General features: G+C 58.9%; 2 protein-coding genes across 2 annotated transcripts; both read left to right on the forward strand.

The window, feature by feature from the left end:
* The first annotated feature begins 10228 nt into the window (after window positions 1-10228).
* On the forward strand, window positions 10229-46928 carry LOC141977560 (hyaluronan synthase 1-like). Its single transcript, XM_074939075.1, is given in 10 exon segments — window positions 10229-10414; window positions 10416-10940; window positions 11492-11717; window positions 43011-43124; window positions 44365-44631; window positions 45242-45319; window positions 45499-45567; window positions 45872-45895; window positions 46361-46438; window positions 46801-46928. Coding segments are annotated over 10 exon segments (1695 nt in total).
* Window positions 46360-56204, forward strand: LOC141977125 (protein BTG3-like). The gene is made up of 7 exons (XM_074938448.1): window positions 46360-46438; window positions 47263-47419; window positions 47579-47783; window positions 52695-52886; window positions 53906-54043; window positions 54574-54772; window positions 55216-56204. Exons 2-7 carry the CDS (start codon window positions 47302-47304, stop codon window positions 55402-55404), a joined length of 1041 nt encoding a protein of 346 aa, XP_074794549.1. The 5' UTR covers window positions 46360-46438; window positions 47263-47301; the 3' UTR covers window positions 55405-56204.
* The last annotated feature ends 13436 nt before the right edge of the window (window positions 56205-69640 follow it).

Below are 69640 nucleotides of genomic sequence, written 5' to 3' on the forward strand. Positions count from 1 at the left end.
TCCCTGGATCAGCCCGATTCAGTTAGAACCTGTCAGGTCTCGGAGGCTTCAGACCCCGGCCCTGCCCATGTGCGTTACTTTGCATTGACCAAAACTCAACTTCATCTGCCATCGCGTTGTCCGTTGACCCAGCTCCGTTCGAGCTCCCTCAAGTTCTCGACTAACCTCAATACGTTGCCTTCTCTGCAGATTTCACCACCTCCTCGCTCACCCCTCGTCAGATCATCTGAGTACCGTGAACGCTGGGTCTAGCACAGAGCCTGGAGGCCTCCACTTTTAAGCTTTTGCCATCACACAAAATTCCCTTGAATTCCGGCTCTGTTTTCTAGAGACACCGGGGGGGGGAAGAGACGAGCTTCCGAGCGACACCGAGCTCTGCTGCGGGTCAGCGGAGCTCGACAGCTCGTGTCTCTCCCCAGCAGAAGCTGGTCCAATAAAAGCTTTTCCCCCCCCCACCTTGTCTCTCTAATATCCCGGGGCCCAAACGGCTACAACAACCCTGCAAACTCCTGTTTTCTGGCTGTTGTCCTGTTTCTGCTCCATGACAGTCCCTGGCCTCCCACCCCAGGACGGCTTCGATTCCTTCCTGCCCTACAGCGAGGGACTGTGCCGAAGGCTTTTTGACAGTCCACATCAAGTATATCGACTGGTTCGTCTCTGCTCCCTAAACCTGGGACGTTCAAAGCAGTCGAAGGGAGACCGAGGCCCGACTCCCAGGGAGTTTCAGCAGACACTGGCCCCCTCGCCGCCGGTTTTGCCTTTGAAAATCTCCCTATTTGGTTCCCCCACCACTCCAGGAGTGAGGCTTCCTTTCCTTTGCACAGACTGAGCCGCTTTATCCCGGCTCTGTCGTCATCATGGGCTTTACAGCGGGAGCTTGCACCTGAGATATATCTCCAGCCTTTACCCGCTCTGCAGCAGATCATCAGTGATTACAAGCAATAATTTAACAGTATTAAAAACTCTTACTTTCAGCCGCACAATGGTTCCGTTCACCTCCAAGTTCTCTGTAAATTGAAGAGATGCACTAACCTGTCTAGCACGGCCCCTTTCCTCTCTATATAGGCCAAAGCCAGAATCGGATTCAAATACACCTTGGGAGTAACTGTGAATGATTTACTGAAATGTCATTAATTGCACGACCCTCATGCCTGGGCACTTCCTCTTTAAATACAATTCAGACTGACCCTTTCTCAGCCCACCAGCTTGTGTTTTACTGAATTTGTCGCATACTGTCTGCAGGTTTGTGCCACAGAGCAAAGAGGTGATACTCAGCTTACTCACAAGGGTAGAGGTGCGACTCTTTCCACATGAGAGATGTTGTCATAAATATAAAGGGACGGGTAAACCCCTTTAAAATCCCTCCTGGCCAGAGGAAAAATCCTCTCACCTGTAAAGGGTTAAGAAGCTAAAGGTAACCTTGCTGGCACCTTACCAAAATGACCAATGAGGAGACAAGATACTTTCAAAAGCTGGGAGGAGGGAGAGAAACAAAGGGTCTGTGTCTGTCTGTATGCTGCTTTTGCCGGGAATAGAACAGGAATGGAGTCTTAGAACTTTTAGTAAGTAATCTAGCTAGGTATGTGTTAGATTATGATTTCTTTAAATGGCTGAGAAAAGAACTGTGCTGAATAGAATGACTATTTCTGTCTGTGGGTCTTTTTTGTAACTTAAGGTTTTGCCTAGAGGGATTCTCTATGTTTTGAATCTAATTACCCTGTAAGGTATCTACCATCCTGATTTTACAGAGGTGATTCCTTTACTTCTATTTACTTCTATTTCTATTAAAAGTCTTCTTGTAAGAAAACTGAATGCTTTTTCATTGTTCTCAGATCCAAGGGTTTGGGTCTGTGGTCACCTATGCAAATTGGTGAGGATTTTTACCAAACCTTTCCCAGGAAGTGGGGTGCAAGGGTTGGGAGGATTTTGGGGGGAAAGACGTGTCCAAACTACGTTTCCCAGTAAACCCAGTTAGAGTTTGGTGGTGGCAGTGGATATTCCAAGGGCAAAGGATAAAATTAATTTGTACCTTGGGGAAGTTTTAACCTAAGCTGGTAAAAGTAAGCTTAGGAGGTTTTCATGCAGGTCCCCACATCTGTACCCTAGAGTTCAGAGTGGGGGAGGAACCTTGACAGATGTTTAGCCAGATCATCAGGTGGTATAAATCATACAACCGGGATCTGGCCCCAGTAACTGCAAAGGAACTATGGCCAATTGACCCCAGCTGGAATCTGGCCCCATTGACTCCAATGGAGCGATGGCTGATTCACACCAAATGGGGGTCTGGTGAAACTATTAAGGAAGCTAAGGATGCTGATGGAGTTGGTTTCATTATGACAGCTCCCCTGCCACTCCCAGAACTGTTTGCTAAATTCCTCCTCATTGACTTCTGCAAATATTTATTGGTGACACATTTTCTTATCCACCCCATACCAGTGTCAAACGGTCTCATAAGCATCACACTGCACCTGGCTGGTGGAATTTAATTATAGAGTAACTGAGCAGAGAAGAGTGTTTCAGCCTTCATTGCATTCCAGGCCAGGTTTGCTCCCTGAGGTCGCCAAGATGGGTAGGGGGCTTCCAGACAGAATCCAGGAGTTAGGATCTCCAGGAGTTAAGAGAGAGAAGCAGATGGCATAGATACTGGTTTGCTATGAATGTGCTAATGTACAAGGGGCATAGGACGGGAACCCTGAGAGAATAAGAGACCAAACAACATACACGGCCCTTGTGTATTTCAAGAGCACAGGGAAACAGCTGAAAATAAATGACCAGCATGCGGGGGAACAAACAGGGCTGGAGAGGGGAATAGAACCATAGAATCAGACTATGAGGGTTGGAAGGGACCTCAGGAGGTCATCTAGTCCAACCCCCTGCTCAAAACAGGACCAACCCCAATTAAATCATCCCAGCCAGGGCTTTGTCAAGCCGGGCCTTAAAAACCTCTAAGGATGGAGATTCCACCACCTTCCTAGGTAACCCATTCCAGTGCTTCACCACTCTGCATGAAATAGTGTTACCTAATATCCAACCTCGACCTCCCCAACTGCAACTTGAGACCATTACTCCTCGTTCTGTCATTTGCCTCCACTGAGAACAGCCGAGCTCCATCCTCTTTGGAACCCCCCTTCAGGTAGCTGAAGGCTGATATCAAATCCACCTCACTCTTCTCTTCGGCAGACTAAGGGGATGTCTACACTACGAAATTAGGTCGAATTTATAGAAGTCAATTTTTTAGAAAGCGATTTTATACAGTCGATTGTGTGTGTCCCCACTTAAAACCATTAAGACCATTAAGTCGGCGCAGTGCGTCCACAGTACCGAGGCTAGCAGTGACTTCCGGAGCGTTGCACTGTGGGTAGCTATCCCACAGTTCCCGCAGTCTCTGCCGCCCATTGGAATTCTGGGTTGAGATCCCAATGCCTGATGGGGCAAAAACATTGTCGCGGGTGGTTCTGGGTACATGTTGTCAGGCCCCCCCCTCCCCGCCCCCATGAAAGCAAGGGCAGACAATCGTTTGGGGCCTTTTTTCCTGGGTTACCCGTATACCACGGCAAGCATGGAGCCTGCTCAGCTCACCGTCACCGTACGTCTCCTGGGTGCTGGCAGACGCGGGACTGCACTGCTACACAGCAGCAGCTCATTGCCTTGTGGCAGCAGACGGTGCAGTACGACTGGTCGCCGACCTCGTCATCTCCTGGGTGCTCTTGGCCAGCCTCGGTGAGGTCGGTCGGGGCACCTGGGCAGACATGGGTGCTCCTGGCAGATCTCGGTAAGGTCTGTCAGGGGCGCCTGCACATAAATGGGAGTGACTCGGGTCATTCTCTTCTTTAAGTTTTGTCTAATGGAGATTCAGTCCCACCAAGAATATTGGCAGAGGGATAGCTCAGTGGTTTGAGCATTGACCTGCTAAACCCAGGGTTGTGAGTAGGGCCAGGCTGCTCTCCCAGCCAGCAGCACTGTCTGCTGCTAGCCTACCCCTTGCTTCCTCCCTCCGCCCGTGAAAGCAACGGCTGACAATGGTTTTACACCTTTTTCCGTGCGGGCGCCATGTTGCAGTCAGCATCGCCATCCACCCACTGCTTCGGCTGCCGCTCTGCTCTCCTGCTCACGCCATACCACGGCAAGCCTGGAGCCCGCTCGGATCACCGCGGCACTGGTGACGGCTCTAACCACCACACGCATTATCCAGCAGTAGGTGCAGAACCAGAACCTGCAAAAGCAGGCGAGGAGGCGACGGCAGCATGGTGAGGAGAGTGATGAGGACATGGACATAGACTTCTCTCAAAGCACGGGCCCCGGCAATTTGGCCATCCTGGTGGCAATGGGGCAGGCTCATGCCGTGGAACGCTGATTCTGGGCCCGGGAAACAAGCACAGACTGGTGGGACCACATAGTGTTGCAGGTCTGGGACAATTCCCAATGGCTGCGAAACTTTCATATGCATAGGGCCACTTTCATGGAACTTTATGACTTGCTTTCCCCTGCCCTGAAGCGCCAGAATACCAAGATGAGAGCAGCCCTCACAGTTCACAAGCGAGTGGCGATAGCCCTGTGGAAGCTTGCAACGCCAGACAGCTACCGGTCAATTGAGAATCAATTTGGAGTGGGCAAATCTACTGTGGGGGCTGCTGTGATCCAGGTAGCCAACACGATCACTGACCTGCTGCTATCAAGGGTAGTGACTCTGGGAAATGTGCAGGTCATAGTAGATGGCTTTGCTGCAATGGGGATTCCCTAACTGTGGTGGGGCGATAGACGGAACCCATATCCCTATCGTGGGACCAGAGCACCAAGCCGGCAAGTACATAAACTGCAAAGGGTACTTTTCAATGGTGCTGCAAGCACTGGTGGATCACAAGGGACATTTCACCAACATCAACGTGGGATGGCCGGGAAAGGTACATGACGCTCACATCTTCAGGAACTCTAGTCTGTGGGAACGGCTGCAGGAAGGGACTTACCTTCCAGACCAGAAAATAACCATTGGGGATGTTGAAATGCCTATAGTTATCCTTGGGGACCCAGCCTACCCTTTAATGCCATGGCTCACGAAGCCATACACAGGCAGCCTGGACAGTAGTCAGGAGCTGTTCAACTACAGGCTGAGCAAGTGCAGAATGGTGGTAGAATGTGCATTTGGACGTTTAAAAGCACGCTGGCGCAGTTTACTGACTCGGTTAGACCTCAGCGAAACCAATATTCCCATCGTTATTACTGCTTGCTGTGAGCTCCACAATATCTGTGAGAGTAAGGGGGAGACGTTTATGGCAGGGTGGGAGGTTGAGGCAAATCACCTGGCTGCTGATTACATGCAGCCAGACACCAGGGTGGTTAGAAGAGCACAGCAGGGCACGGTGCGCATCAGAGAAGCTTTCAAAACCAGTTTCATGACTGGCCAGGCTATGGTGTGATAGTTCTGTTTGTTTCTTGATGAAAACCCCCACCCCTTGGTTCACTCTACTTCCCTGTAAGCCCACCGCCCTCCCCTCCCCCCTTTGATCACCGCTTGCAGAGGCAATAAAGTCATTGTTGTTTCAAATCCATGCATTCTTTATTAATTTGTCACACAAATGGGGGGAGAACTGCCAAGGTAGCCCAGGAGGGGTGGAGGAGGAGGGGAGGAGGGAAAGACAAGGCCACACTGCACTCTAAAACTTATTGAATGCCAGCTTTCTGTTGCATGGGCAGTCCTCTGGGGTGGAGTGGTTGGGTGCCCGGAGGCCCCCCCACCGCGTTCTTGAGCATCTGGGTGAGGAGGCTATGGCAGTTGGGGAGGAGGGCAGTTGGTTACACAGGGGCTGCAGTGGCTGTCTGTGCTCCTGCTGCCTTTTCTGCAGCTCCACCGTACGCTGGAGCATACCACTTTGATCCTCCAGTAGCCTCAGCATTGCATCCTGCCTCCTCTCGTCATGCTTGTGCCACCTCTCGTCTCGCTCATCCCTCCTGTCCTCTCGCTCGTCCCTCCTGTCCTCGCATTCATTTTGTGCTTTTCTGGACTCTAACATTGTCTCCCTCCACGCATTCTGCTGGGCTCTTTCAGCGTGGGAGGCCTGCATGAGCTCAGAGAACATTTCATCGCGAGTGCGTTTTTTTCGGCTTCTAATCTTTGATAGCCTCTGGGATGGAGATGATACGTGGAGCGATGAAATATTTGCAGCTGCGGGTGGGAAAAAAGGGAGATTAGTCTTTAAAAAGAGACATTTTAGAGAACAATGGGTAGACTCTTTCATCGTGAACCAAGCTGTTAACATTACATAGCACGTGTGCTTTCTTTACAAGGTCGCATTTTGCCTCTTATATTGAGGGCCTGCCGGTATGATGTGAGAGATCCCACACGCAGAGCCGGCGGGCAACAGAATTCGGCTTACAGGCAGACATGGTAAGCCACAGTCTTTTGGCTTCTTTAACCTTCCTAACATGTGGGAATCGTTTCAAACAGCAGCACCCTCCTTTCCCATACCAAGCACCTGTTGGGTTGGCCCTTTAAAAGGAGGGGCTGCGGTTTTGGGTTTAACATGCAGCACAAACCCAACTAACCACCACCCCACACGCACACACCCAATTCTCTGGGATGATCACTTCACCCCTCCCCTCACCGCGTGGCTAACAGCGGGGATGGTTTCTGTTCAGCCACAGGCAAACAGCCCAGCAGGAACGGCCACCTCTGAATGTCCCCTTAATAAAATTCCCCTATTTCAACCAGGTGACCATGAATGATATTACTCTCCTGAGGATAACACAAAGAGATAAAGAATGGATGTTGCTTGAATGCCAGCAAACACCGGGACCATACGCTGCCATGCTTTGTTATGCAATGATTCCAGACAACGTGCTGCTGGCCTGCTGTGGTAAAGTGTCCTACCATGGAGGACGCAATAAGGCTGCCCCCCCCAGAAACCTTTTGCAAAGGCGTTGGGAGTGCATCCAGGAGAGCTTCATGGAGATGTCCCTGGAGGATTTCCGCTCCATCCCCAGACACGTTAACAGACTTTTCCAGTAGCTGTACTGGCCTTGAATGCATCCCAAGTCTTCAGGTAAATTAATCATTAAACACGCTTGCTTTTAAACCGTGTATTATATTCATGTAAGCAGAGCCAGGATGAGCTCCACCCTGACATCTGGTGGTGAGGTGTGGCAAGTTGTGGAAAAGAACTTCAGGGGCTGATCTCATTTGCATAGGCACACCCACCCCGCCTAGAATGAGGCCATAGCTGCCCAAATGGTCACTTTGGCTGCTGTGGGATCCCCAGTGTCTCTGTTATTGGGGCAGGAAGAATAAATTGTTATTACCCTGATTATGGGAATCAAGGACAGTGGAACTGTACTTGGCCTTTTGTTATGATGGAGGGACTCGCCATCAACTAAGTAGCACTCGTTAGGCAAGGGACATGGGTTCCAAAACTTTGTGAATGGAGAGAGGTTGGGAACAGGTATTAATGCTTGGTGGTATAGGCCCCCTGGTGAGGGTCTTATATGGTAATTGCACTTCCTCCTCTCTCCACTGTGGAATATCAGAGCTAATTTTGATTCTATTAGGAGTCTAGCTACAGGCTGCTGAGCTGAATTCCCTTTGGGCTAATGGTGCACCAGCCCTGGGGCACCCCTACTACAAGCTGAAATCTGAAAAGAGCTGAACTGACTAAGAGCTGCAATCACTGAGTGTTGTGTTAAGCAGTGGGGGGGCCTGAAGATATATTGTGGAGCAGTTTGCGGGACGGCGAGCAGAGCGGAGCGGCTGGTGGAGCAGAGCAGTTTGCGGGACGGTGAGCAGAGTGGCTCATGGGGCGGCTGGCAGAGTGGTGCCCCATGGACAGGTGGGGCCATCAGATTTAACATCCCCCCCCCCCTCCGCCCCATCTCCACCCAGGTTGGGTGGTAAAACTCTGCAGATAAACTTTTGAACTCTGGGGCTGCCCTGACCAGGGACAGAGACTTTGGGGTTGTTGGACTTTTGGGACTTTGGGTGATTTTGGGTTGCTGGACTCAAGAACCAAAGGGAAAGGACACGCCCCAGTTTGCTTGGGGTGGGTTTTTGCTCATGGATTGTGTTATGAATCCTGTTGGTGGTGTTTCCCCAACATAATGCCACATTGTTTCTCTCTGTTATTAAAAGGCTTTTTTGCTACACTCAGACTCTGTGCTTGCGAGAGGGGAAGTATTGCCTCTTGGAGGCGCCCAGCGGGGGTGGTATAGATTTGTCCCAGGTCACTGGGTGGGGGCTCGAGCCGGTTTTGCATTGTGTTATTGGAACGGATCCCCTAGATACTGAACCCGGCCCTTGTTGCTGCCAACTCTGACAGGCAGAAGGGTTACATTTTCAAAGGTACACTCACCAGATGTCCCTTCTCCGACTTCTAGATCCAGGAGCCCGCCTTGGGTGGGTTGGGAGGGTACCAGATCCAGGGTGAGAAACAGTTCCTGGCTGTCGGGGAAAATGGTTTCTCCGCTTGCTTGCTGTGCGTCAACCTCCTCATCATCATCATCTTCCTCGTCTCCAAAATCCGCATGCCTGTTGCATGAGAGCCCATTGAGGGAGTCCACGCACAGGGCTGGGGTCGTGGTAGGCGCACCCCCTAGAATGGCATGCAGCTCATCATAGAAGCGGCATGTCTGGGGCTCTGACCCGGAGCAGCCATTTGCCTCTCTGGTTCTTTGGTAGGCTTGCCTGAGCTCCTTAACTTTCACGCGGCACTGCTACGGGTCCCTGTGATGGCCTCTGTCCTTCATGCCCTTGGAGATTTTTTCAAATATTTTGGCATTTCGTCTTTTGGAACGGAGTTCTGATAGCACGGATTCGTCTCCCCGTACAGCGATCAGATCCAGTACCTCCCGTTCGGTCCATGCTGGAGCTCTTTTGAGATTCTGGGTCTGCATGGTCACCTCTGCTGATGAGCTCTGCGCTCACCTGCAGCTTGCCATGCTGGCCAACCAGAAAATGAAAAGTTCAAAAGTTCGCGGGGCTTTTCCTGTCTACCTGGCCAGTGCATCTGAGTTGAGACTGCTATCCAGAGCGGTCACAATGGAGCACTCTGGGATAGCTCCCGGAGGTCAATTCCGTTGAATTGCATCCACACTACCCCAAATTGGATCCAGCAAGGTCGATTTCAGCACTAATCCACCCGTTGGGGAGGAGTACAGAAACTGGTTTTAAGAGCCCTTAAAGTTGGAAAAAATGGCTTCGTGGTGTGGATGGGTGCAGGGCTAAACCTATCCAATGCTGCTAAATCCAATCTAAACTTGTCATGTTGACCAGGGCTAAATAACCCCAGTTCCTGCAGCCTCTCCTCGTAAATCATCTGCCCCAGCCCCCTGATCGTTTTCATTGCTCTCCGCTGGACTCTCTCCAGTTTGTCCACATCCCTTCTGTAGTGTGGGGACCAAAACGAGATGCAAAACTCCACATATGGCCTCACCAGTGCCAAATAGAGGGGAATAATCACTTCCCTCGATCTGCTGGCAGTGCTCCTACTAATGCAGCCCAAGATGCCGTTGGCCTTCTTGGCAACGAGGGCACACTGCTGACTCATAGCCAGTGTGATGTCCAGGTCCTTTTCTGCAGAACTACTGCTTAGCCAGTCAGTCCCCAGAAAAGAAACAAAAAAAGAAATAAAGACAGGAACAAGGAAAAAGAAAGACAGATGGGGAGGGACTAAACTGGGTGGAGGAAAAAGACATGAACCTAAAGTTGGGGAGAAACCACCAAGCCTGACGTAGACACAGGGTGTGCATCATCCCCAGACCACTGATCAAAACTCCCCCAGCCACAGTAAGGGAACCAAAACTTGCAGCAGCTGCAACACCAGCAGGGAGAGAGAGCCCAGCACCAAGTAAGGGCAGTGCGGTCCAGTGGTTAGAGGGGGCGGATTGGGACCCAGGTCTCCTGGGTTCTATCCCCAGCTCTTGGAGAGGAACGGACTCTGGTGGGTCACAGCAGGCGGGGCCAGGGGCCAGGACTCCGGGGTTCGCTCCCTGGCGGTGACAGGAGGAGTGTCGTGCTCTGTGTGGGTCATTTATTTATTCAAACGGACCTTTTCGGGTGCCAGTTGCCATCATCCCGACAACGCCCCATTCCCAGCCTGGTTTAATCATTTTTGTGGCCCTACCCCAGAGCTCCTGCCAGTTTGGGCACCCCCAGGCAGTGAATCCCCACTATTGCTGAGACCTGGGGGGGGTCCAGTCCACACCCACCCAACCGCATCTCACCCCGTGCCCATCCCTTGTAGAGATGGACCCCAGAAAAGCATCTAAATACCTCATCTCTGCCAGGCGCCGCATCCTCACCGTCGCCTTTGCCCTGCTCACCTTGGGGGTCCTGACATGGGCTTATGTCGCTGGGATCCAGCTGGTGGCCAACCAGTATCGGATCATGGCCTTCGGCCTCTATGGAGTCTTCCTCGCCGCCCACCTGGTCATCTTCGCCTCTCTGGAGCTTCTTCGCCTCTCTGGAGCACCGGCGGATGAGGAGGGAGTCGTTGGCCTGTAGCTACACCAAGACGGTGGCGTTGACCATCTCGGCCTACCAAGAAGACCCCTCCTATCTCCGGCAGTGCCTGGAGTCGGTGCGGGCCACCCTGTACCCCCCAGAGAAGCTGCGGATCCTCATGGTGATCGACGGCAACAGCCCCGACGACCGCTACATGATGGACATGTTCCAGGAGGTCTTCGCCGGCGAGGACGTGGGCACCTACGTCTGGGAGAACAGTTACCACCAGCTGCCCCTGCTGGAGGGCGAGGAGGGGGGCGGCGGCTCCCAGGGGGCAGGAGGGGAGGAGCCTGGGCCCTACACCGAGGTGGAGATGGTGGACCCGGGCCAGCTGGCGGTGGAGGAGTTGATCCGGTCCAGGCGATGCGTCTGCATCATGCAGCGATGGGGCGGGAAGCGGGAGGTGATGTACACGGCCTTCAGGGCGCTGGGCAACTCGGTGGACTATATCCAGGTAGGAGCAACCAGCTGGCTACCCTCCCCCCACCCCACCCCCCAGCACAGCACAGCGCCCCCTACTGCCGTTCTGGGCATGAGGTCCTGCACTGCCTGCCAAGGGAGAGCCCCCCCACCCCGCCCCCTTCAGCACAGCGCCCCCTAGCGCCACCCTGGGGCATCGGGACAGTCCTGACTGTCAGGGGAGAGCCCCCAGCCTGCCCCCTGCAGCACAGCACCCCCTAGCACCACCCTGGGGCATCGGGACAGTCCTGACTGCCAGGGGAGAGCCCCCCACCCTGCCCCCTGCAGCACAGCGCCCCCTAGCACCACCCTGGGGCATCAGGGCCAGCCCTGACTGTCAGGGAAGAGCCCCCCAGCCTGCCCCCTGCAGCACAGCACCCTCTAGCACCACCCTGGGGCATCAGGGCCAGTCCTGACTGTCAGGGGAGAGCCCCCCAGCCTGCCCCCTGCAGCACAGCACCCCCTAGTGATGCACTGGGCATAGGGGTCAGCACAGCTCCCCCGGGGGGTCTCCGCAAGTAACACCCCCTCCTCGGCCGCCCCCAGGTGTGCGACTCAGACACCAAGCTGGACCCCAGTGCCACGGTGGAGATGGTGAAGGTGTTGGAGGCCAACAAGCGCTACGGAGCCGTGGGGGGCGACGTGCGGATCCTGAACGTCTCCGACTCCTTCATCAGCTTCATGAGCAGCCTGCGCTACTGGATGGCCTTCAACGTGGAGCGCGCCTGCCAGTCCTACTTCGACTGCGTCTCCTGCATCAGCGGGCCCCTGGGTGAGCCTGCCAGGACGCCTGGGTTCTCCCACGCTCTGGGAAGGGAGGAGGGGCTAGTGGTTAGAGCGGGGGGGGGAGTGCATCATTGCTGGACTTTATGTTGCGGATGCCATTATGTCTGCCTAATGGCCATGCTCACTGGTCAAACTTCATCTCTTTCAAATCAGTGATCCCTGCAAGGTTCGGGAGGATTGCCCTTCACAGCGGTAGTAGGTTTTTATCCTGCACTGTGCAGTTTGGCCATTCCAGGCCAACAAATGCCGTCAACTTTACATCCTGTCACTGTTCGCTCGCACTGAAAAGATCCCACTCCAGGTTCTGAGTTTGGGGATGAAGGTTTGGACGGGAAATTCGCCGCTCTTGCTGGGTGGATCCCTTCAGTTCAATAAACTTTACAGATCGTGAGGGCAAGAGGAGGCCCCTTTCCAGTAGGGAAATGAAGGAACATAGTCTATTTATTTGTCTGTAATAATTACAAAGAGCCATTTAACAGGAGAGATTTTTATTGGGTTTATTTTATGAACTGTGGCAAATAAAATGTATTTTTTTGAAAAATCTGTCTTCTCGACCCTTGTCATTAACTTTCCTTGTTTTAATTTGGATGATTATTGATAAGCCTTCACTTTATACATGGACTCCTGGCCCGGTGTTGAGTTGCACCCAAGTCTGGGGTGGGACGCAGGGGCTGTCTATACAGGAGTCTGACCTTGCTCCCTGCAGCACAGCGCCCCCTAGCGCCGCACTGGGGCTTCGGGGCCAGCCCTGACTGCCAGGGGAGAGCCCCGGGCTCTGCTCCCTCAGCTCAGCGCCCCCTAGTGCCATCCTGGGGCATCGGGGCCAGCCCTGACTGCCAGGGGAGAGCCCCCACCCCGCTCCCCAGAGCAGAGTGCCCCCTAGTGCCATGCTGTGGCATCCTGGCCTGCATCTCTGTGCGCAGCTTGTGAATTTTACAGCCAGTCTCTCCGCTGGCACTTGGGGCGATCGAGGGGCTATCACCGGGGCAGTGCTCGAGCTAACTGCCTGCTCCAGCCCCACGCTACTGAACAGCGCTGATCCTGCTCCAAAGGCTCCCTGCTCCTTCCAGTTAGCAGCGGGTCCTTTAAGACCCCAGCCCAGTGGCGTGCATTGATCTACCGCCGTCACTGTCCACGCTACAGCCTGGCTGCTGCCGGTGTAAGCGCCCCGCCACCCTGACTTAACAACCCCAGCTCCAGGGAGGCGCAGGGCTTATGTGGGTGTGGTTAGGGCGACACCGTGACCCTGCCTTCCTTACATCAGAGGGTGGTTGTCCTTCTTGTCAATTTTGCATCTGGGGGGGCCTGAAACTGACAAGAAAGGCTGGTAGGCTCCTGTGGTGAACCCAGTGCCCAGCTCACCATTCGGGTTTTCCTCCCTGGGCGGGTGTGGGACTCCTGCTAGATCCCGGCGGCCGCCCAGGCTCCCCGCTCCCCACCCTTTCCGGGAGCCCCGCAGCGCAGAGGCCAGGGGGCCCGGCAGGGAGGCCGGGAAGCAGTGGAGCACGGGGGAGAAGCCGGGCTCCTAGCCCCATACACTGCACCTCTTAAGTGAGCGGTGGCCTGAAGTTTGCAGTGTAGAAATTCCCCCGTTTGTCCCTTCCCTGCCCTGGGCCACCAGCTCCAGGCCGAGCCCTGTGCCAGCAGCAGATGAGTTCGGTATTATTCACGCCGGTTACTCAGCGCCCAGGCTGGGCCAGGGCGGACAGATTAGAGGCGAGACAAGGCTAGTGACGGGGGGATCAGGGTCCCTCCCAGCCCACCCCTACTGCTCTGCACAGCTGGGCTCTGGAAGCGATTTACAGATGTCTGGCCAGGGCGGATTTCCGGGAAAGCGGGAACCTGGTGGAAAATGATCATCCATCACTGCCTGGATTCAGGGGGGTTGGGGAATGGGCCTCAGGTCTTTCCCCTCTACGGGGCGCCAGCTCCCATCCGGCCCTAAGTGCGGGACTGGCTGTCTTGGGGGGAGAGGAATAGGGCACAGGACCCTACCCCGCTAGGAGCCACCCCAAAGGGGCCACAACTCACTGTTGGGTGAGGGGTTCCTGTATAAACAGCCCCCATGCCCTACCCCAGAGATAGCTGCATCTCAGAGCCAGGCGAGCCATCTCCATGCATTCAAGGCTTTGGGGATTTCCCACGGGACCTGTGGGGAGCTGTGTGGCTGACCCCGCTCCCCTGCTCTAATTAGCCCTTATCAGCCATGTCGCTGGTCGGTTTCCACCCCACCCAGTCTAGCTCACAGGCTCTGGCCCCTGGCACAGGGCTGGGGCAGCAGGGCAGGGAAGGGGCGGAGGGCACTGAGGGAATGGATAGAAGGGTGGAGGAGGTGATGGGGTGGGAGACGGGGAGACACCCAACTGAGCTCAGCCACGGGCGGGGGGGGAGGGGGCTGAACGAGACACACCCACAGCCCCCCCAACATGCCCACACCCCTGCCAACATACACCCATTGACCCCCCCCCCCCCCATCGCGGGCACCATGCCCCATTCCTCATCTCCCTGAGCCAGCCAGTCCCCCGCCCTGGTGCTGGATGGGAGCCGGGATCCCAGACTGGTTCTGACCAGTAGGACCGGGGCTGAGACCCTAACAGCTCATGTCACTGAACGAGCGTAGGGTTGGAGGCTGGGGGCTGCATTGGGTGCCAGCGCCACCTGCTGGACAAAGGGGAAACGTCAGCCCCTGGGCGCTGCAGTGAAGGAGACAACAAAGTCAGCAATTGTCCAGTAATTGTGTGTGTGAGACACTTTTGCGTTATTATGTCTGATTTTGTGCGTTTTTAAGTGACATGAAACTTGGGGGTACACAAGACAAGTCAGACTCCTTGTAAGGCCGTCTGGAAAGGCTGAGAGCCACTGTCATAGGGCACAGCCAGGGAGCCCAGCCTGTGGGCCAGGACCCCCCACACTGGGCGCTGCACTAGCCCCCTGCCTCCCATCCCGCAGCCCCCTGCTAGCCCAGCCCTGGACTCCCACCTCTTCAGCTCTGCCAGTGACCCTTACTCCTCCCAACCTGCAGCTCCCAGCTAGTCCAGCCCTGGGCTCCCCCACCCCCAACTCTGCCAGTGCCCCTCACTCCCGACCCGCAGTCCCCTGCAACCCAGCCCTGGGCTCCCTGAAGCTTTGTCAGTGCCCCTCAATCCCAACCCACAGCCCCCTGCTGTCCCAGCCCCTCATCCCTCCAGCTCCGTGATTCTCCCAGCTGCTTTCCGCAGTGAGGGAATAATAGTGACCCCCAGGCTGTGTGGGGCCTGTCTTTGATCAGAGCAACCTAGCAACCCCCTGACCTTTGCCTGCCAGGCGGGGCTGGTCATTGCAGGAGGGGGCAGCTGGGGTAGGGAGGGGTCCCTGTATAACCAGCCCCCGCACCGCACCCAAGAGGTGTTTGCATCTCCACGCCGGGTGAAGTTTCCTTGTATAAACAGGCTCCATGCCCCACCCCAGAGGTGGCTGCATCTCAGCACCGGGTGAGGGCTTCCTGTATAAACAGGGCCCACCACAAAGATGGTAGCTTTCACTCTGCAGGTGTGTATAGAGGGGTTCTGCATGCCAGAGGTGTGTGTGTATGTGTGTTTGTGTGTGTGTGTGTGTGTGTGTGACAGAGAGAGAGAGAGAGAAAGCGAGCACAGAACAACACAATCACAGGCAGGCAGACACAATGCCCCAGAGATACAACCATGGACGCATGATCTATTTCAGACTCTCTCTCACACGGAGCAGAACTCGTTCCCTCCAGCAGGGGGCAGCACGCACACACGCACAGGACATGTCACACCCAGTAGGGGGCAGCGGACACACACACGCACACTCCTGCCTCTAATATCACCCCCCCCCACACACACACACACATTCAGATGTGTGGTGGCTTATGGGGAACACACAGAGGGGAGAGATTGGTGCGAATCCCTTATACCAAGGGGGGCTGGAAGCCAAGACTCCTGGGTTCCATACCCAGCTCTGGGAGGGGAGGAGAGTGGGGTCCAGTGGTTAGAGCAGGGGAGGGGAAGCTGGGAGTCAGGACTCCTGGGTTCCATACCCAGCTCTGGGAGGGGAGGAGAGTGGGGTCCAGTGGTTAGAGCAGGGGAGGGGAAGCTGGGAGTCAGGACTCCTGGGTTCCATACCCAGCTCTGGGAGGGGAGGAGAGTGGGGTCCAGTGGTTAGAGCAGGGGAAGGGAAGCTGGGAGCCAGGACTCCTGGGTTCCATAACCAACTCTGGGAGTGGGGAGGAATCCAGGATTTCGCGCGAGGGCGGTTGACGAGAAACCAAGGCATTAAATGTCCTTGCACGACCCCGGAGTCCAATGTGCTGGCAGCATAAATTCTGTGACGCCAACATCCCCGGCGCAGGGGGGAGGGCGGGTCTCTGGCCAGGAGGCAGCTACTAAGTGGGGGGCATACGGCGAGAGACAGAGAAATGACAGCCCAGACCTCCCCCTGCCCCCCAATGGGAAAGGCAAGGTTGGCTCCCAAGGGGTTAAATCCCCCCCACCAGTGACGCCCAAGGCAGAGCGCCCCCTACTGACCCCCAGCATCATAGAATATCAGGCTTGGAAGGGACCTCAGGGGGTCATCTAGTCCCACCCCCTGCTCAGAGCAGGACCAATCCCCAATTTTTGCCCCAGATCCCTAAATGGCCCCCTCAAGGATTGAACTCACAACCCTCCGTTTAGCAGACCAATGCTCAAACCACTGAGCTATCCCTCCCCTACTAACCCCCCACCCTGCCCAGCGCCCCCTACTGACCCTGCTCCCTGCCCCCTGGCGGCCCCTAGGCCTTAGTCTCCCATCCAGGTGGTGACCTGCCCCCCCCCCCCGCGCTGAGCGCCCCCTGGCCCGGGAGAGTGGGGGGGGGGCAAGGTGAGCTCCGGGCATCCCGGGATCCTGCCATCCGATTGGCTACCAGTCAACCCAGGGGGATTTCCCCATTGTCTGGGGAGCGAGGGGGCAGGGCAGGGCAGGGGAGGGGCTTCCTAAACATCCCCTGTCTAGACGCTGCCGGGACGTCGGGCCCTGGGGCTGACGTGACGTCCCAGCCCAGCCTGGCCCTTCTGCCCTGTCCCCTAGCTCCACCCCCTGCCCCCGCGCCCAGCTGGCCCTTCTCCCCTCTCCCCGCCCCCAGCCTGCCCCCCGCCCCCATCCCCTTGCCCCCCGTACAACCCGCCCCCAGCCCAGCTCAGTCCGCCCCCAGCCCACCCCCCGTCCCTCAGCCCAGCCTGTCCCCTGTCCCCCCCCCCCCCCCCGGCCCCCTAGCCTGTCCCCTGTTCTCCCAGCCCCTCAGCCACATCCGCCTCTCCATCCCCATCCACCTCTCCAGCCCTAGACACCCTTCCAGCTACCCCACCTCTCTCTCCGCCCATTCCGTCCTCCCCACCCACCTAGCCCTCCAGCCATCCCCCGCCAGAGACATCTCGGTCCCTCCCTCCTTCCCTCCCCACACACCCTCTCTATCTATCTATCCCCCTACATCTATCTATCTATCCCTACACACCCCCTCTATCTATCCCCACACCCCCCTCTATTTATCTATCTATCCCCACACCCTCCCCCATCTATCCCCACACCCCCCTCTATTTATCCCCCTCTATCTATCTATCCCCACACACACCCTCTATCTATCGATCTATCCCCACCCCCCTCTATCTATCGATCTATCCCCACACACCCCTCTATCTATCCCCCCTCTATCTATCAATCCCCACACACCCCCATTTATCTATCCCCCCACACACCCTCTATCTCTCTATCTATCCCAACACACACCCTCTACCTATCCCCACACCCTCCCCCATCTATCCCCCCACACCCCCTCTATCTATCCATCAATCCCCACACCCTCCCCCCTCTATCTATCCCCACACCCTCCCCCCTCTATCTATCCCCCACACCCCCTCTATCTATCTATCAATCCTCACACACTCCCTCTATCTATCTATCTCCAGACACACCCTGTGCCCCCAGACTCACCCTGCTTGTGCCAGCTGCCACCGGTTATGCTCCCCCCAGCTCCCCCTGCGATCGAGGGGTCCTGCTGGGGTACAAAGAGCCCCGGTCCCAACTACCCTGTGGATCCCCCAGGGCAGCAGAAGGTGGATCCCCGCCCCCCGGGGCCCTCCTGCCCCGGGACAGAGGGGGACGGGACGGGGTCCCCACGGCCCACCCAGCCGTCGGCCTCTTTGCTGGGGCTGCCAGTGGGGCCGGGAGGGGCTGAGACGCAGCAAACTCCATTCACCCCCAGGGCCATCGACCTGCTGAGCCAAAGGGGCCTGGAGCCCCCCAGCCAGCCCCCGGCCCCGGATCGGAGCCAGCGCCCCCTAGCGGGGAAAGGCTCCATTTCCCCCGCCGCAGCCAGCCAGTCCCCGCCCTGGGGCCGGATCGGAGCTGGGGAGGGGGGGAAATTCCCTGCCATTGTTCGCTCCCTCCCCCTCCCCGCAGCTAAGCCCTGGCACCGCCCCCCCCCGCTCCCCCCGCCCCTTCCCAGCGCTCCCCGCTGCAGCAGCCAGGGGGGCGGGAGATGGAATTTTTTGCCTTGGCTTCCAGCCAAAGGCAGAGGCTGCCGGGTGCGGCGGGGGTGGGGGGGTGAGACCAGGGCTGCGGGTCGGGAGTGAGGGGCACCGGCAGCGCTGGGGTGGGAGGGGGCAGGGCTGGGCTAGCAGGGGGCTGCGGGTCGGGAGTGAGGGGCACCAGGACTGGGGGTTCCCTCAGTCTACCCTGGTTCCTGAACTCAGCCCCCCATCCGCGGGATGTTTGGTCTAGCACCTCCCACTTTCTCTCTCATGCTCCCCTCATCCTGGGTTCTGGTCCCTAGAGATTGATTCAACCCCACTCCCCAAGCCAGCCACTCCCCGACCCTGTCCTGGGTCAGAGCTGGTGCCTCTTTATCTTCCAACCCTTCCCATCTTGGGCCTCATCACCCGCTCCTGTTGCCCGGTCCCTCCCTTCTGACCCCATTATAAACAGTCCCCGTGCCCCTCCACAGGGGGGGCTGTATCTCAGCACTGGATGAGGGGGTCCCTCTATAAACAGTGATGGTGCCCCACCCCAGAGACAGCTGCCTCTCCCTGCTGAGTGAGGGATTTGTGTGTGTCCATTCTGCAAAGCCCTTGGGGGCATCAGGTGCTAGAAAGAGAAGGTTAAATACCGACCCCGACAGGGGAACACGGAGACCCGAGACCTGAAAATGTCCCACCAACAGCCCTCAACACACACACACACACCCCAACAGCCCTCACACACACACACCAACACACACCCTGACAGCCCTCAACTCACACACACACACCGACAGCCCTCAACACACACATGCCATCAACACACACACACACACACACACTCCAACACACACCCCGACAGCCCTCAACTCACACACGCACCCCGACAGCCCTCAACACACACATGCCCTCAACACACACACACACACACACCCCAACACACACCCCCACAGCCCTCAACTCACACACACACCCCGACAGCCCTCAACACACAGATGCCCTCAACTCACACACACACCCTGACAGCCCTCACCACACACATGCCATCAACACACACACACACACACCAACACCCTCCCGACAGCCCTCAACTCACACACACACCCCGACAGCCCTCAACACACACACCCTCAACACACACACATCCCGACAGCCCTCAACACACACACACACTGACAGCCTTCAACACACACACGCCCTCAACACAGACACACACACGCCCCTTGACAGTGCCTTCCCCATCCCCCCCTGTAGTCATGCTGGTCCAGTGCGTCTGACCTGAGCCCCGGAAACACATGTCCCCCTAAGAATGCCTCACCCAGGGCTGGCTATCAGGGGGCTGCGAGTCGGGGGTGAGGGGCACCCGCTGGCAGAGCTGTGAAGGGAAGTCCAGGACTGGGACAACAGTGATTGCTCGTTATCGTTCTATCTCCTGTTAATTAATTCTGCCCCCGATTAGCATCTGATAATCCCATTTCTGCTGCATTATTTTCTCTCTCTGCAGCGGGATGAAGCCCTGAGGTCAGGGAAGCAATTCCCGTCCCCGTCATACCAGTGTGAACACGCAGGGACTCAGGCCCAGGGCCTATGGCAGGCCGGGGGAGACCTGAGACCAGAAACACCCATGAGATTAACCTACAGTTGTATGTAGGTGGAATTGGCTGGCTCTGGGGGGCAGGGAATGGGGCACAGGGCCTTTTCCTTTGGGGGGGGGGTGCCAGCTCCAGGCAGGGACTGGCTGGCTCTGGGGAGCAAGGAGTCTTTCCCATCGGGGGGGGGGCACTGGCCCCAGGGCAGGGACTGGCTGGCTCTGGGGGACAGGGAATGGGGCACGGGGCCTGTGCCCTGTGGGGGGCATCGGCTCTGATCCAGCTCTAGGCAGGGGAATGGCTGGTGTAGGTGGCCCGCGGGGTGGGCATTGACTCAGGGAATCCTGAATTCCAGGGCGGGGAATCTGTCACTTTTTGCTTCCGGGGCCCAGAATCCTTGGCTCTCTCCCAGCCCCCCCCCCAGCCGATGATGTCACCAGCACCCCCAAAGAGCATCTCCCAGCATGCTGCGCTGCGGGCACCCTCCTTGGCTGGGTGATGCAGATGGGGCTCAGGTCCCGGCAGGTGAGTTGAAGGTGGGGGTTGCAGGGGCCCGGTGCGTGGCTGAAGGGGGGGTAGCATGGATCCCACTCCCCCCAGCCAGCCAGCCAGCCAGCCAGCCAGCACCAGGGAAGGACAGAGACGCAGCTGGAGATTGTCTCTCCCTGCGGCTCAACAGCCACTTCGGGGTCTGCAGCTGACACCCCCCTCTCCCCATACACCCTGTCCGTCTGTCTGTCCATCTATCCCCATACACCAAATCCCTCTACCCATCCTTCCATGTGTCTGTCCCAGACACCCATCATCTATCAATCTATCTATCCCCAGACACCCCCATCTATCTATCTATCTATCTATCTATCTATCTATCTATCTATCTATCTATCTATCTATCTCCACCCCCTCTATCTATCCCCACCCCCATCTATCTATCCTCAGACACCCCCATCTATCTATCTATCTATCTATCTATCTATCTATCCCCATACACCCCCTCTATCTATCTATCTATACCCCCCGCTATCTATCTATCCCCCCATATGCCCCTCTATCTATCTATCTATCTATCTATCTATCTATCTATCTATCTATCTATCTATCTATCCCTGTGTGTATCTTTCTCTCCATCTCTCTCTGTCCCTGTCTCTCTCCACGTCTCTCCCTCCAACCTTCCTTCTGTGTATTTCTGTCTGTCCATCCACACCCGGAGCTCTCTCTCCATCCCTCCCCCTGGATAGTCCGGTCTCTACCCATCCATCCCCGGACACGGGATCTATCCCCCCCACACCCCATCTCTCCACCTCCCATCTCCCCCTGCAGCTCCGGAGCGTCCCCCCCCCCCAGCTCCCTCCCTCCTTCTCTCTCCATTTCTGCATCTTTCGCTCTTTCTCCAGGCTCCGACCAGCAACCTGCCACATTCCCCCGCTCCCCCCCCCCCCAGAGCTCCCCCCCCCGCCCGGCTCCCCAGCCCAGCCCAGCCCGCCAGCGGGGGGGGGGGGGGACGGAGACGCAGCGTCTCCTGCCTTTTCCTCTCCTGTTGCGGGGGGGGAGGCGCAGACAGCCGGGAGAGGGGGATCGGGGCTCAGGGGGCCCCTCCCCCCAGGTGCAGCCTGCAGCGCCCCCCCCCCCGCCGGCTTCCCCCAGCCGGGCCCCTCGGAGGCGCCGCGGCCGGGGGGGAGCCGGGCGCAGCGGCGGTGGCGGAGCTGGTCAAGTTCGCGCAGAGGAGCAGGCGGATGGTGGGGCGGGTTGGATGTGGGGAGATCCCAGCCCCCAACACAGCCGGAGCGGACGCGGTGGGGGGGGGGGGAGACAGACAAACGGACCGACTGCAGCCTCCCCCCTCCCTGGCTTCTTTGTTCATCTCCATGGGGTGGGGAGGGGGGCGCCCCCAGGCGCGCACCGCGTCCCCCCCCCATGTACGCGTCGCGGCGCAGCCGGCGCTAGGAGCAGGTAGGTGGATGGGGTTTGTAAGGGGGGGGGCTTGGTTCGGCGGGGGAAGGGGGTCAGAGGACCCCCCCGCATTGGCACTGCGCTGTTTGGCCGCGGATATGGGGGTCTCTCCAATCTCGGGGTGGAGGGGTGATCCAGCGGAGACCCCCCTCAATTGGACCTGAGCTGTGGGGTTATGGGGGTTTCTCTGAATTTTGGGGGAAGAGAATATCCCCCAGATTGGCACCGGGCAGCTCTGACCATGGGGGTCATGGGGATCCAGAGGGGACCCCTCAGATTGGCACTGAGCTGCGTGGGGAGTTATGGGGGGGTCTCTCTGATCGTGGGGGAGGGATTGGTGGAGGGGGATCCCCGCAGAATTGCACTGAGCTGCATAAAGAGGATATCGGGGTCTCTATAAATTGTGGGGTCGATGGAGGGAGACCCCCCCAGATTGGCACTGAGCTGGGGGGGGGGAAAGCTTTGGGGTCTCTCTGATCTTGTGGGGCTGGGTTTGGCGGGGGGATCCGGAAAGGGAGACACTGAACTGGGGGGAGAGTTTTAAGGGGGGGAGGTCTATCTCTGATGCTGAGGGATCTCTTTTTGAGGGGGGAGAAATGGCGGGCAGATCCCTATTGCTTCTGTGCCAGGGCTGATCCACCCCAGATGGGGAGGGACACCAAGGCCAGATGAAGGTGGAGAGTGCGGGGGATATGAGAAGCCCCTTATGGAAGCAAATGGCGAGCAGAGAGGCCCCCCCCCACGAAAGATAGACATGCTGGGGTCCAACTCACCCACTGGAGAATGGGGGGGGGGTTTCCAGGAAAGGAGTGGGATCTAGTGGCTAGAGCAGGGGTAGGTTGGGAGCCAGGACTCCTGGGTTCTCTCCCTGGCTCTGGGAGGGGAGTGGGGTGTAGTGGTCAGAGCACGCAGCCGCAGATGGGAGGTGATGGGGCCTGCTGGCTTTTCCTCCCAGAGGCTGGCTGGAGATTCTTGTATAATGATGTTGCTGAGGACAGGGGAAGGGGTCAGCACAGAATATACGGGGGGCAGGGGGGTGTTTTAGGAAGTGTATGTAACAACCCCCCCCATTTCTGCCTATCCCTTAGCAATATAATTTATTCCTCCCAAGATGCACCACGCTGCAGTTACAAAGAGGGGGAGGGGGAATCCTTGGCTCCCCATGACTGTGTGTAACCAGCCAGGAGGGGCTGCGGGTCGGGAGTGAGGGGCACAGGCAGAGCTGGGGGGACACACCCAGGGCTGGGCTAGCGGGGGGCTGCAGATCAGGAATGAGGGGCACTGTTTCCTCACACAAGGGTTAATGATTTTGACTTGAACTTCCCAGAGACGGGACATTCAGGGGAGGGTGGCTAAGGTCAAGGAAAGGGGTGGGGGGGGCAGGATGAGGAGGGCTTCCCTTTCGGGGAGGAGCCTGGGGCTCTGTTTCGGGGGGGAGGCAGGTTCCACTTTCCCTGAATTGACCAGCCCTACCCCCGCATTCCTGCGCTCAGCCCCCCTAGATCTGAGCCGGCGTCTGGGGGATCCCACCAGGGATTTGGGGAGGGGGGTTGTGGGGAGTTTCTGCGGGGGAAGGTGATCAGAGAGGGGTTCAGAAACCCCCCCCCCAATTTCAGAGCTGGGGAGTGAACCCAGAAGTCCTGGCTCCCAGCCCCTCCCCCAGCCCACTGGACCCCACTCCCCTCCCAGAGCCAGGTTAGACCCCAGGTTAGGTGCAGGCTCTGTGCAGGGCCGTGGCGCTCGCAGGGTTAACGTCTGGCAGTGGTTGGTGGGGGGGTATTAAGGGGTCAAGGGGGAGCAAGTCCCAGGTGCAGACTGTCTGTGAAGCCAGACGAGGTCAGAGGTCACGGGCAGGGGTCGCTCCCAGCACTGTCGCCTGTGCATAAATCAAGGTGTCTGGGAGAGGAGGAGGGTCTGGGGGGGGGGTTAGAGCGGTGGGAGGGGGAGGGGCTGAGAGTCAGGACTCCTGGGTTCAGATAACCGCCACCTCCCCATTATGTATAGCCACAGAAACAAGCCCACACACAGTGTGTATATGTGTGCGTGCACACTGAGCTGTTGTGTGTGTGTGTGTGTGTGTGTGCGTCTGCCCTGCTGCCCCCTGCTGAAGGGGATGAGTCCTGGTGTGTGTGTGTGACGGTGTGCATGTGGCTCTGTGTGTATGGGTGTAGGGTGTCCGTGTGTCTGCAGACGGGGTGTGTACTTCCACCTGGGTGGGTGATCGAACAGGTGCATTTGTGGAGGGGCCCACGCGCGCACACACAGAGTCACCTGAGCACTCAGAATTACACAATCACAATTAAACACCATTACACAATCAGACTTACAATTTCACACAGTGACCGTCAGACAATCAGATGTTTGCAGTCGCACACATTCAATTCTACACAGTGACAATTGCACCCATGAGCAGTCACAACCAAGCACACAGTCATGCACAGTGACAGGCGCACACATGCACAGTCCCAATCACACCCACTCAGTCACACACGGTGACAGTCGCACGCACTGGTGTTCACAACCACACACACATTTACATACAGTAACAGTCACACGACCTGACCATGACAACTGCACACCCTTGCAGTGACAGTTGTACCCACTGTTATACACAACTGCACACAGCGCCTCCCAGTCACATGCTCATAGTCACACACAATGCTGTTCACAATTGCAACCACACAGTTCCATATAGTGACAGACACACACAGGGACAGCCACAAACACTGCTGTTCACAATCGCAATGCATAGTTACCTACAGTGACAGTCACACACTCACAGTGGCAGTCGCACACACTGCTGTTCACAATCGCACACACACTATCTCACAATCTCAGACTCACCCCGCCCCCTCCCCTTCACTTTCACTGTCTGGGTCAGAGCCAGAAGCCTCTTAGAAACGTGACCTTCTGGCACCTGGGAGGGAGCTGGGGGAGCGGGGAGAAGGAGCGAGGGTGGCATGTCAGGAATGAAGGGCACTGAGCGGGGGGGCTCTCAGTGCCCCCCGCACCCCTCGTGACTCTCTACCCCAGCCCCCCCCAACCTAAACTCCCTCTGCTGCCCCCACTCCAGCCCCATTCCTGGCCTCTCTTCACATGGATAGAACCCGGGGCACCGACAGAGCCAGGGGGTGGGGTGGGGCAGCGCTTGGTTAGCAGGGGCTGCGGGTGGGGAGTGAGGGGCACCAGCAGAGCTGTGTGGGGCAGGGCTGGGCTAGCAGGGGCTGCGGGTGGGGAGTGAGGGGCACCAGCAGAGCTGTGTGGGGCAGGGCTGGGCTAGCAGGGGCTGCAGGTGGGGAGTGAGGGGCACCAGCAGAGCTGTGTGGGGCAGGGCTGGGCTAGCAGGGGCTGCAGGTGGGGAGTGAGGGGCACCAGCAAGCTGTGTGGGGCAGGGCTGGGCTAGCAGGGGCTGCAGGTGGGGAGTGAGGGGCACGGGCTGAACTGGTGGTGCGGGCGGGAGTGTTATTTTCTACTTGAACGCTCTGGTTGATCCAGCTGGTTCTGTGACCTTTAACCCTAGGGGTCTGGGCTGGGGGTGAATCTGGGCCTGGGGAAGCAGAGATGGGTCAGGGAGGAGAGACCCCTCGTGAGCTGGACTTGGTTGGGCTGTGCATAGCTCTGGGGACTTGGCAGTGTCGGTGCTGAGCTGGCAGGTGTGTGTGTCCCTGCTGCCCCCTGCTGGAGGGGCTGGGCCCTACTCTGTGTGTGTGTGCGTGTGTGTCTGCTGCCCCCTGCTGGAGGAGACGGGCCCTGCTCTGTGTGTGTGTGTGTGTGTGTGTGTGTGTGTGTGTGTGTGCGCTGCCCCCTGCTGGAGGGGCTAGGCCCTGCTCTGTGTGTGTGTGTCCCTGCTGCCCCCGATGGAGGAGACGGGACCTGCTCTGTGAGTGTGTGTGTGTGTGTGTGCGTGTGTGTGTCCCTGCTGCCCCCTGCTGGAGGGGCTGTGCCCTGCTCTGTGTGTGTGTGTGTGCATGTGTGTCTGCTGCCCCCCACTGGAGGAGACGGGCCCTGCTCTGGGTGTGTGTGTGTCCCTGCTGCCCCCTGCTGGAGGGGCTGGGCCCTGCTCTGTGTGCGTGTGTGTGGCTGAGGGACAAGGTCTGGAGCCCATTACAGAACAGCAGTGCTGCTCCGTTGTGTCGCAGTCACACCACAACGGCTGCCTTGCCGCACAGCCCCAGCGGCAGGGTGGTACCGGTGCTGCGTGCTGGGGTTGCCGTGGTGTCACAGCGGCGGTGTGGACTGTGGGTGTGTTCTCATTACGTGCGGGGGGATGTCAGCCCGTCCGGCTGTGGTCACGTGACCACGGTTGAGGCGCCGAGGGACTGTGCTGCTGTCTGATTGTGGTCCAGGCGCGGAGTTGTGTTGCAGTTGCGTGACGCTGAGCGGGTGTTTTCGGCAGTGTTGCTGTTCCAGGCGCATGAGGCCCCTATGAGGTGGGGCGTGGGCTGGTTATACAGGGACCCCTTGTCCGGCCCCGAGATGCAGCCACCTCTGGGGTGGGGCTCTGGGCCTGGTTACGCAGGGAACCCTGCTGAGATGCAGCCACCTCTGGGGTGTGGCACCAGCCTGTCCAGCCCCCACTCCCCTGCCCCCCCACTCAGATCTGTTCCCCCCAACTGACCAGGGACGGAGCTGGCCGGTGAGCTGGAGAGGTTGAAAGAGGCTGAGAGGGAGGAGGAGAGATGGGGCGGAGAGACGGTTGGGGGAGATCGAGGAGAAGAAGGAAGGACGGGGCGGGGGATGGAGGAGCTGGTAAGCCCACTCCCACCCCCCAGTGGAGGGGGAGAAGGAGAGAAAGGGTTAAAAGTTCAAGGCCAATGGGGTTATTTAAAGGGCCAGGCGCATCTCTTCTTTTGGGGGGTGTTCTTTGAGGAATTGGGGGGGATAGGATGGGGGGGGGTCATTCCAGGGTCCGGCCATATTGGTGGCTATTCCAGACAGCCAGACCACCTCCACCCCCCACCTGGGTCCCGAGTGTCTTCCCACACCCTGTATCCCTTCAGGGTGTGCTGGGGACTCCTTCAGGTGTCCTTAGTCAGCAGCTGTTGCTTTAAGAAACTCCCCTCCCTGCTTCCTCCCTCCCCCTTCTGCTGCCCCCCATGCACACTGGCTAGAGCAGGGAGCCAGGACTCCTGGGTTCTCACCCTGGCTCTGGGAGGGGAGTGGGGCCTAGTGGTTAGAGCAGTGGGGGCTGGGAGCCCGGACTCCTGGGTTCTCACCCTGGCTTTGGGAGGGGCGTGGGGTCTGGTGGATTAGAGCGAGGGGGCTGGCAGTCAGTCCTATCTGCTTCAAGTCAGCCAGTTCCCCTGCTCTGGGGCTGATTGGGCCTGATGCCCCCTAGCGGGGAAAGGCCCCGTGCCCCACAAACTGTCCAGATTATTTCTGGTGGCAGAGTCTGGGAGGGTCAAGTCTCCTCCCAGGTGTGTGTGTGTGTGTGTGTGTGTGTGTGTCCCTGCTGCCCCCTGCTGGAGGGAATGGGCCTTACTCTGTGTGTGTGTGTGTGTTTGTGTGCGCGCGTTTGGCCTTGGTGTGTCATTGTACCTGCTGTGTGTGTGACTGAGTCTCTCTGCTTGCATGGGCCAGCTTTGTATGTGTGTTACTGTGTGGTGTGCGCATGTGCTCGCTCTCTATTGTTGTGTCTCCATTTCACAACACCACTCAGCTACTGAGTGGTGTTGTGTCCCAATCTCCGTGTTAGGTTGTGTATCTTTTTCTCAGTGTGTGCCCCCCCGCTCCGTGACGCTGTGTCTCCACATGGCCAGGGGGCTGTGTGTCATTGTGTTGCTCTCGGTGGGTGTCACGGGGTTGTGGGGTGTCTCTCTGGGCGATATTGTGTACGGCTGTGTCATTGTGTTGCTCTGCGTCTTGTGCCAGGGGTCTGTGGGAGGTGCTCCGTGTGTCTGTGCATTGCACAGGGGCTGTGGGCCGTCTGTGCGGGTCGCTGGCTCCGGTCCCCGCTCCCTATGGGACCCCCAACAACCCCCCTTCAGGGGTCAGGCAGAGCCAGCAAGACAGTCTGCTGCCATGGCAACGGGGCCTAACACAGCCCAGAGCCTGACCCCCCCCCCATTAACCCTTCCTGGTCCAGGCCCTGCTCCCACCCCCCAGCTCAGTCAGTGCCCCTCAGTCCCAAGCCGCAGCCCCCTGCTAGCCCAGCCCTGGGCACCCCCCACCCCAGCTCTCCCCATTTTGTCTGTAGTGAGAAAGTTGCAAGCCTGGGGAGAGAACCCAGGAGTTCTGGCTCCCCCCCTCCCAGCCCCCCTGCTCTCCCACTCCCCTCCCAGAGCCAGGGAGAGAACCCAGGAGTCCTAGCTCCCAGCCCCCCCTGCTCTAACCACTAGAGTCTAGACCCCTCGCCTGAGGTTAATTCACCCCGTTCATGGGATGATATTAACATGATGGAACAGTTTCACCCAGACGGGTGAACATGGCAGTTTTAACTCTGTGAAACACAATGCAGTGTGTGTGTGACCTGCGTTACACCTTTGTGTATAACACCCTTGAGTGTTAAAACAACTCTCTGATTGTGGAGTGTCGCATGAGTTTCTCCACACACAGGAGCGTTGGCACAATGACTGTGTGGTCACACAAGCGTGTCCCCACACACAGGAGATTTGAGAGGATTGTGTAGTATCACACAGGTGTGCATGCACACACTGGAGTAATAACACAGTGACTGACACGTCACACAAGTGTATCCACACAAAGATACATGGGCACATCAACACCATGCTTATGGAGTGTCACACACACAGGCACTACAACACAATAATTGTGTAGTGTCACACAACTGTATGGACACCCAGGCACATCAACACAATGATTGTGCACTATCACACAAATGTGTAGACAAACAGATGTGTCAACATAGCTGTTTGTGTGCGCGTTATCCGTGCTGAGCCAATCTGAGTCTAACTCCAACACCCTTGCCTTTTGTGTTAACTACACACTGTCCAACAACCACCCCCGCCGTTGCCTGTGAAGTGAGGGGTGCAAACACACAGCTGTGTCACCCCAACAAGGCTTGTGCTTCACCGCAGGGACCCCCCTTCCTTAAACACAACCTCAGTGACATGTAGGGCGACCAGATAGCAAGTGAGAAAAATCGGGATGGGGGTGGAGGGTAATAGATGCCTGGGTAAGAAAAGCCCCGAATATCGGGACTGTCCCTATGAAATCGGGAGGTCTGGTCACCCTAGTGACAAGGGACCGTCCCTTTGGGAGGGAAAATGTATGCTTGTGAGCCCCGCCCCCGCCCTCATAGCCCCACCCCAACCCCACACTTCCTGGGGCAATGGGGAGGGGGGTCCCGCAGCCCCACCCCAGAAAGACACAGGCCAGCAGGGAAGCCACCCACCATTGCCGAGCCGAGCCCGGCCAAAAACCCGCCCAGCAAAACTCCTAATGAAGATCCAGGGATAGAAGCCAGGAGTCCTGGCTCCCAGCGCCCCCATTCTAACTCACGAGACCCCACTCCCCTCCCAGAGCTGGGGGGAGAACCCAGGAGTCCTGGCTCCCGGCTCCCCCACCCCGTTGTGACCACTCCACTCCCCTCCCAGAGCTGGGGAGAGAAGCCAGGAGCCAGATGCCCCAACCACTAGGCGCCACTGCCCCCCCCCCCCGGCACCGGTCTCTGGGGGCGATGCCATGGGGGGCTGGGGGCTCGAGGCTGGTGCCCAGCCCGGCGCTGCCGATCCGCCCCCGGGGGGGAGGAGGAGAGAGTTAACCACAGGGCCGGCTGCTCCTTGGATGCCAGCCCAGCTCTGTTCTTGTTACCCACAATCCTTCATTTCCCCCCCCCTTCTCTGGCACCGACCGGATCCCTGGCACCGAGGTTGGTCCGACAGTCCCCCCCAGCTGGACCTCCATCCCCGCCACCCTCCCTCCCTACTCCCCCCTGGGCACCGCCTGGCAGCCCTGCCCAGCCCCACAGCCCCCGCGCGCCATCCTTCCACTCCTCCTCTCACCCCCTTTTCTCCTTCCTTTCTTCCCCGCAGCTCGGCCGCGCCCGGGACCCAGCCGGAGCCCTCGGGCCCATCCTGGGGAGATTTCAGGGTGAGCGTCTCCCCCCCTCCTCCGTCGCCCCTTTTCGGCTCAGCCAGGGCTGCGGGTCGGGCGTGAGGGGCATCGGCACAGCGGTGGGTGGGAGCCGAGGGCTGGGCTAGAAGGGGGCTGCGGGTCAGGATTGAGGGGCACCGGCGGAGCTGTGGGGGTGGGGAGCCAAGGGGGGTGCGAGTCGGGATTGAGGGGCACCGGTGGAGCTGTGGGGGTGGGGAGCCAAGGGGGGTGCGAGTCGGGATTGATGGGCACCGGTGGAGCTGTGGGGGTGGGGAGCCAAGGGGGGTGCGGGTCGGGATTGAGGGGCACCGGTGGAGCTGTGGGGGTGGGGAGCCAAGGGGGGTGCGAGTCGGGATTGAGGGGCACCGGCGGAACTGTGGGGGTGGGGAGCCAAGGGGGGTGCGGGTCGGGATTGAGGGGCACCGGCAGAGCTGTAAGGGGGGACCCCTATTTGTTCAGATCCCTGGATCACAGCAGGGAGAGCATGTGACGGGCAGACAGGAGTCTTGGCTGGACAGACGGACGTGGGGGGGCGGGGGCCGGGGCAGCTCGCACTGGGCGCCGGATACAAAATGGCGGCTGGTTGGTTGCGCCCCACCCCCAGCCTGAAGAGTTGGGGAGCGGGACAATTTGGGGTTAACCCTTCTGATGCCAGGAGGATTTTAGGTTCCCTGGCCTACCCTCATTCCCGACCCACAGCCCCCTGCCAGCCCAGCCCTGGGTCCACCCCCCAGCTCTGCCAGTGCCCCTCACTCCCGACCCGCAGCCCCCCGCCAGCCCAGCCCTGGGTCCACCCCCCAGCGCTGCCGGTGCCCCTCACTCCTGACCCGCAGCCCCCTGCCAGCCCAGCCCTGGGTCCACCCCCCCAGCTCTGCCAGTACCCCTCACTCCCGACCCGCAGCCCCTGCCAGCCCAGCCCTGGGTCCACCCCCCAGCCCTGCCAGTGCCCCTCACTCCCGACCCGCAGCCCCCTGCCATCCCAGCTCTGAGTCCACCCCCCAGCTCTGCCAGTGCCCCTCACTCCTGACCCGCAGCCCCCTGCCAGCCCGCCCTGGGACCACCCCCCAGCTCTGCCAGTGCCCCTCACTCCCGACCCGCAGCCCCCTGCCATCCCAGCTCTGAGTCCACCCCCCAGCTCTGCTGTACCAGCACTGGGCTGCATTGCAGGTCTAGACCGCGACGGATCAGCTTGTCAGGAATTCCCCCCCGAGGGTCAGATCCGGAAGCAGCTCTAGACAGGGTGGATCTGGCTGCAGGGAGTGGAAAGGGTCTGAAGATTGAGGGGTCCCTGCCCCCCCATCCCACCCCAACCCCCCCGTAATCCCAGCTTCTAGCATCAGGAGAGAAGCCAAGAACGCCTGAGTCCTGCCGCCCCTTCTCCAGGCCTGTCCGTTGCCTCGGCCCTGGCAGAGTGACTGAGGGCTGGGGGCTGCGGGTCGGGAGTGAGGGGCACTGGCGGGCCTCGGGGGGAGCCTAGGGCTGGGCTAGCAGGGGGCTGCAGGGCGGGAGTGAGGGGCACTGGCAGGGTGGGGGGGTGGGACAGAGGAGGGTTGCTGGGCACGCAGGGAGGGACCTGGCCCGTTGCCAAGCGCCCGGAGGCCGTTGCTAGGGAACCAGGTTCCCTTGGCAGCCGACCGGCTCTTTCACTTTTGCTGAGTGGCGCGGAAGAGGGAGGGGCTGAACCCCTTGGGGAGGGGCTGAGGGGGAAGGGAGGGTCCCCTATCAGCCCCCCCATTGACACCCCCCCCTTACCCCCTCCCGCTCACAGAACAGAGCCATAGACCCTGCCCCCATAGACCCCTCCCCTCATTGACTCCACCCCCTTAGGAATCCTAGTCCCATAGGCCCCTCCCCCTCATAGAACCCTGCCCTAGACCCCGCCCCTCATTGACCAGGCCCCTTAGGACCCCCCACTCCTCATAGGCCCCTTCCCCTCATGGAGAACCATCATCGACTGGCCCCTTAGGGCCACCCCACCCCATCACTGGCCTCGCCACTTTCTGGACTCCACCCTTAAGGACCCCCCTCCCATTGGCCCCACCCCCAATAGGCCCCACCCCCTGATGGAATGCTCTTATTGACTCCTCCCTTTATGGAATCGACTCCCATTGGCCCCCCCTCCATTGACTCCACCCCATTAACCCCGCCCAGTCCCATCAGCCCCACCCCCAATAGGCCCCACCCCCTAATGGAATGTTCTTATTGACTCCTCCCCTTTATGAAACTGAGCCGTTTTAGCCTCTCCCTCCATTGGCCCCACCCATTTTGGGGACACCCCCCCCATTGACCTTGCCCGCTTCATTGACCGCCCCTTCTTGACCCATCCCCCAACCCCCCTGCCCCACTGACCTCCAGGGGTGGAGAGTGGCAGCTGGAGTCCTGAGGGGGGAAAGGAGGCCCCCCACCCCGGGAGAGGCATTTCCCTGTGGGGGGGTTGTTTAGACTGGGTCTCCCCATCCCCCCATGTCCTCCACCCCACCTTGCTCTATTCGGGGGGGAGGCTGCCAGGGCGCTTGGCAGGGTATCTGGGGGCTCTGGGGATGGGGCAATGGAGGGGGGCAGTCCGGGGGGCTGCCAGATGCGGGGGCTCTCGCTGGTTTAGAGGAGGCAGATGCTCTCAGGCTGGTTGTGTTTGGCTGCCAGGCCTGGGGGGTATTTCTGGTGGGGGGGTGTCTGTCTCTGGTGGGGGGGCTCGCTGAGGGGTGGTGTCTGCTGCGTGCGGTGATGTGAATTCATTACAGCCCGGGGAAGGGGAGGCGGGCACCGACCTGCCGGCCAGACAATGGCAGCGGTCACCATGGCAACGCGCCCAGCCATGCCAGCCCCCCCCCAACCCCCACGCTGTCTGGGGGAGGCATGACAGACAGACACAGCTCCCCCCACCCCGAATGGCCCCTCCCCCGGGCTGGGTGTGTGTGGGGGTGTCGCTCATTAAGGGCCCCTGCTTTGCCCCCAGGCCCCCCAGCCCCATGCACCCCCATTACAGCCCAGGTGCCGGGTGGGATGGGGGGTGTTGGCTGCGGTGCCCACTGCCTGGGGGGGCGTCAGGGAGCTGGCACCGTGCCATGCTCTGGGCATTTTCCTCTGTCTGCGACTCTCCTTTCCATTGTCTGCTTCGTTCCCTCACTCTCTGCCAGCGCCCCCCCCAGCCCTTCCTCTCTTTTTCCTCCCCCCGCCGCCTCCTGCCATGTCCGTCCATCCATCCATCCATCCTGTGTCCCCCCACCCCGACCTTCGAGAGATGCAGTCACGCTCTCTTTCTCCCCCTGGGCACCCGCCAAAATCTGCCCCCCAAACATCAGGGGGAAGGTATAAAGCATGGGGGAAGGGGCCTGTCCTGTCCTTCCTTCCATCTTTCTGTCCTGTCTGGCCCCCCAGAATGGCCAGTGACTGAAAAGGCAAGGTAAGCGGCGGCGGGGGGGGGAGGGCGTTTCCTCTCCTTCCCCCTTTCGGCTTGCGTCCTCTCCTTTCTTCCCCCCCCCCCGGGAGGCAGGGGGTCTCGCATGGGGGGTGGGGAGTGGTGAGAGACGGGTCCCCTCATGGGGGTGTGCCAGGATTTGGGATGATAGTTCTGGTGGAGGCCTCATGGGATGTGCGGGAAATCATGGGACCTCAGACGTGATTATCATCAGAGAACCCAGGAGACCTGGCTCCCAGCCCCACCCCTCTGCGCTAACCACTAGACTCCCCTCCCCTCCTAGAGCCAGGGATCTCAGAGCTAAATTTGGGGAAAATGCTCCTAGATGAGTGATGCTGAGAAACCCAGAACTGGGCGAGATTCACTGGGCAGGGAACTTGGGGCTGTGGGGAGCCCAGGGCTGGGCTAGCAGGGGGCTGCAGGTTGGGAGTGAGTGGCAGGCAGTGAGTGGCAATGCTGGCAGGCGCAGTGACTTGGGGGTACCTCTAGGGGGCGTTAATCTTTCCCAGTTCCCCCCTGTGATGTCATCCCTGCTGGGGGTGCAGCCTGGTCGCTGCTCCCAGCTTGCGTCCGGGCCATCCGGGGTGAGATCATGGGAGGGACGTGGGTCAGAGCTGGGCAGCTGGCAGTCAGGGCTAGCTCCCGTGCCCACTAAGTGCTATTTATTAGGGGTATTACGGTAGCCCCCAACAGCCCCAGTGCTGGTGCCAGACCCCATCGCGCCAGGCACTGTACGTTATGAGTTATTTATTAGGGGTGGTATGACTTCCTGCTTTAGTCAGCCCCCAGACTCCCTCCTGAGCCTACCCTTCTACTCCCCCAGCCCTCTCTGCTCTGCTCCCTGCAGAGCGGCAGGGCGATCCGTCCACCGCTGGTTGGCCCTGTCTTGGCGAGTGAGTTTGCCAGCGTCTCCTCTGATTCCCCATTGATATGGGCCGGCCTTGGACTGTCTGTTCAGGGACCTGTTCAGTTCCTTCTCCTCTCAGACAGCTGGGTGGCATGCACACACCTGTGTCTCTTGGCCTGCCCGGAGAGTGAGTGTAATCCTCTCCCCCCACACAGGGTCACTGGAAGGGGGGGAGGGGGAACTGAGGCACACACAGTCTTCATCAAAATATTACCCAAACTTCCCACTTTGTCACACCTTGGCCAAGTCATTTAACCCCTCTGTGCCTCAGTTTCCCCATCTGTGCTAGCACAGCCCTGCCCCACTGTAATGCTGGGAGCATAAATACCTTGACTACTGCGAAGTGGTCTGAGAGCTGCTGGTGAGAAACCCTATGGAAGCACTGAGTGGTATTCATAGATTATAGATTCTAACCTGTAAATATGATCTTCATTAAGGGCCAGTATAGTTAAGCATCGTTACGTTATGATAAGATAAGTGTGTAAACAGACAGTAAAATGCATAGAGGGGTGGCTTATCCTATCAAATAAAAATACCATCCCATAAAATGTGCCTTACATCACACGGTGTCTCTATTATATTTTGTTTTATGTTTTCTATTCTAACACAGAGATCTAGTCAGGATGCAGAGATTATGATGTTTAAGCTTCAGATTATATTATATATTTATATTTATTTATTAAACAATGCCTAAACATACTTTACAGTAATATAGAACTTTATAAGAATATATAATATAAAATGAAATACAGTATATGGATAGCATGAGTTTTTATATTTTACATTTAATTGAACAGTGCTGGAACATACTTAATTTAATATTGAGTGTGTTTTTAATTATGTTTTCCATTTAATTAACAATGCTTAAACAGAGTTTATATGAATATAGAGCATGTTTATCTGTTAGAATACGTTTGTAATATAAAACCAAAAATGAAATATAGTATAGAGCTAGTCTATATTATATTATATTAACAATCCTTAAACATAAATTACAGTAATATAGAACTTGTTTATCTGTACAAATTTATAATATAAAATTAAATATTGTGTATAGATAGTATATACGTTTTTATATGATATTTTACATTTAATTTAACAATACTTACACATACTTTAGGTTAATACAGAGTAAGAGTTTTTATATTAGGTTTGACGATGCTTTTAAACATATGCTACATTAATATAGACTATGGGGTTTTATATTATGTTTTGTATTTAACAATGCTTAAACCTAGGTGACATTACGATAGAACCTGTTTATCTGCTAGGATATGGAATACATGACCTAGAATGAAATCGAGTCCATCCATAGTCTATATTATGTCATACGAGCGACCAGGCAGGGAAGGGGCTCTCTTTTCTTGGGGAGAGGGGACGCTCTGGAGCCAGGCCGAGCGGTGCTGCGGAACCAGGACAGGGGCGCCGAGTGGCCCAGCTACAGGCCGGCCGGAGCAGATTGTGCAGCATAAGCAGGTCGTCCGTGGCGGCAGGGCCCAGTTGAGGCGGAGCGACCCGGGAACCCCCCTGCAGTCCTAGGACACGGGGTGAGTGGGTTCTGGGTGGTCGGAATGAGCCAGACACCAGCATCTCTGTGCAGCCAGCCTGTGAGTCTCGGTGTCAAGCACTACACTGCGCACCTAGGCTGTTCTCTGATGCTTCTCGGCCATACACAACCAGCCGTCACGTTGCACCCTACCATACCTCCCGACAAATCCACCGTGGCTCCCGTGTAGGATCCCCCCCTCCACACAGCTCGGTTCTGCTCCCTGCCACCCTGCAGCTCTCCCCCCCCCCGCAGTCTGTTCTCAGATTGTTCCCCCCCATTCCCTTCCCCCCCATTTCCTTACCTTCTTCCTCCCTCACCCAACCTGTAGTCTCCAGGGGGCTTCTTGCCAGGTGGGTGCTCCCTTTCCCCTCACGCCCAGCAGGGGGCGTGCAATCCTACGAGAAACAGTGTGAAACGGAGGCACAAGGGATGGGGGTTTTTAACCATAGAAATGGTCTCTTGCATTTGTGAGAATCTGGGAAAGTGTCAAAGAATTAAATGAAAACTCTGGGAGCCCGGACTCCTGGGTTCTCTCCCCAGCTCTGGGAGGGGAGTGGGGCCTACTAGGTTAGAACAGAGGCGGAGGCTGGGAGCCAGGACGCCTGGCTTCTATTCCCTGCTCTGGGCATGTTCTGTTGTATTCAATATAGGAATGAAAAACGTTTTTGTTTTTCCAAGTTGAGAAATGTATTCCTTGCAAGACTATCTAATCTAATCTATCTATCTATCCACCCCCATACACACCCCTCTGTCTGTCCAGCCATCTCTCCCACCCCCTTTCAGGTTCACCCCTGCTATCTGGCAGTCACAGTCTCGTCTCGGATGGCTCCGAGGCCGGGGCTGCCAGCCGCCGGGTCCCGCCGCGGCATTGCCGGTTGCCATAAACCCGTAGATCCGAACTTGCGGTACGACTGCCTCACACAAGCTCGAGTCTGTGGGTATGTGTCGATCCTGGCCAGGACATCTGGAGACCGACCCCGGGCTGACTCCGCCCACCGGCATTGCAGGCCCGCCCACTCAGCCGTAGGGTCCACCCACCGGAATGGGGCCAGATCAGAACCTGCGCCCCCTAGAGGGGAAAGGCCCCGTGTCCCATTCCCAGTCCCCCCCCCCCCCCCGGGGCTGGATCAGAACCTGCGCCCCCTAGAGGGGAAAGGCCAGTCAGTTGAGAACCCACCAAATCATTCCACCTAGAGGCAGCCAACGCCTCTAGAGAAACCTCCCCAGCCGCTCTGGGCGACTTCCTTCCCACTCCCCCAGCCAGTGTCTTCCACCCCCAGCCGATCCCGAGACCCCCAGCCGCGCTTGGCTCAAACCCCCTCTCCCCGGCCCGTCTCTTCTGCGTGCCCCAGGCTGAGGTAGTAGGTTGTATGGTTTAGAATAACACCCGCAGGAGATAACTGTACAGCCTCCTAGCTTTCCCTGGGGCGCTGCTCAGCCCTGGAGATCAGCCAGCAGGGGGCAGCAACGAGGGGAGGTGAGTACTGCGGTAATTTGCCATGGTGGGATATGATTATCGATGATGACCTGCGAAACTCCCTGCTACCAAGGAGTGGCAGGGTTAACCCGTGGAACTCCCCGCCACTGGGGATTGACCAGGTTGACCTATGGGACTCCCACCACTGCGGATTGGCTGGGTTAACTCATGGGATTCCCTGCCACTGGGAATTGGCAGGGCTGACCCACAGGACTCCCCGCCACTAGGGATTGGCTGGGTTAACTCATGGGATTCCCCGCCACTGGGGATTGGCCAGGCTAACCTATGGGACTCCCCGCCACTGCGGATTGGCTGGGTTAACTCATGGGATTCCCCGCCACTGGGGCTTGGCCGGGTTAACCTGTGGGACTCCCTGTGGCTGGGGATTGACCGGGTTAATTCCCAGGATGCCTGTAGAGACATGGCTGGGGTTGCGTGTGCTGTGTGGTCAGGGAATTGTGTGTAGTTGTGTGCTGATATGGGCGGAGTGGTTGTTGGGATGTTTAGGATTGTGTGGTATTGTCATGTTGTGCTGTCGAGGAACTGTGGATGTGATTGTGAGGCACTGCTGGGTTGTGCGATGTCATGTCTCGTGTATGTGGTTGTACAGTGTTGTGTGTGGTGGGAACGGGGGATATAGGTGTGTTTCTCTGGTGTCTTGTTTTATGTGTATGTGATTCTTGTGTGCACTTGTGTATAATTGTGTGACATTGCGGTGTGCGTAGTTGTGCAGCATTGTGGGTGTGTTCAAGTATGTGTGTTTGGTGTTGTGTGTGCATGTGTAGTTGTGCAGGGGATGTGTGGTTAGCATCATTGTCATGCTGCGTGTGTGGCTGTATTTTACACTGGGATGTGCTGTGTGTGCATTGTGTGTGCAGTACTGTTGTCACTGTGTATGGTGAGTTCAAGCTGTGTGATTGTGTATGTAGGATTCTCACGTTGTGTGTACATAGTGGGTGCTGTGCGTGTGCCACAGTGGAAGTGGATGTTGTGTAGTGTGCTGTGTGTGGCAGTGTTCTTTTGTGTGTGCATGATGGATGTGTGTTGTGCATGTGTTGTGGTGGGTGTGAGGGTATTGTATTCTGTGTGTATATGTTATGGTTGGTGTGGGTGTTGTGAGTGGCATTGTTGTGATGAGTATGCGTGATGGGTGTGGGTGCTGTGATGGGTGTGGGGGTGTTGTGTTATGTGTGGTATTATGTTGTGGGAGATATTGTGTGTGTGTTATTGTGAAGTATGTGTTATGGTGGTGATGGATATTATGGACTCTGTGTATGTTATTGTGATGCAGGGAGATATTGTGGGTGTGTGGGTGTGTTTTTATTGTAGTGGGGGTGTGATGGTGTTGGGATATTGTGTTGTGTGTGTAGTGGTTGTGCGATATTGTGGGGTCTTGTGTGTGTACTGTGGTAGTGGGGGTGTTGTGTTATGGTGGTGGTTGTGGTGTTGTGTGTGTGTTGTGGTGTCTGTTATGGTGGTGGGGTATTGTGTTGTATGTGTGATGTGTATGTATTATTATGGTGGTGGTGGTGATATTGTGTTTGTGTGTTATTGTGGTGGGGGATATTGTGGGGGTTGTTATTGTGGGTGTGTTATGGGGGGTGCTGTGTTGTGAGTGTGTTATTTTAGGGGTGTTGTGTTATATGCTAGTGTGTTATTATGGTGGAGGTCTTGTGTTGTGTGGTGTGTTGTGGTGGGGAGGGTGTGTTGTGTGGGTGGGTGTTATGGGGGATGTGGTGGGGGTGGTATTTTGTGGCAGGGTGTAACTGGGGAGGTGTGTTGTGTTATGTGGGGTGTGTTGTGTGGGTGTGTGTTATGGTGGAGGTGCTGTGTTGTGGGGGGTGTTGTGTTCTATGCGGGTGTGCTATTGTGATGGGAGTGTTGTGTGGGTGGGTGTTATTGTGGTGGGTGGGTGCTGTGGGGGGGGCGTTATTGTGGTGTGTATGGGTATGTGTTATGGTGGGGGTGCTGTGTGGTGGGGGTGTTATTGTGGTGGGGGTGTTGTGGGGGGTGTTATTGTGGTGTGGGGGGCGTTATGCTGGAGGTGCTGTGTTGTGTTGCGTTATATGCGTGTGTGTTCTTGTGGTGGGGGTGTTGTGGGGGGTGTTATGGTGGGGGTGCTGTGTGGGGGGGTTATTGTGGGGGGGTGTTGTGGGGGGTGCTGTGTGGTGGGGGGTGTTATGGTGGGGGCGCAGTGTGTGTGGGGGTTATTGTGGCGTTGTGTGTGTGCGTTGTGGGGGTGTTGTGTTATGTGGGGAGGTGTTATGGTGGGGGTGCTGTGTGTGGGGGGTTATTGTGGGGGGTGTTGTGGGGGGGTTATTGTGGTGTGGGGGGTGTTATGGTGGGGGTGCTGTGTGGGGGGGGTGTTGTGGGGGGGTGTTGTGGGGGTGTTGTGTTATGTGGGGGGGTGTTATGGTGGGGGTGCTGTGTGGGGGGGTTATTGTGGGGGGGTGTTGTGGGGGGTGCTGTGTGGTGGGGGGTGTTATGGTGGGGGCGCAGTGTGTGGGGGGGTTATGGTGGCGTTGTGTGTGTGTGTGCGTTGTGGGGGTGTTGTGTTATGTGGGGGGTGTTGTGTTGTGTGGTGGGGGGTTACTGTGGTGTGGGGGGTGTTCTGGTGGGGGGTGCTGTGTGGTGGGGGGGTTGTGTTGCGTTATATGCGGGTGTGTTCCTGTGGGGGGGTGCGGGTCCCACCTGCCGCTCGCGGTCTGCCCGGCCCCTTGCCCCCCCCCCCCCCCCCCCGGGCCCGGCAGCCGGCGCGGCTCCAGCCAGACAAGCGCCGCATTGCGATGCCGGCCCCGCCGCCCGGAGCGGGGGAGCGAGACAGACGCCGCGGAGGAGAGAGGCGCGGGGGGGCGGCCGAGAGCCCCAGACAGACCCCGCCCGCGGGGCCGGCGGACGGACCGACCGACCGACGGACCCCGCGTCCATCCCTCCCTCCGGCCGACCGACCCGCCCGGGCACCGGCGGAGCGAGGGAAGGAGACAGCCACGGACGGAGGAGAGCCACAGGCTGAGTCCCGCCGCGGGGCGGGGAGGGGCGGTCGCGGGGGGAGCAGAGGAAGAGGGAGGAAAGGGGAGCGAGAGAGGTTCAGGGGTGGGGGGATAGAGGAAGGGGGATGGAGGGGTACAGGCGGGATGGGAAAGGCAGGGATGGAGAGATAGAGGTAGGGGGATGGAGGGGTACCAGGGGGGATGGAAAGGCAGGGATGGAGGGATAGAGGAAGGGGGATGGAGGGGTATGGGGGGGATGGAAAGGCAGGGATAGAGGGATAGAGGAAGGGGGATGGAGGGGTACGGGGGGATGGAAAGGCAGGAATGGAGGGATAGAGGAAGGGGGTGGAGGGGTACGGGGGGTGGGAAGGCAGGGATAGAGGGATAGAGGAAGGGGGATGGAGGGGTACGGGGGGATGGAAAGGCAGGAATGGAGGGATAGAGGAAGGGGGTGGAGGGGTACGGGGGGTGGGAAGGCAGGAATGGAGGGATAGAGGAAGGGGGTGGAGGGGTACGGGGGGTGGGAAGGCAGGGATGGGGGGATAGAGGAAGGGGGATGGAGGGGTACGGGGTGATGGGAAGGCAGGGATGGGGGGATAGAGGAAGGGGGATGGAGGGGTACAGGGGGATGAGAAGGCAGGGATGGAGAGACAGAGGAAGGGGGATGGAGGGATAGAGGAAGGGGGATGGAGGAGTACGGGGGGATGAGAAGGCAGGGATGGAGGGATAGAGGTAGGGGGATGGAGGGGTATGGGGGGGATGGAAAGGCAGGGATGGGGGGATAGAGGAAGGGGGATGGAGGGGTACGGGGGGATGAGAAGGCAGGGATGGCGGGATAGAGGTAGGGGGATGGAGGGGTACGGGGGGATGGGAAAGGCAGACCCTGCACAGTACCTGTGTGTGTGTGTGTGTGTGTAATAGGCTGTGGAAGGGTGTTACAGGCCGCGTGTAGGGGTGGGGTTGGGAGACATGGGGGTGTTTGCGGTTATGGCAAGGGGTGTGGCGTGTTACGTGGGGTGTTGGAGGTGTTGGCGTGGGAGGTTTTCAGGGTTGTTGCAGGGGATGGGGGTGTTACAGGCTGTGGAGGGTGTCGGGAGCATGGGGGTTGTTGGGGGGGGGGGTGTTGGACATATTGCAGTCCGTAGGGTGGGTGGTGGGAGTTCTTGCAGGGGATGTTGGGTGTGTTAGGGGCTGTGGGGCAGGAGTTGGGAGCTTGGGGGGTGTTGGGGGATGTTGCAGGCTGTGGGTGTGTGTCTGGGGGGTGCTGCAGGCCTCCAAGCCCCCCAGCCCCTCCGTCATGGGGGGCAGCAGGTGAGTATAACAGGGTCCCCCCAGCTCCTGGCCCCCTGTATCCCAAAGCCAGGGAGGGGCTGGGTCCCTGTGGCCCACCCAACCCTCGGCCTCCTGCCGGCGAGGGGAGCTGAGAGCCAGCAAACTTGGTTCACACACGGAATTGCTGAACCACATTGTGTCCGTCCCCCCGCCCCCCCAAAGCCAGCCACCTCCTGTCCCTGGGGCCCGGTCGGGACCGGTGCCCCCTAGAGGGGAAGGGCCCCATGTCACTATTTGGGGTCTGCTGGGAGTTGTCAGGAATCGGGGTCAGGCTGATTCTCCCATAGTCTAGAAACCTTTGAATTTAGATAAGAATGGGGTGGCCTGGGGACACCCGGGGGGCCTGGCAAGGATATCGGGGGGCCTGGGGAAGAGAGGGACCTGGGGGATATTGTGGGGTCTGGGGAAGAGTGGGGGGAGCTGGGGGACATTGGAGGTCTGGGGAGAGTGGAGCGGGGTGGGGGGTGACACCCAGCCAGTGTCTCTGCCCTCAGGCGGGTTCGTTCAGGGTTCAGAGCCCCGGTTTCTGGGGGAATTTGGGGTGGCTCCGTTCCTCTGAGTTTGGGGCTAGCAACGGGGCCGTGGGGAAGGTCCCCGAGGCTGTGGCTGTCGTTGTGGCTTGGTGGATCCCTCCCCCTACCGGGCGCCCCGGGCACAGCTTAGTGAGCGGCTGTGGAGAGCCGGCCCACCAGTGTTACCTGTCGGTGACCAGCCGGGGCTCGGGATAGGTGCTAGCCGCCCCCTCCCCCCCAATGGCCCGTCCCAGGAGCCGCTCGCTGGCAGGTCACTGGCCTTCCCGGGCCCCAGTATCCCAGTCTGGTGGCCAGGTGCTGACGGGGAGCCCATTCTGGTACCTGTCTGGCGGCTCCTTCCCATGGCCCATCAGTACCCCTTCCAGGTCACCCCTGCCCGCGGCCGAGCCCCCCCAGCCCCCCACTGGGCTGATCAAATCTGCATTTAACCGGCGCCCCCAAAGCACCTCATTGCAACCCCCCGACTGGGGTTTGGGCAACAAAATCAGTTGACTTCTCCCCCCCCCCCCACCCATTGGGGAAAGGTCGCCTAGTTCGGGGTGGGGACACCTCCACCCCCAACACCTCGCTCCCGGAGTAGCGCTCCCTGGCTCCCCCTACTGACAGCATCAGCAGAAAGGCAGATTGCGAAGAGAATCATGGAAACATCCCCCTGTGTGGGTGGGTGCGGGAGGGAGACCGGGGCTGGGCCAGCAGGGGGCTGCGGGTCAGGAGTGAGGGGCACTGGCAGAGCTGGGGGAAGGGAGCCTGGGCTAGCAGGGGGCTGCGGGTCAGGAGTGGGGGCACCGGCAGAGCTGGGGGGAGCCCGGAGTGGGAATAAATGGCATGGGGGGTCAGGATTGAGGGGCATTGACAAAATCCATCCAAAATCCCCCGCACTCCATAGATAGCAGCAGCCCAGGCTCCTCCTTCCAGCCCACTCAGCCCGCACCCTGGGTGCTCTCCCCCCCACTAACCTCTCAGCACCCGCTCTTTTCCTCTGCTCCAGCTGGACGAATGGGACCCCCAGACCTGCGCTCTCCTCCTCCCTCTCTGTCTCGCTCCCGGCAGCCGTCTCTGTCCCTGAGACCCTTAACCTGTGAGGGCAGCGCAGAATTCACAGGTGAGGTTCTTGGGAACTGAGCGACTGGCCCCGACACAGCGCAGCCAGGGGCAGGTCTCAGGCCGTCACGCCGGGGGCAGCTTCACCGCTGGGGCACGGACAACCGAACCCCCCCTGCCTCCACCTGAACCACTAGACTCCCTTCCCTCCCAGAGCCACGATAGAACCCAGGAGTCCTGGCTCCCCCCCGGGTTAGAACTCAGGATTCCGCCACAGACTCCTGGTGCTACCCTGGAGAAATTGCTTTCCTGCTCGGTGCCTCGGTTTCCCCAGTGCACAACGGGGCCCCTGATCGCGATCAGAGTCTTGGGTGAGCTCGGCCTGTGTTTGAGCTGAGACAACAGGCCCGGAGGGACACGGAGCTGAGCACCTCGCCCACCCCACGGGAGATCTCTCCCTGCCCACCCGAGGGAGCAGGTTTGACGGGTGTCTCTGTGCCTCTGAGGCTCCTGCTCCCAGAGACACCATCAAACAGCTGAACCCCCCAAGCCAAGCAGCACAGGATCCCCTGAGGGAGACGGGGAGGCCCCTCGTCACGCCCATCACCCGCCCTCCCTCCGCGCTCCAACCACTCGACCCCACTCCTCTCCCAGAGCTGGGGAGAGAACCCAGGAATCCGGGCTCCCTGCCCCTCCTCCCGGCTCTAAACACTCGACTCCTGCCTCCTTTTCCAAGGTTACTACTATGGAGAAATAATGTTGTGCACAGCGATAGCAGCGCCCCTCACTCCCGACCCACAGCGCCCCCCTGCCCCCCAGCTCGGGCAGTTCTGCAGAGGGTGGGAGTAGGGAGCCCAGGGCTGAGCTAACAGGGGGCTGCGGGTCGGGAGTGAGGGGCACCAGCAGAGCTGGGGGGGGGTCGTTTTTCATCCCTTTGATGCACTCATCCCCCTGCCCCACAGCGCCCCCCCCCCCCCCGCCCCGTTTAAGGGACATATTAATTCTCAGCTTCATGCCCGGCTGTCTGGTTTCCATGGAGACAGACCTCTGAGCCCGACAGCTCCCCCCCCACACACACTTCTCCCCTCGGCCGGAGCTGCCTTCCTCCAGTCCTGGGTATGTGGGGACCCCTCACCCGGCCCTGAGATGCAGCCACCTCTGGGGTGGGGTGTGGGGGGGCTGGTTACATGGGAACCCCTCACCCGGCCCTGAGATGCAGCCACCTCTGCGGTGGGGCAGCGGGCTGGTTATACAGGGACCCCTCGCTGGGACCCAGCCACCTCTGGGGTGGGCGTGGCCAGATCGTAGCCCTGCCCCCTCCATTGTGATGTCCCGGCGGGTTCCGTGCCCCCGGCGCTGGGCGATGCCCGCGGCCTCCCAGCTGCTGCTGCCCCTTTGCCTCGGCCTCCTTCTGGCCCCCCAGGCGTCCGGCTGCCTCGACTGCTTCTCCACCCCCCAGCAACGCCTGCGTGTCTGCCAGATCTTCCTGGGTCACGCCAGTTCCCGGCACGTGGCCTGCCTGGGCGCCCTGCGGGCCGCCTTCCAGCCCCACGCCCAGCTGGTGGTGGGTGAGTGGGGCCCCGGAGCCAAGCGGCCGGCCCGCCCTCTGGCCTCACCCCGGCCTCCTCCTGCAGCTCGCTCTGTCCGTCCGTCTTCCGTTCCCACCATCCCTCCTGTCTGTCTGTCCTCCCACCGTCCGTCCATCCTTCAGCTCCATCCTTGCCTTCCTCCAGCTTAACCACTCCCTGGCCCTCCATCCCTAGCTCCATCATCCCTCCGTCTTCACCTCCATCCATCCCTAGCTCCATCATCCCTCTGTCTTCACCTCAATCCATCCCTAGCTCCATCCTCTCTCCATCTTCACCCCACCCATCCCTAGCTCCATCCTCCCTCCATCTTCACCCCCATCCACCCCTAGCTCCATCATCCCTCCGTCTTCACCTCAATCCACCCCTAGCTCCATCCTCCCTCCGTCTCTACCTCCATCCATCTCTAGCTCCATCATCCCTCTGTCTCTACCTCCAGCCATCCTTCCATCCTCTGCCCATCTCTCCAACCATCCCTAGCTCCATCATCTCCTCCATCCATTCCTCTGCCCATCCCTCCATCTATGGCCCCCCGTGGGACGGACCCCGGAGCAGAACCTGTCTCCTCACCCGCCCCCCTCACCCTCCCCAGGTGTGGCGGAGATGGAGAAGCTGAAGGACGTCTTCTCCAATGTCATCTTCTCCCTGGAGCAGAAGGGCATGTCCAAGGGTGGGTCAGAGCCGGGGTGGGGGCCATGGAGGAAGGGGAGGGGAAGGATGCTGGAGGGGGGGAGCAAGGGGAAGTGGCTGGGAATAGGGGAGGGGAGGGATAGGGTGGGGATAGGGGCTGGAAAGGCAGGGGGAGGGTGTGGGCGGGGGGCCCAGTTCTGACCCCCTCTTCCCCCCCAGTTCCCTACCAGGTGGCCGTGCCGGACGCTGTGGCGCAAATCCAGCCGGAGCTGGCTCAGCTGAAACCAGGTGAGAGGGGGGCTGGGAGCCGACCACCCGGTGTGACCCCCCCCACACACACACAGCCCCATGCACCCACTGTCCTGGAACAGGTGGGGGGAAGGGGCTGGGACCCCATGGACCACCCAGCCCTCGGCCAATTGGGAGGCAGGGGCTGAGACCCCCCCTCCCCCACTGCCAGCCATCCAGTCCCTGCCGGGAGGCTGGATCAGACTCGGCGCCCCCTAGAGGGCACCCAGGAGAGGGTCTGCTGCTGCTGGGCCTCATGCCCTGATATGGCCTCATCCTCCCTCCTGTTCCTCTCCCTTCGCAGCTCCTGCCTGCGTCCCGCCGTGCGGTGAGTCCTGAGGTCTCGCGGGGCCCCCCAGCTCCACCGGTGCCCCTCACTCCCGACCCGCAGGCCCCCTGCCAGCCCAGCCCTGGACCCCCCAACCAGCCCTGCCGGTGCCCCTCACTCCCAACCCGCAGCCCCCTCCCAGCCCAACCCTGGGCTCCCCCCACTCCCCAGCTCCGCCGGTGCCCCTCACTCCCAACCCGCAGCCCCCTGCCAGCCCAGCCCTGGACCCCCCAACCAGCCCTGCCGGTGCCCCTCACTCCCGACCCGCAGCCCCCTCCCAGCCCAACCCTGGGCTCCCCCCACTCCCCAGCTCCGCCGGTGCCCCTCACTCCCGACCCGCAGCCCCCTGCCAACCCAGCCCTGGGCTCCCCCCTCCCCCCAGCTCCGCCGGTGCCCCTCACTCCAGACCCGCAGCCCCCTGCTAGCCCAGCCCTAGGCTCCCCACCACTTTGCTGTTCTCCGCAGGGTACCAGAAAGACGCCCAGGTCTACAAATGCACCTCGTGCAGCCTAGTGGACTGTCAGCTCCCCCTGGACTGTCCAGGTACATGCTACACCCCCAAGTCCCCACACAGCACTAGGGGGCGCTGTGCTGCGGGATTCCCTGCCATTTCCAGATGATGAACCCAGGAGTCCTGGCCAAACCGAACCCAGGGGATTCTCTTCAACCTCCAGAAAACCCCCTTGTGCTTTCAGCTGAACACAGGATTCCCTGGATAACCAGCCCCCCACTCCACCCCAGAGGTGGCTGTATCTCAGTGCTGGGCAAGGGATTCCCTGCAGGGCGGGGTCCCTCTATAACCAGCCCCTGTGCCCCGCCCCAGAGGTGGCCGCATCTCAGTGCTGGGTGAGGGATTCCCTGCAGGGCGGGGTCCCTCTATAACCAGCCCCCGTGCCCCACCCCAGAGTTGGCCGCATTGCCAGCCCCACCCGGAATCACCCCCGCTCTTTGCCCTGCCAGTGGAGGACGTCTGGAAGAACGAGGGGGAGAGGACAGCTCTGACATGCAGGGTCCCATTCCAGACCCCCCCTGACGTGCGGCATAGCTGGAAGTTTGCCAGGGACGTGAGTGTGGCGGGTGGGGAGGGTCTGTCTCGTGTTGTGGTTGTCTGTTCGGGTAGCAGGAAGACGGGGCGGGGGGCACCTTGGTGGATGGGAGTGGTGAAAGGAAGTAATTTTACTGCGGGGGGAGAGTTTCTGTCTGTCTGCTGCCCTGACTCCATGCCCCTTGCCTCCTACACGCCCTAGTGGCAGCCTTCGAGTCAGCCCAGCCCCCTCGCTCTGCCCCCGGTCCTGAGTTCGATTCCCCTGACGCCTGCCCTTCCTCCCCCCGTCACCCCCTCAACTCGCTCTCCTCTGCACCCCCAGCTCCGGACCCAGGATCTCTCCCTCTTCCGGGACCTGCATATGGGCGCCGGCTCCTCCCTTGTCCTCCGTCCCACGTGGGGCTCGCACCGCGGCACCTACGCCTGCCAGCTAGCCGAGCAGGATGATGTGCTAGCCCGGAAATACTTCTACCTCAATGGTAAGGAGGGGAGTGGGGTCAAGTGGTTAGAGCAGAGGGGCTGGGAGCCAGGACTCCTGGGTTCTAGCCCCAGCTCTGGGAGGGGAGTGAGGTCTCGTGGTTGGAGCCGTGGAGGGGTGGGGCTGGGAGCCAGGACTCCTGGGTTCTGTCTCCCCGCAGTGACTGCCAGCAGCCAGGAGGCAGAGACGGAGCTGCAGGACATGTTCCAAACCATCCTGCAGTCCCCAGTGGGGCACGGGGCCGAGGGCCGGCCCCCCGGGCTCTCAGAGCTGCTGGCCGAGCCCGACTCGCTGCACAAGAGGAACGTGGTGCTGCTGATCGTGGGGCTGGCGCTGAGCGCCCTGCTGGGCACCCTGCTGCTGGGGTGAGCTTGCCGTGAACCCTCCGGATCAGTGCCATGGGCCCCTCCGGCCTAGGAACCTCCCCTGACCAACGGGCCTGACCAACGGGCCCATCCAGCCTGGGACTCTGCCCCCACCAGACCTGACCCATGGACCCGCCCACCCAGCCTGGTATCCAGTTGCAGGGAGTTCCCCAGCTCCCCGCTTTCCGACCAAGCCCTTTGTGGCCCTGAACGCCACACCCTGGGGGGAAACCCTGCCCAGGCCCAAGCCCCACACTGCCCTTCTGGGTCCCAGCTCGGTCCAGCCCCCCTCCATCCACGCACCGGGAGCAACATGCGGAGACGGCAGTGTGATGGGGGCTGGGGGCGGCCTTCCTCCTCTGGCTTGTCCTCCCTCTGCTATGGCTTCCTTCTGACTCTCTCCTCTGTGCGCTCGGGCTTTTCTCCCTCCTTTTCCCCCCCCTTTTCTCTCACTCCCTCTTTTCCTCTCCTCCTCCTCTGCTCTCCTTTGCACTCCCTCCATGCCCCCCATCTTCTCTCTCTCTCCCCCCCCCACAGGGGCATCTGTCGCTGGGCCATGGGCCGGCCCTGAACCCCCCGGCCTGGGCCCTGGACTCTCCTCTGCTCGGCACTCTGCTGCTGGGGTGAGCTTGCCGTGAACCCTCCGGATCAGTGCCATGGGCCCCTCCAGCCTGGGATCCTCCCCCACCACTGCCGGGCCTGACCAACAGGCCCATCCAGCCTGGGACTCTGCCCCCACCAGACCTGACCCATGGACCCTCCCACCCAGCCTGGTATCCAGTTGCAGGGAGTTCCCCAGCTCCCTGCTTTCCGACCAAGCCCTTTGTGGCCCTGAACGCCACACCCTGGGGGAAACCCTGCCCAGGCCCAAGCCCCACACTGCCCTTCTGGGTCCCAGCTCGGTCCAGCCCCCCTCCATCCACGCACCGGGAGCAACGCGGAGACGGCAGTGTGATGGGGGCTGGGGGCGGCCTTCCTCCTCTGGCTTGTCCTCCCTCTGCTATGGCTTCCTTCTCGCTCTCTCCTCTGTGCGCTCGGGCTTTTCTCCCTCCTCTCCCCCCCCCTTTTCTCTCACTCCCTCTTTTCCTCTCCTCCTCCTCTGCTCTCCTTTGCACTCCTTCCATGCCCCCCATCTTCTCTCTCTCTCTCCCCACAGGGGCATCTGTCGCTGGGCCATGGGCCGGCCCTGATGCCCCCGGCCTGGGCCCTGGACTCTCCTCTGCTCGGCACCCTGGGATTTGTACTGTCAATTCTCTGATCAGAATAAACCCAAATTCCAGTCTGAGCTGGGAGTCTGTGTCTGGGCCACAAAAGGGGTTTTTCCTGGCAGTCAGGTCTGGCCCGATGCCCCAGGGTGGCAGTGGGGGGTGCTGTGCTCCTGGGGGTGGGGTGTGGGGGGGTCTCCCCTGGCGGTCAGGTCTGGCCCGATGCCCCAGGGTGGCAGTGGGGGGCGCTGTGCTCCTGGGGTCAGGGTGGGGGGGTCTCCCCGGCGGTCAGGGCTGGCCCGATGCCCCTGGAGGGCGCTGTGCTGCTGGGGTCAGGGTTGGGGGGGTCTCCCCTGGCGGTCAGGCCTAGCCCGATGCCCCTGGGGGGCGCTGTGCTGCTGGGGGTAGGGTGGGGGGGGTCTCCCCTTATGGTCAGGGCGGCTGGACATTTCTGTGATTCTGTGGACACATGCAAGTAGCGGGTGCTGGGGCAGGACCCTGGGGTGAATGGGGATCCCCCCTGAACGGGGGCGGGGTCAGTCGGGGGGAGGGGTAGAGGGAAGTTTGGGGAGCCTCTCGGTCCCCCTGCCCCCCTGCTCCCCCGCCCCTCTGGACTCGCTGCCGCCCCCCAGGGCCCGCGCTGGGGGTGTGCGGGCGGGGAGGGGCGAGGGCCGGGCGGTCCCCACAGCCTGGAAGTTCCCACGGGCTCAGGATCTCCTAATATGGTCAGTGACGCGCGGCGAGGCGGGGAATCCCCCTCCCCCTCCCGGCCGAGCCAGGCCCGGGGCAAACAGAACCGCGTGGACCAGGCGGCGAGAGCGCACGGTGCGTCCGGGCCCGCGGCGCGGGGGGGCTGGAGAAGGGGGATCCCGGGGGGGACGGGGACAGAGCCCTTGTCTGTTGCGGGGCGTCACTGGGTTGCGGGGAGCCCCACGCGAGGGCCCCGCAGAGTTTGGGGGGGGCGGGCTCAGCTGTGGGGGGGGTCTGATCTGCCTCTTCGCTCCGGCCGGGGGCTCCGCTGTTGGGGTCTGGGGCCGGAAGCCCAGCAACGCCTCCCCCCCCCGGGGGGGAGCTGAGACATGGGGGGTCCCCCCAGTTTCCCCCACCCGGCAGCTTTTTCTTTCATTTTCTCCTTCCCTTTGTGTCTCCCCCGCTCCGGCGTCTGCAACTTCCTCATCGGGTGGCGGAACCCAGCCCCCCGCCCCCCCCCCCCCACGTATGGGGAGGGGGAAGCTATGGGGAAGGGAGCTTGGGGGTGCCGGGGAGCAGAGGAGGTGGGGGGATGGGTTTTGGGGTGCAGGGGAGGAGGAGAGGTTGTGGGGGGAGGGGGAGAGGAAGGGGTGCGGGGACTGGTTATGGGGTGGTGGAGGAAGGAGTTATAGGGTGCGGGGGGGGGGAGGAGAGAAGGGGGTGGAGGCGGAAATAATGGGATTTCCCGGACGCCAGGAAATATTTCCAAACAGCGGTGTGAGGAAAGAGGCTGTGATGTGAGGGGGGGGGAGGAGTTTGGGGGGTGTGTGTGATGGGATTGGGGTATGTGACCCATAGGACTCAGGGATCGGGGCCAGTATCTCCCCCCTCCCCTGGTGACACCGACATTGAGCCGGCCCATGTGTGAGGGGGATCGAGATCAAAGGGGGGGGGGGTGAGCCATGGGGGAAGCTGTAGGAATGTGGCCCCCCCTTCTCCTCCCAGCTGTTGTTTGGGGGACAGACAGTGACAACCCCTCCCCCACCATGGTCATCCACAGTGGAGCCCAGCCTGGGAGTCCCCCCCACCCCACCCCTGGGGGATCCCTGGGACCTGTAGGGGAGTGTCTGGGATTTGGGGGGGAACATAAAGGGGGGGGTTCCCCAGGGCTGTGTCCAGGATTCCCCTCCCTGGGAAGTTTTCTTGAAAGTCCCACAACTGAGCGCAGGAGCAGTGTGTGTGTGTGTGTTGCGGGGGGGGAGGAGATTATTGGGGGGTGGCTCTGGGTACCTCTGTGGGACCATGCGGCTGTGTAGCTGTGTGGCTGTATCCTTGTGGCTGTGTGTGTCTCTGTGTGTGATTGTGTATCTTTGTGGTTGTGTGTGTCTCTACGTGCAAATGTGTATCTGTATGGCTGTATCCTTGTGGTTGTGTGAGTGTGTGTCTGGGTGTGACTGTTTATTTGTATGGCTGTATCTTTGTGACTGTGTGTCCCTGAGTGTGACTGTATCTGCCTGACTGCATCTTTGTGGTTGTGTTGGGGGGGGGGCTGTCTGGGTGCAATTGTGCATCTGTCTGGCTGTACTTTGGTGATACGTGTGTGTGTATCTGCGGTTGTGCATCTGCATCTCTGAGTGCCTGTATCTTTGTGAGGGTGTGTCTCTGGGTGGCGGTGTGTATTGATGAGCCTGTATCTGTGATTGTGTGTTGGCATAGCTCTACGCCCGCTGGTGTGAGAGAGAAACAGTGTGTGAGTGTGTCCTTGTAACTGCCCTACATTTTCCCTCTCCCCGGGAGATAAATGAGTGCCAGTTAACTCCAGCTAATTCACACCTCTGGCCTGGTCAGAGCCCCCCACGCACACACGCAGGGTTGGCTTCCCCGACTGTGTCTCTGGCCTCGTCTCTAGACAATCGGCCGAAGGGCGTCCCGATAACCAAGACGGTGCTCAAGGCGGCCGCGCAGGTGGTGTTGAGCAGAACTATGGCTGGCCCTGGGTCGGCGCCGCTGGGTTAGCCCGGGCCAGGGGAGGCTGGAGGCCACCAGCCCCGCGTCCGTACCTGGCCGGGGGTGTCTCGTTGCCTGACTCCACCCCTGAGCCTTTGGGTGTCTTTCCCTCTTTCTGTCTCTGTGTTGGGGGCTGCCTGACTGCATGTGTGTCTGTGTCGTGTGTGTGTGTGTGTGTGTGTGTGCTTCTCTGGGGGTGTCTTTCCCATTCTGCCTGTGTGTGTGTTGAGGGCTGCCCGACTGTATTTGTCTCTGTGTTTCTTTGTGGGTGTCTCCTTCCTTGACACTGCGTGTGTGTCTTTGTGCACCTGTGTGTGTGTGTTGGGGACTGCCCATGTGTGTATCTGTTTGTTTCTCTGGGGGTGTCTCTTACCCTGACTCAGCCCTCTCTGCCTGTAACTCTGCCTGCCGGGTGTGTGGGGAGGCGTCTGTCTGCGAGTGTCTCTCCCCCGCCTCTCGCCCCTGGATTTCCGGAGCAGGCGGCTGTGTTGTAACCCCCTTGCGACACCTCTGGGCTGGTGTGGGTGGGGACACCAGCGGGGACAAGCTGTCCCAGGAAATGGGTCAAGTCCACCCCGGGAGGGGAGAGGTGATACCGGAGTGATGGGCCCATGGAGGGGATCTGATGGGGGGTAGGATGCCAGGGTGATGGGCCCATGGAGGGGATCTGATGGGGAGTAGGATGCCAGGGTGATGGGCCCATGGAGGGGTTCCAATGGGGGGGCAGGATGGCAGGCTGGCCATGGGTCTGAGCCCAGCTGAGCAGACCGTTGCTGATGTAACGGGGCTGCAATCCTGCCATGGTTTCCTGACTCGTGGTGATGTCACCGGCTTGTGTCAGCCCCACAAACCCCCTCCCCCCTGCTCAGGTACCAAGGGGCACCCTGCCCCTTGGAGCAGCTTTAACCCCTCGCTGCCCAGAGCTCCCCTGGGATCCAGCCCCTCAACCCCCTTGAGCCCCATTACCTGACCTCCCCCAGCGGCTCACCGGGGTCCTGTCCCCCCGCAGGACGAGCCCTGCCCGCGCCATGAGAGAGGAGGTGGAGACGGGCGCCCGGTTCCTGTCGCGCCTGGCGAACCGGCACGGCCGGCTGGACAAGGGGCTCGTGGAGCAGTTCGGGGAGCGCCTGGCCGCCGTCCTGCAGGAGAGATACTGCCGGCACTGGTACCCCGAGAACCCTGCCAAGGGACAGGCCTACAGGTACGGGGCCCGGGCGCGGAGGGGGGTGGCGCGGGGATCGGGGTGCCCGCTCACACAGCCGTTTGGCAGAGCCAGGTGCACCGCAGGTGGCCGGTGGGTGGAGCTGTCATGGAGTCCCCGGGCGATGCTCTGGAACGGCTCCCCACGAAGCCAGGCAGGACTCTGGGGAAGTCTCCTCTCTGGGAGCAGCCTGTCTGCAGGACACACAGCTCACCCGGCTTCCACCTTCCTGGGTCTGACCTCGGAGCATTCAGCCTCCTCTGCCCCTCCGTGCGCTTCCCACAGCGAGACCGCTCAGGCGGGGTCCTGGAGCGGCCAGAGGGTCCTGCCCCCCAACTCCGCAGTCAGACGTGACTCTCAGCCAGCCAGTAAAACTGAAGGTTTATTAGACGACAGGAACATGGTCTAACACAGAGCTTGCAGGTGCAGAGAACAGGACCCCTCAGCTGGGTCCATTTTGGGGGGCAGTGAGCCAGAGAACCCCGTCTACCCTTCACTCCATGTCCAAGCCAGCCCCAAACTGAAACTCCCTCCAGCCCCCGCTCCTCTGGGCTTTCCCCTTTCCCCGGGCCAGGAGGTCACCTGATTCCTTTGTTCTCCAACCCTTTAGCTCTCACCTTGCAGTGGGGAAGGGCCCAGGCCATCAGTTGCCAGGAAACAGGGTGTCGGCCATTCTCTGTGTCCAGACCCCTGCACACACCTGCCCTCTAGGGCTCTGCAATGATCATACACCCTTATCCCACCCCCTAGAGACTTAAGAACTGCATAGGGGAAACTGAGGCACCCCCACATTATTCAGAGGAAACATTAAGAACAGTCCCGCTTCGTCACAGGAGCATGTCACAGGATGGGGGCAGCTGGTGGTGCCGTCCATGGGCTGCGTTGCAGGGCCTTATGCCAGGCGGGTCGGTAACACTTTGCCCCGGGCGCGGGGTGGGAGGCTGCAGCCGGCTGGGGGTCCTGTAGGGCCCCTGATGCTCTGACACCCCCCCCCCACTGACCGGCCTCTCCCACCCCAGGTGTATCCGCATCAATCGGAGGCAGCGGGTGGACGAGTCGCTGCTCCGGGCCTGCGCGGGCTGCGGGCTGGAGTACTCGGAGCTGGCACTGCCTTGGGAGCTCTCGCTCTGGATCGACCCGGGGGAGGTCTGCTGTAGGTGAGTTTCCCCCCCTACCCCCGCCCTCTGCTGCTTGGGGTCAGTCCCCTCCCCAGCTCGCGGCGCCCCGGCTGCCTCCGTCCGGCAGGGGACAAAAGCCCTACTACGGCCAGCTGCGCCAGGACTCCTGGGTTCTCTGCTCCGCGGGGACCCCCTTCATGCATGTGGGGCTCGCAGTGCTCCCACCGGGCACTAAACCCTGCCCCATACCCCTCTAGGGGAAGCAGGCTCTGCTCCAGCCCCAGGGTGGGAGGCTGGCTGGCTAAGGGGGGTGGAGAATGGGGCCTTTCCCCTCTAGGGGGCGCCGGTTCTGCTCCAGCCCCAGGGTGGGAGGCTGGCTGGCTAAGGGGGTTGGAGAATGGGGCCTTTCCCCTCTAGGGGGCGCCAGTTCTGATCCAGCCCCGGGGTGGGGGCTGGCTGGCTCGGAGGGGGGGGCGGCACGGGGCCCATTGTGGGCTAATGGGGCCATGGTCCCAATTTTTAAAGCATCCTCTCCCCCCGGCCCTGGGTGCACCTGCCCCCCAACCCAGACTCGGGGAGAACAGCCCGTACTTCACGGTGAGCCCCTCGGAAGGGGGCGGCAGCAAAGGGACCCCGGAGCCCGAGACGTCGGACTATCACTCGGAGTCACCGTCAGAGAGCTCCTCGGAGGACGAGGGATCAGCCCGGCCCCCCCCGGCCCCGGCACCAGCCCCAACCAGACCCGCCCTGCGGGAGCCCAGCAAACAGGTGATGTGTGAATTGGGGGGGCTGGCTCCCCATGGCCCATTTGGTGCCTGAGGTGTGTATGGAGGGGAGGGGGGGGTCCCTGTCCCCGCTGAGAACGGGGCTGAGACCCAGCAAACTCAACACACACACAGGGCTGCTGAAGGGATGAGCCAGAGGGGCCTAGAGTCTGTCCCCCCACAAGCCAGCCAGTCCACCCGCTGGGGGCTGGAGCAGAGCTGGTGCCCCCTAGAAAAAGGCCCCATATCCCCTCCCCCGAGCCGTGCCCCTGCCCTGGGGACAGGTCACAGCAGATGCCCCAGAGGTGGCTGCATCTCAGTGTCGGGCGAGGGGTCCCTGCATAACCAGCCCCCGTGCCCCACCCCAGAGGCAGCCACAGCTCTGCGCTGGGCGAGGGGTCTCTGGATATTTCGGACTCCTGCTAAGGTCTCTTTTCTCTCCCCCAGGCAGCCGAGTTGTTCTATCTCCCAGCCCCCGTGTGGCTCCCCTGCACCACCCAGCGCCTGGTCAGCTACATCCCCACCTACCAGCCCCTCACCTTCTACTACGTCAGCGTCGGAGCAAAGCCCTCGCCGGCGAAGAGATCCAACCCCGACCGGCTGCGGCGCCTCACCCACCGGGCTGCCAAGGCTTAGGGGCGGGGCAGGGAGAGGGGAGAGCCCCCAGCCCCTCTCCCTCCTGCCCTCACATGCCTTCACCCCCCAGTGATCTCCGCCACGCTCTCAGGCTGAGACTGGGTGGAACTCACCACAGCAATGCAAACAGCGCCACCTCGTGGCCACGCAACAAGCCAGGCTGGAAACGGCTGGAAGTCGGGGATGTCCTCCCCCCAACCCAGCTGGTATCTTAAGAGTTAACAGCCCCCCTTCTCGTGCAGGGAGTGAGGCCCCATGGCCGTGGGGCTGAGCCAGTTGAGACTTGGTGTCCTAGGGGACCGTCTGCAGGCAAAGCACATGGGCAAACTTGCTATGGAGAGGAAGATGGGCCTGGAAGCCAGGACGCCTGGGTTCTATCCCCAGTGCTGGGAGGATAGTGGGGGTCTAGTGCTTAGAGCAGGTCGGGGGGGGCTGAGAGCCAGGACTCTTGGGTTCTCTCCCAGCTCTGGAAGGGAAGTGGGGTCTAGTGGTTAGAGCAGAGGGGGCTCGGGGCCAGGACTCCTGGGTTCCATTGTCAGCTCTTCTGACCAGCTTCTGGCAAAAAAACCAAGCACACACACACACACACAAAACCACCGAATCTGTGCCTCAGTTTCCCCGTCTGTAAAACCGGGATGATAACACTCACCTACCTCAGATTGTTGCTGCAGTGCAAACAAACACAGGGGCACTTTATAAAGGCTTTTTCCAGGCTGCATTGCCGGGCAGGGGAAAGGATTGTTCTAATGATTTTAATATATATGCTGTAAATAGGAGCCGATGATCTAATTTATGGAAGCAGAGAGAGCTGTTTAGCAGGGAGGGGCGGGGCGGGGGGGGGTGTTTAACACCAAATCTATTTATAGAGGGGTTTTTTTGCAAAAAAATACAAAAACAAATCCTTTTTCTGTAAAAATTCACAAGTGCCGATTAAAGAGACCTCTGTGGTGACGCAGGAAACTGTCGCGTGGAGCCGTCCTTCCACGGGCGGGGCTGGGGTCTGAGGGGCTGGGCGATTATTTGTGTTACGGCACCAGCTAGCGGCCCGGGGCCTGGCCCGGCCCCCGAGTGTGCCAGTCGCGGCGCATTGTTACTGCTGTTGGGTATATTATGGCTGGGGGGTGGGGAAGGCTGGGAGCCAGCTCTTCTGGGGTTTCTCCCCAGTTCTGGGAAGGGAGTGGGGTCTAGTGGTTAGAGTGGGGGGGGGGTGGCTGGGATTTCTGGGTTTTATTTCAGGGTCTGCTCTGGGACCCTGAGCAGGTAATTTCCCCCTGTTCTCTGAGGACCCCCCCCCCGCCTCTAAAATGTCCCAAAGGGAAAAAAAAATCTAGGAAATGTGAACAGGTGAGATTGGGGCCAGAGCAGCGGCACCGTTAGATTCAGCCACCGGAGGGAGCCGGTGGGCTACGTATGACCTGCCTGTGGCGAGCCTGGATGCAATTCCCAGCTCCTCCAAGGAAAGCTCCTTCCTTTGGCCTGTGGAACTCACTGCCACTGGATGGTGCTGGGGGGGGGGGGGGCAAGATTCCAAGTGGGTTGGATGCTCCAGCTAAAGGAGAAGATCCAGAGTTAGAAGAGCTCAGGCTCCCAAAATCGGGAGGGGGGGTTCCCCCGGGCCTGGACCCCTCGGGGTCTGTGAGGGTCCTGCGTCATCCCAGCTCTTAATTGCTACAGCTCCAGTCTAGGTAGGTTCTTCGCCCCCTCTGTGCCCCCGCCCCACCCCACCACCATCTCTCTGGATGGTCCCCAACCTCCTCCTCAGTCCTGGGCTCAGCTGATCCTTGGCCAGTTTGTTCTTGTGCCAGCCCTGTCCCTGAGCGTCCGATTCCCCCTCCCTGGTGGTCCCCCCCGATGTATTTCTGGGGTGCAATCGCTCCCCCACCCCAGCCTGCAACCCCCTTCTGAGTCTCCTCTCATGCGATCGCCCCCGCCCCGCCCGCCGTGGCCTCATCGCTGCTCTGCGCTCGGGATTCCTCTCTTGGACGCGGGCACCCAGAATTAACGGGGGTCGGCGCTGGGGCTGAGCTCAAGGAGGGCAGCGAAGGTTGGGGAGGGGGGTCAGAGGCTGGCCGGCCCTTCGAAGCAAGCTGGGGTCAGCCCTGCCCAGGACTTAGCCGCTAGCCGTAAGAACATCAGAATGGCCAGACTGGGTCAGAGCAATGGTCCATCTAGCCCAGGGTCCTGTCTGACAGTGGCTGGTGCCCGGAGCATCAGAGGGAATGAACAGAACAGGGGAGTTATTGACTGATCCTTCTGCTGTCGGCCACTCCCAGCTCCTGGCAGTGGGAGGTTAGGGACACCCAGAGCCTGGGCTGCATCCCTGCCCATCCTGGCTCATAGCCCTTCATGGACCTGTCCTCCAGGAACTTACCTAGTTCTTTTTTGAACCCAGTTATACTTTTGGCCGTCAAACATCCCCTGGCAGTGAGTTCCACAGAGTGACTGTGCGTTGTGGGAAGAAATACTTCCTTTTGTCTGTTTTAAACCTGCTGACTATTATTTTAATTGGGTGACTCCTGGTACTCGTGTGATGAGAAGGAATAAATAACACTTCCCTATTCGCTTTCTCTGCACCCGTCAGGATTTTATAGACCTCGATCATCCCCCCCAAGCCGTCTCTTCTCCAAGCTGAAAAGAAGCCGTCCCATCCCCCTCATCATTTTTGTTGCCCTTTTCTGAGCCTTTTCCAAGTCCAATCAATCTTTTTTGAGCTGGGGGACCACATCTGCACGCGGTGTTCAAGGTGAGGGCGTCCCATGGATTTATCTAGAGGCAACATGCTATTGTCTGTCTTATTCTCTGTCCCTTTCTTAATGATTCCCAGCATTCTGGTGGCTTTTTCGACGGCCGCTGCACATGGAGTGGATGGTTTCAGAGAACTCTCCACGGTGACTCCCAGATCTCTCCCTTGAGTGGCAACAGCTAATTTAGACCCCGTCATTGTCTACGTAGAGCTGGGATGATGGTTTCCAATGTGCATTACTTTGCAGTTATCATCATTGTATTTCATCTGCCCTTTTGTTGCCCAGTCACCCAGTTGCGTGAGATCCCTTTGTAGCTCTTTGCAGTCGGCTTTGGACTTAACTAATTTGAATAATTTTGTATCATCTGCAAACTTTGCCATCTCTCTGTTTGGCACCTTTTCCCAGATCATTTATGAATATGTTGAATAGGACTGGGCCCAGTACAGACCCCTGGGGACACCCCAATTTACCTCTCGCCATTCTGAAAACTGACCATTAATTCCTACCCTTTGTTTCTTGTTTTTTACCCAGCTATTGATCCATGAGAAGCCCTTCCCTCTTATCCCATGACAGCTTACTTTGAGTAAGAGCCTTTGGTGAGGGACCTTGTCTAAGTCTTTCTGAAAATCTAAGTACACTATATCCACTGGATCCCCCTTGTCCACGTAGAATCCTAGGACTGGAAGGGACCTCAAGGGGTCATTTAGTCCAGTCCCCTGCACTCAAGGCAGGACTAAGTATTATCCAGCCCATCCCTGACAGGGGTTTGTCCAACCTGCTCTTAAAAATCCCCAATGATGGAGATTCCACAACCTCCCTGGGCAATTTATTCCCGTGCTTAACCCCCCTGACGGTTGATGCAATTTAAGCCCATTGCTTCTTGTCCTGTCCTCAGAGGTTAACAAGAACAATTTTTCTCCCTCCTCCTTGTAACAACCTTTTATGTACTTGAAAACTGTTATCATGTCCCCTTTCAGGCTTCTCTTCTCCAGACTAAACAGACCCAAGTTTTTCAATCTTCTCTCACAGGTCCTGTTTTTTAGACCTTTCATCATTTTTGTTGCTCTTCTCTGGACTTTCTCCAATTTGTCCACATCTTTCCTGAAATGTGGAGCCCAGAACTGGACACACTACTCCAGTTGAGGCCTAATCAGCGCAGAGTAGAGCAGAAGAATTACTTTGTGTGTCTTGCTGACAACACTCCTGCTGATACATCCCCGAATGACATTTGTTTTTTTTGCAACAGCGTTACACTGTTGACTCATCTATAGCTTGTGACCCCCAGATCCCTTTCCGCAGGACTCCTTCCTAGGCAGTCATTTCCCATTCTGTGTGTGTGCAGCTGACTGTTCCTTCCTCAGTGGAGGACTTTGCATTTGTCCTTCTTGAAGTTCACCCTTTCTACTTCAGATCATTTCTTCAGTTTGTCCAGATCATTTTGAATTTTAATCCTCTCCTCCAAAGCACTTGCAACCCCTCCCTGCTTGGGATCATCCGCAAACTTTTTGTAAGTGTCCTCTCTCTGCCATGAGCTAAATCACTGATGAAGATAGTGAACAGAACATGCTTGCTGACCCTCTCAAAGAATTCTAATAGAGTTGTGAGGCGTGATTTCCCTTTCCAAAAACCACGTTGACTGTTCCCCAGCGAATCGTGTTTATCTCTGGGTCTGATCATTCTGTTCTTTACTATAGTTTCAACCAGTTTGCCCGGTACTGAAGTCAGGCTTACCAGCCTGTAATTGCCGGGATCAGCTCTGGGTTTCAGGGGGAAAGGAGGGAATTCCTCACTGATGGTGGGGTGGGGTTTTGGGATCAGGCAGGGATGGAGGAAGCCAGCGGGATGTGAATGTCCCAGGGGCCCCTGGACCTGCCGGAGACTCATTGAGTTAATAATTGACATCCCCCAAAGCAAGCGGCCTTGGGAATTGTTTTAGGCGGGAAGGGGGAGTTTTCGGTGCTCAGATCAGAGCAAGGGGGAGACTTGGAGCAGGAATTTGCTGTCCTGGGAGAGAAGGCGAGAGAGAAAGAGAGAGGTTCCCTCTCTCTACAGCAGGTGCGATCTCTAAGATCCCTCACTAAGTGTGTTAATAAGTGAGAGGATACAGTTATACTTAAAGTATTTCACAGAGGATCTTTTCGGGGGCGGGGGGGGGAAGGCAAAGTGCCACATTTATTGGTAATCCATGTATCCATCATCCTATGCATATGACCTATATCACACTCACGTGCTCACATGCTCACACGCACACACACGAGCTCGCACGCCCCGTCTCGTTGTTGTTACCAACGAGGTGCTCCCCTTCACTTCACTGGCCAGGTGAGTTTGATGGGGGAGGGGTGGAGCCGGGCTTCTGCCGATCCGGATCAATGCTCCCCGTGTTGACAAGATGAGACCCCGGGGTCCCCTGCGAGACACCTCACATTTATAGCCACGTCCCTCGCATGCAAATCTGTCCCAGATTCAGAATCTGCGTCTGTGTCCCTTGGTCCTCTGTGGCGCCTCCCTCTGGGTGTTTGTCCTAATGCTGCCACGTTTATTTTCAGAGAGGGTGTTTTCCAAAGGAGGTGCTCGCTCCCCACTCCCAAGGCTGTCAGTACGTCTGATCTTCTGTCCTGAGCCCACTTGACAAGTTTTATTGTTCTTGAGTCTGGCTTCCATCCCCTCTCCAAGGGTTGCAGCTGGCTGGAGGTGCTGCTTTCCAGGCCTTGCTCATTCACACCTCGTTCTTTCAACAGGCCAATGGATTAAAAGCGGGGGGAGATCTTATTCTACTCCTAGCAAAAAGACAATTTTTCTTCTACCTTGACTATCCTTAGGGGCTATAACGTTAAACCCAGGCTCAATACAAAGTTCCCATATCAAAGGACTTGACACAAAGCTGCGTGAAAACAGGTCACACATGGATAGACCCACTACAAGGTTATATGAAGAGGCATAATACAAAGTCATATGAAAGTAATGTGAAGATGCTTAATGCAGATATTTATCTACCACACCGTCCCCGGGGTCTGTGCCAGTGCCCTGCCCTGCCAAGGAGAAATGAATCATTCTGTGCATTACAGAAGCGTCTACAAGTCACAACTGAGATCAGGGCCCCATCGCGCCGGGCGCTGCATGGACACAGTGAGAGACAGTCCCGGCCCCAGCTGAGATCAGGCCCCCTAATCTGGGACGCTGCATGGACAGAGACTGTCCCTTCAGTGAAAAGTGCCCCCTTGGCTCAGGCGCATTCCCCCCCCAGCCCCCATAACTACCCAGCCTAGGGCCTGTGGCTGTTAACACCCAGCCCCTGAGTCTTTCCGGGCTCTTGGCAGCCAGGAATTTGTTTACACGGCTTGTCTGGACGTAGCCGGGTACAGATCCCCCAGCCCAGTGAGAGGGACCCCCTCCCTCCACTAATCACTGCAAACAGGCCAGCCTCCCAGGGGTGCAGGCCGACCAGGGGCGCTCACCGGGCTCAGACCCAGCCCGGGCAGCTGGGGTACGGTTAGCGAAGCCGGGGCCTGGGCGGTCTCTCACCAGGGGTGCAGTGCTGGAGAAAACAAAAGACACGACACCAGCCCTGGGGGTAGTGCAGAAAACTGGACGTGGAAGCTCTGAAACCCCCCCCCCCACCACCACCACAACCCGACATCTTTTGTTAGAGCTGCTCGAATATGTGGAGTCATTTTGGGGGGGCTAAAAAGTGCCTTTAAACAACAAAAATTTTCCCCCACCAAAAAAGTTTCCTTCAAAATTCACCAACAGTTTTCCAGCTTTGTCCCCCTTGTCTCTCCATGAAGAAGGGGAAGCCGGAGGATGGGATGCAAGGGTGGGGGGGAGAGAAATAACAAGCAACCCCTCCACCCCACCCCCCGACCAAAATGCCAGTTTGGGGTCCGGTTTGGGGTGTCACTTGCATTGACTAATCCGACCCTGCCGGCTATTCTCCGGGACGTCCCCTCGGGTGCGCTCCAAACCCGGATCCGCCCAGGTGGCTCCAGCCCCCGCGTGGCCGAGCTCGTGGGGAATAAGCGGCTCTAATTCGGTTTCGCGAATTTTCTTCCAAAGCGGCCTGATTCCGTGGGGCTGACGGCACCTGTGTCCCCGAATACGGCGCGAGGAGGGGAGCTGTTCCCGCGGAGCTGGGCCGGGTCCCCCGGGGCGCTGAGCCCTGCCTAGTGTGAAAAATCAGGACACTTTCTTTTTTGGGTGAGGGGGGGTGGCAGGGTAGTTGCCTATATAAGCCAAAGTGGCTCCTATCGGGACGGCTGGGCACCCTGTCCCTGCTCACCCACTTTATGGCTTGTCACCGGCTTTCCCTAGCTCACCTCTGGGGAGGAGCAACACCAATCTGTCCCAACGGCCGGCTGAGCGCGATGTCGCCCCTTCACGCTACCCTGTGCTGCCACGTGGCAGGGGGACCCGATTCTGCCTTGGGCTCTGGCCCCACCGCTCGAGCCTGGCGGCGTCAATCACCGCGACAGCTTCGCCAAACCCAAACAGCCAAAGATCCTGCCCCAAGGGGGGGGGGAGAAATCCTGAGATTGCGTTAAACAATCCCTCGATTTTAAAGCAATCTTAGAATCATAGAATCATAGAATATCAGGGTTGGAAGGGACCTCAGGAGGTCATCTAGTCCAACCCCCTGCCCAGAGCAGAACCAATCCCCAACTAAATCATCCCAGCTAGGGCTTTGTCAAGCCTGACCTTAAAAACTTCTAAGGAAGGAGAGTCCACCACCTCCCTAGGGAACCCATTCCAGTGTTTCACCACCCTCTTAGTGAAAAAGTTTTTCCTAATATCCAACCTAAACCTCCCCCACTGCAACTTGAGACCATTACTCCTTGTTCTGTCATCAGCCACCACTGAGAACAGTCTAGATCCATCCTCTTTGGATCCACCTTTCAGGTAGTTGAAAGCAGCTATCAAATCCCCCCTCATTCTTCTCTTCTGTAGACTAAACAATCCCAGTTCCCTCCGCCTCTCCTCATAAGTCATGTGTTCCAGTCCCCTAATCATTTTTGTTGCCCTCCACTGGACTCTTTCCAATTTTTCCACATTCTTCTTGTAGTGTGGGGCCCAAAACTGGACACAGTACTCCAGATGAGGCCTCACCAGTGTTGAATAGAGGGGAACGATCACATCCCTCGATCTGCTGGCAATGCCCCTACGTATACATCCCAAAATGCCATTGGCCTTCTTGGCAACAAGGGCACACTGTTGACTCAATCTTGAGGGGGCTTGTTCGCTGTCTTGTTTTTTTTTGGGGGGGGGGGGTTGAGGGGCCTTCATGGCTCATTTTCAAGCGTTTCTATGTCACTGCAAGGGCTGGGGCTTTCGCCCTTTCCCACGACGGCATCAATGGCAAGAGCCCGCCCGGGGCGGCTACGGGCTGAACAAAGCGACGGCCCGTTTTTGGCCCCCTCTAAGGAACGCTGCAGCGGGCAGCTCAACGCAGGGCGGCCGGGGGCCCGAGGGGGCTGGGGGGTTTCTTGGTACAGGTCGGGAACGCAAGGGCAGCTTTTCCGCTTAGCTCCAGCGCGGCCGGTTCGAGGACCCCGTTATTTCGGGGGCCCTGGATGACGCTGTTTTAAACACCAGCCTGCCGGGACCCCAGGGGCAAACTCTTGGATGGGGGGCGGGTAGGGGATTAGTGAAAATGCCCAGCGGTGTCAGGGTTTTGCTGTGAGTTTCTCGTTTCTCCACAGGATGGCGGCTGAGGTGATGGGAGATATTCTGGCCTTTCTGACAGCAAGTCGGGGACCCTTGAAGCTGTTTGGGGTGCGGGGGGCGAATGGTGACGTGACCCAGGTCTCTCCGGCCCGCCCCAGGGAAGAGATTTCCCAGCGGAGGCTCTTTGAAGCCGCCGGGCGAGAGGCGACAGCTGCAGCGAGCCAAATCCAGACGGGGAAGAAGGGGCCGAGGCCAATCAGGAGCGCCGGGGCCGGGGCCCACCTGCTCTTTAACACAAGAAGCCTGCTCAGCTGGGTCGACTCTTGCCTGCCTCTCATGGGCAGGGTCCCTGGGTGGCTTGTCTCCACCGGGGAGTCCCAGCATTTAAACCCATGGCTCATCCGAGCCCCCCACCCCCCTGGTCCCGGCAGATACTGGCGCCCCCCACTTCCCCAGGCCGCCTGGTAGCCCACTCCACAGCACCGCTGGAGGAGGGGGTTTCTCCTGGGTACCCCCAACGGGGCTGGAAAGGGGGGGGGCGAGGAGCCATGGTCCCCCCACTCTTTAGCAAACAAAAAAATATGAGTTTGCCCCCCCCCTCCAGTGGTGCCCTATAGTGTGTGTGGGGAGGGGGCAGTGTGAGGGCAGCAGCTTCAGCAGATGTTACTGAGCACGCTCAGAACAAGTTAAGCAGCAAATCTGAGGGGGCACATGACCCCACATTTCCCCCCCCAATATTTCCCCATAGCACCGGGTGAGGCTGGCAGACCGGGCGCCAGCTGGGCTGGACCGGGTCACTTGTGGCTAGTGCAGAGCAGGGCGGTTGGGGCAGGTCTGAGTGTCTTTGGGGTTTAAAGGGCAGGAATCTACTGGGGTGTTTCTCGCCGGGTATTCAGGTCTCCGTACCCCGTTCTGACGCGAGGTGTCAAGGTTCCTCCCCCACTCTGAACTCTAGGGTACAGATGTGGGGACCTGCATGAAAACCTCCTAAGCTTACTTTCACCAGCTTAGGTTAAAACTTCCCCAAGGTACAGTTTATCCTTTGACCCTGGATCTCCACTGCCACCACCAAACTTTAACTGGGTTTACTGGGAAACGTAGTTTGGACACGTCTTTCCCCACAAAATCCTCCCAACCCTTGCACCCCACTTCCTGGGGAAGGTTTGGTAAAAATCCTCACCAATTTGCATAGGTGACCACAGACCCAAACCCTTGGATCTGAGAACAATGAAAAAGCATTCAGTTTTCTTATAAGAAGACTTTTAATAGAAGTAAAGGAATCACCTCTGTAAAATCAGGATGGTAGATACCTTACAGGGTAATTAGATTCAAAACATAGAGAATCCCTCTAGGCAAAACCTTAGGTTACAAAAAAGGTACACAGACAGGAATAGTCATTCTATTCAGCACAGTTCCTTTCTCAGCCATTTAAAGAAATCATAATCTAACACGTACCTAGCTAGATTACTTACTAAAAGTTCTAAGACTCCATTCCTGTTCTATCCCTGGCAAAAGCAGCGTACAGACAGACACAGACCCTTTGTTCCTCTCCCTCCTCCCAGCTTTTGAAAGTATCTTGTCTCCTCTTTGGTCACTTTGGTCAGGTGCCAGCAAAGTTACCTTTAGCTTCTTAACCCTTTACAGGTGAGAGGATTTTTCCTCTGGCCAGGAGGGCTTTTAAAGGGGTTTACCCTTCCCTTTATATTTATGACACGGGGCCAGGGTCTGTGCCCAGCCCGGGGAGCGACAGATCCCATCCGACCGCAAAGGCACCGCGTGGGACGCAGAGGAAGGACTCCAACAGAAAAGGGCGGCCGCCCCACGCCGGGAGAACAGGGGTTAAGAGCAGCCCGGCTCGGCTGACGGGGGAAGCAGCCACAGCTGGGGCCAGCTCCGTCAGGGCCCAGCTGGCCCTTAGAAGAGGGCTGGGGGCCAGGAGCTGGAGAGTCTCCCTCTAGCCCTGGAAGGGGCCTCGCCTCACCTGTGAGCAAGGTACCTGAAGTGGAGCAGGGCTGGGGAAGGGCAAAGGGAGCTGGGGAGCTCCCGCCTGGTGAACCCCCAGGCTGAGGCCTTGCTGAAGGCCTATCAAAGGCACTGGGGGCTGCAGAGGGGCAGCCCGGGGATAGGCAAAGGCAGCAGGTCCTACCCCTTTGCCAGGGATGAGTGGCCATTGCAGACTGCAGCCTGCCCCGGTGAGCGGGGGCTAGATGAGGATTGGCAGTAGCCACTGAGGCAAGGTGGGGATAGAGGGTTGGGGGTTCCCCTGGGAGGGGAGATCCAGAGTGTGGGGGTACTGCTGGGGGGGTCTGGGAGGGACATGGGGCCTGAGGCAGGTGAGACACCGGCCGGCAGGGGTGCTCCGAGGCTGGAAAAGAACGAATTCCCAGACCATCAGCAGGAGGCGCTGGGCCAGTGGGCTTTTGCTTTGCTGCAGGCTCATTTCAACACCAGGGGCCTTGTGTGCGTGATGGCCGAGGCCAAAGATTTGAAATGCTCCCTCGCTCTCCGGCCTCAAAGGAAGAGCCCCCGAGGGTGGGGACCCTGGCGGCTTGTTCTCTGGGAGAGGGAGCTGTCGGTTTGGGCTCCGGGAAAGATCCTGCATCTCTGGCCCGTTTGGCATCTCCCGGGGCGGAATAGCTGGCCGAGAAGAGGGAGATTCCCCGAGTTAGTCTGGGCTGCCCTGAGCGACGTGTGGGGACCCAGCGGGTTGCTGCATCTCTGCCACCATTGGGAATTACAGACCGTGACTCTCCTGGGCAGGTATTGTACCTGCTTTAACCTCTCCATGACTCTCTCTTCCTGTTCCGAGCTAACAAACCGTCCGTCAGTTTACTATAGAATTAGCCGCCGGGGGTGTCGTCGGATCCAGAGTCCCAGGTGATCTGGGGTGAGCGACGGGACTCTCGGGACTGTGGGGTGATTTTTGGTGAAAGTGACCATTGATGACACAGTTCAGTTTTTCTGGGTGGCCAGAGAGATTGGAGGGTCTCAGGGGGCTGGCTGGGACGCTACGGTCTAGTGCTCCAGGAGTTCACATTTGTCACTGGATTGGTGAAATCGAATTCTAGCCAACGCCACCGGCTTGGGGGGGCTGCTCTGTGTCTGACCGTCTGCCCTGAAGGTGGCACTCACAGGGGTGAGCCACTCCAGAGAGCGGGACAAACACTATCAAGAAACTGCTTCCAAAGGGGGCATTGGACCCTCTGTCATTTAGGGTCTTTAAACCCAGCCTGGGCGACCTGTGCTAGCTCATCCATCAGATATGGGCTGGGTGGAGAGGTTCCTTGGGTGTGGGTCTCTGGCCTGTGTTATGCAGGTGGCCAGCCTGGGCCAGTTAGGCAGGGGGGGACTCCTGGCTGCCCTGTGCTGGCTCTTTGTTCTAGAGACAATCACAGACCTGGGTGAAGCTGGTGGCTCTGCCGATGAGACGCCCAGAGGCCACGTATCTCCCACTTCCTCCCTTCCCGGTGTCGTGATTTCCACCCAGAGCAGTGGGGTTCTGCCCCCGGACGCCTGGCCCGGCCCCTGATGATGTGGAAAGGTTCAGACACAACTTGGCACCCACACGGTGCAAGGCCAGTGGGTGGAGTTTCTCTTTGCTCTGCCACCAACCCCGGCTGTTCCCGACACACGTCTGGCCCCATTCGGACCCTCACTATGTTCCTCTCCTACCCGCTGCCCAGCTCCCTTGGACTCGGCGTCCGCTGGGAGTCACACGCCTGTTCGGAGCGTCACATTTCCAACTGCTGAGGGATTTCCAGTCGGCTTCCCTAGCCCCTGGGGTCTGGCAAGAACAGCCCGCCCGGGTGTCCAGCAGGCTCTGGGTCAGGCGTGAGGGGCACCAGCAGAGCTGGGAGTAGGGGCAGCCCAGGGCTGGGCTAGCAGGGGGTTGTGGGTCAGGACTGAGGGGCACCTGCAGAGCTGTTTAGCACAGCAACCATAGCTGCCCCCCCAACTGCTCCCACCCCATTCCCAGAAGACCTTGGGAAACAGTCATGACATGGGTTTTCTGGAATCTGCTTCTTTGGGGCCCTTCTCACCCCATCGACAAGGCCCAGGTCCAGCTAGTGAGCCCCGGCTACGTCCCCTCAGTTCCTGGAACCGCCCCCACCCCCGATGGTTCAGGAAGCTCACAAAGGGGTCAGGAACCATGGACGCCTGGCTCCCTTCCCCAGCTCCCAATCTCCCACTGGCAAGTCAGGGCCACTCACTCTGCCTCAGTTTCCCTCTCTGTAAAATAGGGATCATGATCCTGTTAGATTGTGAGAGCTCGGGGCAGGGCCTGTCTCTGGCTGGGGCTGGGCAGCGCCGATCTCAGCTGTGACTTGTTGACACCCCTGTAATGCACAGAATTATTCATTTCTCCTTGGCAGGGACAGGAACTGGAAGACCCCAGGGACGGTTCAGGCACGTTTAGTTACACACAGTGAGGGAGCTCAGAGATTTCACCTCCAAAGGGAGAAAGTGGGAAACACACCAGGGAGACAGACGGACACAGAGCAGGGCTCATCTCCTCCAGCAGGGGGCAGCATGTGTGTGTATATACACACACACACACACCTTGAACTTGCAGCCAGATGTCCGACCTTGTGCCCAACACAGGACCCATCACCTCAGCCAGTGATTGCAGCCTCCAGCCCATAGCTGGTCATTGAGCTGGTGTCCATGTCTCCGGCGTACCCAGCCTTGATGTAAAGGCTCCTCCATGTCCCTTGGAAACTTGTGCCAAGGGTCGATTCCTCTCGCTGTTAACACGCTGCACCTGAGGTCCAAGCTGAATTCATCTCACCTCAGCGTCCAGCCGCCGGCTCCCGTTCTGCCCCGGGCTGCTGGATTCACGGCTTCCATAAGCCAAAGAGCTCAAACCGCGGCTCGTTCTTGTGGCTTCCCAGCAACAGCCAGGGTTAAAAAGATGCCCCCTTCTGCTTTATGATGCATGATAAATTAAAGGAGAATCTTCTTCCTGGGGAAGGCAGTGCGGGGCATAGGATACGGATTTTAAATTCCCCTTTGTCTCCTTGGTACCAGGTAGCAGAGGGGTAGCTCTGTTAGGCTGTATCCACAAAAACAACGAGGAGGCCGGTGGCACCTTAAAGACCTTCAGATGACTCCATGCATCTGAAGAAGTGGGTTTTTTAGACACGAAAGCTTATGCCCAGACAAATCTGTTAGGTGCCACCAGACTCCTCGTTGTTTTTGTCTCATTAAATCTCACCTGTTGAGAGCCCCTGAAAGACCCCAAAGGCCGAGGGGGGGGGGAAGGGGAAGATCAAATAGAACTGAGTCTAAAGGGACGTAACTGTCATCCAGGAATTAATTTCAGTTTTAAATAAAGTGGCTTAAATTGCATCAGGGAATGGGGCACGGGGCCTTTCCCCTCTGGGGGGCGCTGGCCCCGAACCGGCCCCACGGAGGGGCGACTGGTGTCAATACGTTATTCTAAGGGCTACAAATGGCTCCCCCTTGTGGCCACATCTGGAAGTGCACCTGCCCTGGCTCCAATCTCCCCTACTTCATTTCCTAGGTAAGATTTTTCTTTTAAGGGACATATATTTTTTTTTTTTTTGGCGCGGTGGGGGGGGGGGCAGATGCTGGTTCAGAAATTCCCAGAGCTCAACCCCTCCGTGGGTCCACATGGCAGGCACCGTGCAGCCAGCCCCCAGCCCGTTGTACAGATGTGGAAACCATCACTGAGCAGGGCAGAATTACTTGTTCTAAGTGATAGAACCCAGGAGTCCTGGCTCTGAGCCCCCACTGCTCCAACCACTACACCCCATCCCCAGCCAGGGACAGAACCCAGGAGTCCTGGCTCCCAGCCCCCCCGCTGTAACCCA

This window comes from Natator depressus, chromosome 24 (genome assembly GCF_965152275.1).
Source record: "Natator depressus isolate rNatDep1 chromosome 24, rNatDep2.hap1, whole genome shotgun sequence".
Classification (NCBI taxonomy): Eukaryota; Metazoa; Chordata; order Testudines; family Cheloniidae; genus Natator; species Natator depressus.

Bases quoted from the DNA above. Each gene is read 5' to 3' on its own strand.
- LOC141977125 (XM_074938448.1), top strand. From the start codon at position 47,302: ATGGGCGCCGGCTCCTCCCTTGTCCTCCGTCCCACGTGGGGCTCGCAC. The intron at 47,784-52,694 runs GTGAGCTTGCCG...GTCCCCCCGCAG, and splicing joins CTGGGCACCCTGCTGCTGGG to GACGAGCCCTGCCCGCGCCA. The intron at 52,887-53,905 runs GTACGGGGCCCG...CTCCCACCCCAG, and splicing joins GCCAAGGGACAGGCCTACAG to GTGTATCCGCATCAATCGGA.